The sequence below is a fragment of the Typha latifolia genome, chromosome 1 (genome assembly GCF_019914945.1).
Source record: "Typha latifolia isolate L0001 chromosome 1, TyphaL0001v2, whole genome shotgun sequence".
Taxonomy (NCBI): domain Eukaryota; kingdom Viridiplantae; phylum Streptophyta; class Magnoliopsida; order Poales; family Typhaceae; genus Typha; species Typha latifolia.
Window position 1 is genome coordinate 14,806,309 of NC_133086.1, and position 72,089 is coordinate 14,878,397.

The 72,089-nt window shown below is 36.4% G+C and overlaps 3 protein-coding genes and 1 long non-coding RNA gene across 6 annotated transcripts in view; 3 read left to right on the forward strand and 1 right to left on the reverse strand.

Annotated features, from left to right (window-relative positions):
* The first annotated feature begins 6,699 nt into the window (after positions 1 to 6,699).
* Positions 6,700 to 7,585, forward strand: LOC140780350 (uncharacterized). Its single transcript, XR_012107488.1, has 3 exons — positions 6,700 to 6,824; positions 7,316 to 7,384; positions 7,476 to 7,585. It is a non-coding gene; the product is annotated as an uncharacterized lncRNA (long non-coding RNA).
* A 13,733-nt stretch (positions 7,586 to 21,318) lies between these two features.
* Positions 21,319 to 22,128, forward strand: LOC140782652 (uncharacterized). The gene has a single exon (XM_073129348.1). It carries the CDS (start codon positions 21,459 to 21,461, stop codon positions 22,032 to 22,034), a length of 576 nt encoding a protein of 191 aa, XP_072985449.1. The 5' UTR covers positions 21,319 to 21,458; the 3' UTR covers positions 22,035 to 22,128.
* A 3,012-nt stretch (positions 22,129 to 25,140) lies between these two features.
* LOC140782867 (peroxisomal membrane protein PEX14-like) lies at positions 25,141 to 38,060 on the reverse strand. 2 transcript variants are annotated; one of them, XM_073129706.1, is made up of 10 exons: positions 37,847 to 38,047; positions 32,894 to 33,138; positions 32,689 to 32,737; positions 32,305 to 32,340; positions 31,656 to 31,846; positions 31,321 to 31,507; positions 31,067 to 31,222; positions 27,720 to 27,751; positions 26,188 to 26,232; positions 25,141 to 25,826 (listed from the first exon to the last, which is right to left on the reverse strand). In XM_073129706.1, the coding sequence occupies exons 1-10, from the start codon at positions 37,893 to 37,895 to the stop codon at positions 25,344 to 25,346; spliced, it is 1,473 nt and encodes a 490-aa protein (XP_072985807.1). In that variant the 5' UTR covers positions 37,896 to 38,047; the 3' UTR covers positions 25,141 to 25,343. The 2 variants fall into 2 exon arrangements, with proteins under 2 accessions (XP_072985807.1, XP_072985815.1); XM_073129714.1 differs by lacking the exon at positions 32,305 to 32,340 and having other exon boundaries at positions 37,847 to 38,060.
* A 31,723-nt stretch (positions 38,061 to 69,783) lies between these two features.
* The window catches only part of LOC140780552 (L-aspartate oxidase, chloroplastic), an 8,955-nt gene continuing 6,649 nt past the window's right edge, over positions 69,784 to 72,089 (forward strand). For both annotated transcript variants that reach the window (XM_073126179.1, XM_073126180.1), the window contains exons 1-2: positions 69,784 to 70,023; positions 71,604 to 71,747. In XM_073126179.1, the coding sequence (XP_072982280.1) occupies positions 71,617 to 71,747 (131 nt within the window). In that variant the 5' untranslated portion in view covers positions 69,784 to 70,023; positions 71,604 to 71,616. The remainder of the gene's footprint in view (positions 70,024 to 71,603; positions 71,748 to 72,089) is intronic.

Genomic DNA, 72,089 nt, shown 5'->3' on the forward strand with positions numbered 1-72,089 from the left:
GTGGATGGTGGAGGACCGGCGTTAATGGGGTGGCACCGGTGAAAAAGTGGTGGTGGAAGGGTTATGGTTGATGGAAGAGTTAGGGCAAGTGTTGGATAGATTGGAAGAAGGGGGAGGAGAGGGCCACTTCTAAGGGACTAGGGTGATTGGCCGGTCGAGGAAGGTTAGAAGCGGCATCGCCGGGATTGAGGGAACGGGAGCGAAGAAGTCGAAGGAGGCAAGGCAAAACTCAATCTCAATAATCAATAATCAATTTGGTTGCCTACCACATCCTTTTATAGGCTAACCAACAACTCAAATTAACCCTAAAAATACAATTTTCGTCGACCGCGTTCGAACTCGCCCGACCGCGTTCGAACGCACCGAGTTCGAACTCGCCCGACCGCGTTCGAACGCACCGAGTTCGCTCTTCTGGATTTGCGAACGCGATGCAGGCGTTCGAACGCGCCTGTCTGTATTTGCGAACGCGATGCAGGCGTTCACAGTGCGTTCGAACGCACAGTACATTCCTTTCACCACGTTCACAACCCCGTTCATAAATCGCGTTCGAACTCACTCCACCCGCTTTCGAATGCGACTTACAGAAAACTTATTTTGATAGAAATTAAACACTAAAACATGAAATAAAAACACTCCTAAAATGAATCCATGCTCGAGACGACGTCGGTAAAGTCTGAATCGTATCATAGAGGCAATGGGTAGGCTCAAACCCAACCCAAAAAGCAATAGGGCCTTGGTGGGCTGGGTGCCCAGCCACAGCCCACCAAGGTTGGGATAGTGGGCTGCAGACTGCAGCCCACCCAACAATGGGCTAATGAGCTGCAGCCTGCAGCCCACTCAAGTCTAGCTGCACCAAAGACCTTGCGGGTGAACGGTGTAGTCAAGAAAACCACAGTGAGAATCTTAATCGACACTGGGTCCACTCAAAATTTCATTAACAAGAGGCTTCTTAGGAAGATTGGGCTCGAGTCGAAACCCACGGACAAGTTTGTGACAATCGGAGATGGCACCATATTACGGGCTGATTTTATTTATGGAGGTGTGGAGTTGAAAGTGCAAGGCCAAACTTTCACATTAGATCTTTATCCAATGGCCTTGCGGGGTGCCAACATTGTCTTGGGGACTCAATGGCTTCAAAGCTTAGGGTTCGTAACATTTGATTTTACAAACCTCACACTTACATTTTAGAGGAATGGTCGGAGAGTGCTGCTAGATAGAAATCAACCGCGGCAAGGGCCAGCATTGTAACCGCTGTTGGGACTTCCATGTGTAGGGGACCGAGTTTTACTCTTGCAAATGGCTATTGCTGAACCAGAACATCCACCATCAAATGGAATACCCGCTGATATGAAGGAGCTGCTATAGGAATTCAGCGACCTCTTCGAGGAGCCCCGAGGACTACCGCCGACCCGCCGGCATGACCACCAAATTTAGATCATTCCAGGGGCTGAACTAGTAAATGTTCGGCCGTATCGGTACCCGCATGTCCAGAAGGAGGAGATCAGCAAATTGGTGATCGAGATGCTAGAGCGAGGGATCATTCAGCCGAGTAGGAGTGCCTATTCATCTTCGGTGCTCTGGTTTAAAAAGAAAGGCAGGAGTTGGCGGTTTTGCGTCGACTACCGAGCCTTGAATGCGATAATCATCAAAGACCAGTACCCAATACCGATGATCGAGAAGCTATTGAACGAAATTATAGGGTCAGCTTACTTCAGCAAACTTGACTTAAGAGTAGGGTACCATCAAATCCACATTGACTCAGAAGATGTGCGCAAAATGACATTTTGGACTCACGATCGCCACTACGAGTTCTGAGTCATGCCGTTTGGGCTCACTAACGCATCGACAACCTTCCAAGGGCTGATGAATGACCTTTTTTGCCCGCTCTTGCCTCGGTATGTGTTCGTCTTCTTTGATGATATTCTAGTGTATAGTAGAAATTGGAGCGAACACTTGCAGCATGTGCGTGAGGTGGTGAATATCTTGCGACAAAACCCGTTGAAAGTCAAGATGAGAAAATGCCTTTGGGGTGAGCCACGAGTGGAGTACTAGGATAACATAATCTCAGCGAGAGGAGTAGAAGTCGATCCAAACAAGATTAAAAACATGGTGGACTAGCCGATTCCCACTAATCAGCGAAAATTAAGGGGATTTCTTAGGTTGACGGGGTACTATCAGCGATTCGTTGCCAACTACGACAAAATCGTTGCCCTGCTAACCTCCTTACTCAGAAAATGAGGGTTTCAATGGATGAGCAAGGCAACGGAGGCTTTCGAAGCATTGAAGACAGCCATGTCTACCACACCGGTTTTGGCTTTACCGGATTTCAGCAAGCCCTTCATGGTGAATGCGACGTCTTGAGTGAGGGCATTGGAGCTATTTTCATGCAGGAGGGCAGGCCCGTGGCATATATAAGTAAGGCATTATCGAACCAGTCATGACAGTTATCTACCTACGAGTGCGATATGCTAGCAATTCTACATGCCGTCACCCAATGGTGACCCTACTTGATGGCCGACGGTTTACTATTTGCACAGATCAGCATAGCTTACCCTACTTCATGGAGAAATGTGTGCACACCCCGACACAACAATAATGGGTCACGAAACTCCTTGGGTATGACTACGAGCTTGTCTACAAAAAGGGAATCAAAAACTGAGCTGTCGATGCCCTTTCGTGCCAACTAGACGCAAGCAAGCTCACTTCCTTTTCAGCGCCAACCTTTCCTTTATTTCCAAATCTAGGGAGAGCCAGTGCAGAGGATCGAGTCATGAAGGAGCTTGAGTCAGATATCATGGATTGATTCCCCAATTTCACACCTTGAGGATAAGGTTGTAGAAGCATGGTGCATTGATACGATTCGGACTTCACCTATGTCGTCTCGAGCATGGATACACCTTATGGGTGTCTCTCTTTCTTTCACACCTTATGGATACACCTTATGGGCGGCTGAGTAGATCTATGGCAACCTCGACCTTCGGCGACATTCTCCGATGAAGATTTGATGACCTCAACCTCCGGCAACCTCGGATGAGTTATTTTATTTTATTTTTAGTTTTTAATTCCTCTCATTCCCTCTCTCTTTCTCTTCTTGCATCGAGTAGATCTGACGATCTCTACTGTTACTACTGCAGTGAAGCAGCAGCATCAGTTGTTGAGAGCCCGAGAGAGAGAAGGGGGAAGAAGTAAAGAAAAAATGAGAATTTTGTCTATGTGAGTGATATTTTAGTAAATTTTAAATTTTGAGAGGGGAGAAGGGAGAGAGAGCTCAATATTCATCAAAATTTTAGATTTTAAGTAAGTTAATATATTTTTTAAGTTTTTACGTGAGAAAATTTTATTTTCTTATTTTCCTCTCATTTCATTTTTTTCTAAATTTTTAGAAATTTTTATGCATTCTGAAATAATATTTATAATTTTATGTAATTAAAAAATAGTCTGATCCGATATGAGCAGTCGATACGTATTATTTCTCCGGACGGCCGATACTGATCCCAATCCCAATACTAGAAACCTTGGTTCATTTAGCATGACTGGACTTTTTCTTGCCATTTCATTATATTTATTATCTTCTACTTGTTTCATATGAATCGAGCGTTCGCTACCTGATCAAGCTTGGATGTAGGAAAGAAGTGCACGCAGTTAGAGGAAAATAATTATAAAATATTCTCTTGTAGTAAGAAAATTATGAAACTAGTGGTGGTCGATCCATAACTTTCTAATCTACGTTTTTAGTATTCATGCCCTCTATAGATTCTGACTGCACTAGAGCAAAAATACGCAAAAGTGGAGTGAAGGTGGAGATGACGGGGATGGTGATGATGGGTTAAGAGAGGGGATGATGGAGATGGATTGGGTGGCATATGGTGTTGAGGGGATAAGGATGAGAAGGGAGAAGTTGGTCGAGATCCTAAGGAGGAGGGAGAACTCGACAGTCAAGGGGGATTAGAGGTAACCAACGTCAAGATGGCACACGGCTAGGGCTTGAACGAAGAGGGAGAAGAATTAGGGTAAAGAATAAGGGAAGGGATAGAAAACTAATATTCGTTGATAATGATCCTTTAGGTTGCCATCTACATCTTAAGAGACTAACCTAACAAGCCAAAATGATAAATAATAACTCTAAAAATAATGAATTCTTGCCGACCGCATTCGAACGGGTCAAGCGCGTTCGAACGCGCAATTCGCGTTCACTGTCGATGCAAACGTATGCCAGTGTTCACACATGGGCATTCGCACGGGGTTGAGTGCGTTTGAATGCCTGCAGGTGCTCGTATCAACAAAGAATACAATTTGTGCGTTCAAACGCCCCCCCGGCAAAAATCTTTTTATTTCTTCAAACAAAAATCAACCAGATAAATATGCTCATCCGAATAAATCCAATGTCGCGAGTGGAGCTAATATGGACCGAGTCATATCATCCTTTTATTAAGTTTTCTTGTGCTGAATGCTGATCTATGATAAATGATATACTTCGGTCTTTCTTGCCAAATTCAGTAATTCTATTATAAATCTTGGTTTATTATTCAGGACCCTTATTTCAGAATGGCTGGAGATGTTGCTCCAAGAGGATAGGCTATCAAAAGCCAGCATTAATTGAATCAATATTTTTCCCTGCTCTTAAGGTATGTTAATTCTATACATTGAAAAAGACCAAAACCGATAACGTATACTGTAGCCTGAATGTAACAATTAGGGGGACAGAGTGAGGAAAAAGAGTAGTCTTCACCAAAATGTTCATTTGGTATGTGTTATATTGTGTTCACGTTTCCAACTTCTCATTGACAAACATATACACCATTGTATCTTAGCAAATTAAACACATATATACCAGTTTTTCATATTACACTGAACCCATGATTAAGGTTTTAACCCATGATTAATTAAATGCCAGGTTTTCTTTTTTTATTCTTCTTCTACTTCTCCGTTGTTAAGTTAGTCATCATTCAGATGCTCTCTTATTAAAACGGGATTGGCGGTGGAAGGATAATTGTTGTTCCTAAGACTGGTTGTGGTGGAAGGATAATTATTTTCCTAAGACTGGATGTTAAATTAAGTCATTATTTCATATTATGTTTTAAATTGGACTATATTATGGCTTACTGTTGGACCAAACTTTTCTCACAGAAGTCCTATTTATTATATATGCTTATTTTGTATTATGTTTTAAATTGGACTAGATTATGGCTTACTATTAGACAAAACTTATCATAGACTTCTGTGCAGAACTATCTATTCCATCTTGGACTTCTTCTACTGTGGCAGTTCAATGACTGTAGCTGAGTTTCAACTTAAAATTAATCACCTTATCTACTGAACTCAGGAGTTATAATTTTAATGCGAATCGGATCAGATCGGATCACATCAAGAAGAAATTTAGCTTAATGGATTGAGTCTAGTTATCTTATGTACTTATTTACTTTAATTAGAGTCTTATTATATTAGAATTTATTAGTTAACTAATTCAACTATGCACAGTTTTGAGAAAATATTCAAAGGATATTTTATAGATGACCAAATATTACGAAATCACTTGAAGAAGATCGAAGACATCTTGATCTACAATTTCCGCATTCAAGGTTTCTCTAGATTTAGAATCTATCTATGGCACAATGAAGAATCAATCAGAGAAGGATAAGGAAGACTGATTTAGCTAAGTCATGTTTATCTCTAGGTCATGTTTATCTCTTATATAAGCCCTTAAGGCAAGTCTAATTAAGTCATATAAGCCACTAAGGCAAATTTAATTAAGTCATCTAAGCCTCTAAGGCAAGTCCTAGTTCAAGTCGTATAAGCCTTTAGGGTTAATCTAAAACAAATCCTAGTTCGAGTACCTTTGGAGCTAGTCCGAGTAAGACTCATTGTACCCCATATCTATATAGAAGGCTGGGTTTTTTTGTTAATTAATCCAATTAAATCCAAACATTGATAATTAATTGAGTTTAGTTATTTTTTTATTACCGCATTTACCGTTTTATCGTAGTGGGTAGATCTAACTTAGAAACCCTAATTCTACCTTCATCCCATAGCCACCATCACCTCCAGCAGCCACCCTACCCTATGGCCATCCACCACCACCCTTAGCTGTCCACCACCCTCCGACGACCGCCATAGCGTCGAATATTTACCATTAAGCCATATTCTGACCTATCTCCACTATTTTATTTTTAAATTTTCATTCTGATCTCCATTTAGATGAAACAAGAACTATTAGAATCTTAACTCATGAAGCCACTACCACCTAAATTTTTATAATTTTCTTACGTTCGGATCAGTCCAAATCTGATTCATAACAGATTTTTTGTTGCTTATATGTTCTTTCCCATATCCTTGGTATGTAGTAGATATATTAAATAATTAATTATATTTTGTAATGATTATTGTTCTGAAGTGGAGTACCACTCTCTATTTGAAGGTTAGCATCAAGGAGGATAGGTGTACCTTTTGGTGACAAATGTTTTAGGGTTTTACTTTTCTGTTAATTGGGTTTGTATGGGTTGCTTTGTAGGGATAATCAGTTGGCTTGGAGGGCCTGAAGGTCGTGTATTGTGTTGAAGCTGATCTACTGTTGGTTGGATTGGAATTTGGTTGCCTTTAGTCTGTGTTAGGCTTCATCATGAATAGAAAATTTGAGTCCTACCAAACACAGAATTAGTATCTGAAATGGAGCCAATTTAACCTGCTTGTGTTTTCTAAGTGCACAAATGTATTGCTGTTCCTCCATATCCTTATGCTTTGTTGATTCTCTTTAGGTGAACAAGTATGCTTTTTCTGGCGGCCAGGACTCGATAGAAAACCACCGGAAATATGGAGCAAATCTGGAGGTGGGTGTCTCCTCTTCTGTTTTCTTTGCTTCAACTCTAGATGAAGCCAAATGTATTGGAATAATCCTAGTTTTCCTCCAAAACTGCAGCTTCTATTCAATCTACCATTACTAAGCATGCAGATCACTAAATTTTGTGTCGGTGTGATTATTCTTTAGATACATGATCAAGTTGAATGATGGTATCTGGTAATCGTTATTATAATAGATGGATCATAAATCATGAAAAAATTGGTACTATGTCTGGCATGACTATGGTAGTATTTTTATTCAAGTTGTTAATTTTTACATCATTGTTATACTCTGTGAAAAGCAAGGATGGTTTGTAAGGATTCTCCTATGTATCACCTAGAGGGGATTTAGAAAGGCAGTGCATTACATACTTTAAATCCAGGATATGAGATGGGAAGGAAAACCATCAGGAGAAAGAAAGTTCTTACAGAAAGCATTTCCAGATAAAATTTTGATTCTTTGGTTTATAAATACATTCAGGTGGATATTCCTTTCGAGTACCTTAGTTTCTTTCTTGAGGATGATGATGAGCTTGAACACATCAGAAAGGTAATAGATTCAGACTTTTTATTTATAGAAGTTTCTTCTATTTCACAATCCTTATCGTTTTCACTTTCAAAATAATTGCTACATTTTCCAGGAGTATGAATCTGGATGGATGTTGTCTGGTGAAGTCAAAATGCGTCTTATTGAAGTCCTATCTGAAATGGTTGAGAGACATGCAGCGCTCGGGCTGCAGTTACTGATGAGGTGAGCAACTAACACTTCTGCAACCTCTTCTTTTGACTAATTTATTTGATGCTGTTCAACCAGAGCTGTGGTTGACTGCACAACAGGGTTACAATGGCCTGAAGGCCCATATACTTGTGCATGCTTTTCAACCTTAGTACCCTAGGGAGAAAGTTCCTTTCCTCTCACTGTTGAGGGGATTCATATCTAGATGCTTTCACGAGAGGAAAGCCAACATCTTGCCCAGCTTGTGTAGTGAGCAGAGGGACTATGCTATATTTATATTTCATAATAGAGAAATTTATATATAACACCTTGTTTTATAACGTAACTGTAATTTACACCGTATATTTTCACTATTTACGAATCGAGCCATCTGATTTAGATAATATGTGCAGAAAACATCCTAGGGTTAAGTTAAGTAGAGATATTTTATTTTTAAAATAACTAAAATATCCTTATTTTTAAAATAACTAAAGTACTCTTAGTATGACTTGGTTGAGAGTATTTTTTATAATTTTTTTTAGTTTAGTTAACTTAACTTAGAGATTTGATTAAGTTTAACTAACTAATCTAATGACAAAATATTTTTTGTATATATTTATTAAATTATAGGACTCGATTTATAAATAGTAAAATGTAAACTATAATTTTATTAAAAAATATAATATTATATGAAAATTTTCTTTCATGATATGTATGTCCTTATCTAGAAATAACCACCAAAAAATCATATCTAAATATTTTTCCTTCTACAGCATCTTTTTCTTATGAAAAAAAAGGTTTAATTATATTTTTACCCTTCTGGATTTCGACTCAATATCACTTTGTCGTCTTTATACAACGAAAATATATAGATCACTTTTAGAATTTTAAAAACCTACAACTAAATCTATATGTTAGTCTGCCATGAGCTAAAAGTCACATGTTAGGTTTTATACAGACTAAATCATCCTCGTGAAGGTGGAAATATAATTTTTGGATAATTGTGCCCCTATCTTCTTCCTCAAGCTAACCTACAAAAGGGTTTGCCCTATTCTTTCCCAAGCCTTTCTCTCTATTATATAACTCCACTTCTCTTTTCCACGTCTCCATCTTTTACGCTTCCCCCCATATAGCTTTTACTAGAAGCAGCACCAACCCATCAGTTGAAAATTGTGTTGTCACTAAACTATTAATAACTATTAATAGCCTCAAATAGACCACTATTTCAAGCTTGATCTATTGCTTAGTGGAGAGTGAAGCAAAGAAGAGGAGTAACTCTTGTGCTGGCACAGGCAATTCTAGTGGGGTTTGTTCGGCCTTGGATGCAGCCTTGGTGGGTTTAGAAGTGGTGGAGGATTTTGTGATGATGGTTGTTAGAGTGTGGTGGTGGAGGATTCGGAGGAGCAGAGGTAATTTTGTAGTATCCGCTAATGAAATTTAAGAGGTTATAGGTTTTTAAAAGTGTACAGGCTGATTTGTATTGTATAATGGGACAAAGTAATATTGAGTTAAAGTACAAAAAATAAAATATAATTAATCCAAGAAAAAATCTGACTAAGATCAACGTATGGATCTGCTTTCAACTCTGCTCCCGTCTAAGCCTTTTCTCTCGCTGAAAACGTATTTTGTTGATGCCTGCTAAACTAACAAGCCCACTGAAGAGCTCCTACACCTACACCACCGACTCTTGCTCCAAATAAGAGAAGAACTACTATGGCTACGACGAGAAAAATTTCCAAGAAACAATTATTACCTTTCATATAAAAGAGTACTTGTACGGTGCTCCTTAGCTTGCAATGCTATAATTGTTCCAATATATGGATGTTGGATATGCCTCTCCTGTTGTATGATAAGCTAAAGGAGTTCTCTTTCTCACCAAGAGATCTATGACAATGAAAGCTAAAATTGATGCCAATTAAGAAACATATGCAATTAACAACACCAAGCACCAAAGAAAGCTAGAACACCATGTTTATGTGTAAAACCATTCTCAAAGGGAAAACTCACGGAGCATGAATTTGAATCCACTATCAAGAGAATTGGTACAAAAAAGATCACCACAACAAGTTTATCAAAGTCACAAGAATACCATCCACAAGAAACCAATAACCCCTAGCTTCAAATTAACAAGTTTAGATAACACCTCTAATAGAGAAACCCAAACCTTCTTGAAGTAAGAAAACCCTTATAGATGTGAAGAAGAAAATCTTTGTGTCTTGATCCCAACTAAGAAATCCTCTAGCTGCAAACCCTTGTTGTATGTAAAGAAAAACCTCATTTTCTCTTGTCTTCTTTTTCACTAAGTGGCATGAGCAAAAAGTACCCTTTCACAAAAGTCTCACTCAACCAATTATTGGCCAAGTAAGTCACCTCATGGGGCTAGCCCAAACCAACTTGGCTAAATAAACCCAACAATCTCCCCCTCTAGACCCATAAGGGGAGTCTTCATTCTCTTAGTGAATTTCATGCCAAATGCCAATACTCACCAAACATCAATATGTACCAAGTCTCTACAAAGTTCTTGCTTCACCTTTGTAAGAGCCTTGGTCATCATATCCGATGGATTATAGTCCGTCGATATTTTCACAAGCCTCAACCTTTGCTTCTCCAAAACATCCCGGATCCAATGGTAGCAGACATCAATGTGTTTGGTTCTAGCATGATAAGTTGCATTCTTGCTAAGATCTATGGCACTTTGACTATCACAATGGATGACATATCCATCTTGCTCCAGACCTAATTCTTGCAAAAAATTCTTCAACCACAACATTTCTTTGCAAGCTTTGGTAGCTGCTATATATTCCGCTTCGGTGCTAGAAAGAGCAACACACTTTTGAAGCCTTGATTGCCATGATACGGCTCCCTCTCCAAAAGTAAATATATACCCCGAAGTAGACCATCTAGTGTCGACATCACCGGCCATATCGGAATCCGTGTAGCCCACTAAGTGAGATTTTCCACCTCCAAAACATAGACATAAATTAAAAGTGCCTCTTAAATATCTCATCATCCACTTCACGGCTACCCAATGCTCTTTTCCCGAGTTAGAGAGAAACCTACTAACCATACCAACCGCATATGCTATATCCGGCCTTGTGCAAACCATTACATACATCAAACTCCCTACGGCGGAGGAGTAGGGAAAACTCTTCATTTCATTTTTCTCCTTCTCATTTGAAGGACATTGCTTTGAGCTCAATTTGAAATGACCCGCAAATGGAACCGCTTGGCATTATTCATATTGAATTTCTTTAGAATTTGCTCAATATATTTCTTTTGTGATAGCCACAACTTTTTTGCTTTCCTATCACGTTTAATTTCCATGCCCAAAATTTTCTTTGCCTGTCCCAAATCCTTCATATCAAAGGATTTACCCAAATCTTTCTTCAATTTTTTGATCTTCTCTACATCCTTGCCAACTAGAAGCATATCATCTACATAGAGCAAAAGAATAATAAAATCACCATCCGCAAACCTCTTAACATAAACACAATGATCCACATTTGTTCTTTTATATTTGTGGCTCATCATAAAACCATCAAACTTCTTATACCATTGCCAATGTGCTTGCTTCAATCCATACAAACTCTTCTTTAGCTTGCAAACCAAGTTTTCTTTGCCCTTATGAACAAAACCTTGGGGTTGCTCCATGTAGATCTCCTCCTTCAAATCACCATGAAGGAAAGCGGTTTTGACATCTAATTACTCCAATTCTAAGTCTAGGCATGCAACAAGACTTAGAATAATTCGGATAGAAGACATTTTAACAACCGGTGAAAAAATTTCATCAAAGTCAATACCTTTCTGTTGCTCAAAGCCTTTAACAACTAGTCGTGCCTTGTATTTGACTTGATTATCACCTTCATTCTTCAATTGGAACACCCATTTATTCTTCAAAGCTTTTCGGCCCTTTGGTAGCTTCACCAAATCATATGTCTCATTTTTATGCAAAGAATCAATCTCCTCTTGCATAGCCTTTTGCCATTTGTCCTTTCGTTCATGCATATTTGCTTCTTGAAATGTTTCTAGCTCTCCAACATCATTAAGCATCACATACTCATTAGAAGGGTATTTTCTTGATGGTTGTGAGACCCTTATAGATCTTCTAACTTGCGGTACCGGTGGAGGTTGATTTTGAGAAGATTGCTCATGTGTAGGTTCTCCTTGTTGGCTAAAATCTTCAAGAGGATTTTCACCAAACATTTCATGTTCATCTTCTTGAATATCTCCCCCTTCATCATGAATCACCGGAAAAGAAATAGGCCTCAAATCAACAAGTTCACCTTCACTAGCTTGTGGCTTCTCAACCTTGTCAACATCTTCAATAGTTTGGTCTTCAAAGAACACAACATCTCGGCTTCTAACTAACTTCCTAGTTTTTGGATCCCAAAGCCGATAACCAAACTCTTCACCTCCATAACCCAAGAAGATACATGGCCTTGACTTGTCATTAAGTTTACTTCTTTGACCTTTTGGAACATGAACAAAAGCTTTGCACCCAAATACCTTCAAGTGCTTGAAAGAGGCATCTTTACCGGTCCATACCTTCTCCGGATAATCACCATTCAAAGGCTTTGAAGGAGACCGGTTAATTAAATAGCATGCGGTCCGCATTGCCTCTCCCCAAAATGATCTTGATAATTTGGCATATGACAACATACACCTCATTTTTTCACAAATAGTGCGATTGATCCGCTCCGCCACACCATTATGTTGAGGAGTATCGCTTTCCGTCTTCTCACATCGGATACCATGCTCTTTGCAATAGATTTCAAATGGACCTCTATATTCTCCACGATTATCCGTCCGAATACATTTCAAAGGCTTTCCGATTTCCCTTTCAACTTTTGCATGAAAGTGCTTGAAAATGCCAAATACTTCATTCTTGTGCTTCATTGTATATGCCCACACCTTTCTAGAAGCATCATCTACAAAAGTGACAAAGTAAAATGCACCACCCATAGATTGTTTTCTCATGGGTCCACATACATCGGAATTCACCAACTCCAATAAATTATGCTTTCTACTAGAAGTATGTGAAAATGAAATTCTATTATGCTTTCCAATAATACAATAAGAACACCGGTTTAATGGCATACATTTAACATTGGAAATGAGTGCTTTCTTTGCAAGTACTTGGAGGCCTCGCTTGCTCATATGACCAAGCCGTTTGTGCAATAGATCCATAGATGTCTCTTTCTCTATGGTATTAATTTGCCCATTGTACACTTTAGCTTGAGTCCGATAAAGTGAACAACATTTTCTCCCCCTTGCTAACATAAGTCCATCTTTGAGTAGCTTCCAATTTTCATTAACAAACCGATTTTCAAAACCATCATCATCCAATTTGCCGGTGGAGATTAAATTCAAATGAAGATCCAGAATATGCCTTACATCCTTGAGTATTAACTTATTGCCTAAACTAGTCTCAAGATGTATATCACCCAAGCCCACAACTTTTGCAACTCCATTGTTGCCCATCTTCACAAAACCAAAGTCTCCTGCTTTGTAAGAAGTGAAGAAATCCAACCTTGGGGTAGCATGACATGAGGCTCCACTATCAATAATCCAATCCAAGTCTTGGTTTGCAATGGCAATACAAGTTTCGTCACAAGCGGATAATATCATCAATTCTTCATCCGAAACCACGGTGGTATCATTATCCTCTTGTTTGCTTTCACTTTTCTTTTCTTTCTTCTTTCTTGGAAATTTGCAATCTCTCTTCATATTCATTGTCTACCACAATTGTAACAATGTATACCTTTTCTTGACTTAGATCTACTTTTAGATTTATCATGATTGTGAGAAAAACGACTTTTGCTCCTCCCTCTATTTTTCGAAACAAGAACTTGTGAGTGTGAAGAATCTATATTCTTCTTTCTTGTTTCATTCTCAAGCAAACTAGCCTTCACCATGTTCATTGTCACTACTCCGTTCAATGCCGTTATTGTGAGAGTAACCACCAATGTTTCATAACTTTCCGGAAGAGAACTTAAGAGTAAAGTGCTTGAAATTCATCATCCAATACCATCTTCATGGTTGCAAGCTCATTCACTAAACTTTGCATTTCATTCAAGTAATCCGCCATTGGTGTGCCCTCCTTGTACTTCAAATTAACAAACTTCTTAAAGACTTAAAGTTTGTTATTTGCACTTTTCCTCTCATACAAGTCTTCTAGCTTCTTCCATAATGTGCTAGCCGATGTCTCATTCTCCACATGATGGTAGACATTATCTTTCAACCATTGCCAAATGAAACCAACACATTGCCGGTTCAAGAGCTTCCATTTATCTTTCGACATATCCTTTGGCTTAGCATCATCACCTTCCAATGTAGCATGCATTTCTTTGCAATAAAGCAAGTCTAGCATCTTGCCCTTCCATGTCCTCCAATTGGCACCATTTAAGCTCATCATTCTACTTGTATTCACTTCCATAGCTCTCTAGGGAATTTTATCAAACACCTTATGTGCACCAACCAAGGCTCTGATACCACTTGTTGGAAAGGAGCTCTCTTTCCTACCCAAGAGATCTATGACAATGAAAGCTAAAATTGATATCAATTAAGAAACATATGCAATTAACAACATCAAGCACCAAAGAAAGCTAGATTACCATGTTTACGTGTAAAACCCTTCTCAAAGGGAAAACTTACGGAGCATGAATTTGAATCCACTATCAAGAGAATTGGTACAAAAAAGATCACCACAACAAGTTTATCAAAGTCACAAGAATACCATCCACAAGAAACCAATAACCCCTAGCTTCAAATTAACAAGTTTAGATAACACCTCTAATAGAGAAACCCAAACCTTCTTGAAGTAAGAAAACCCTTGTAGATGTGAAGAAGAAAATCTTTGTGTCTTGATCCCAACTAAGAAATCCTCTAGTTGTAAACCCTTGTTGTATGTAGAGAAAAACCTCATTTTCTCTTGTCTATCTTTTCACTAAGTGACATGAGCAAAAAGTCCCCTTCACAAAAGTCTCACTCAACCAATTATTGGCCAAGTAAGTCACCTCATGGGGCTAGCCCAAACCAACTTGGCTAAATAAACCCAACAGGTTTGTTCGGCCTTAGATGCAGCCTTGGTGGGTTTAGAAGTGGCGGAGGATTTTGTGATGATGGTTGTTAGAGTGTGGTGGTGGAGGATTCGGAGGAGCAGAGGTAATTTTGTAGTATCTGCTAATGAAATTTAAGAGGTTATAGGTTTTTAAAAGTGTACGGGCTTATTTGTATTGTATAATGGGACAAAGTAATACTGAGTTAAAGTACAAAAAATAAAATATAATTAATCCAAGAAAAAATTTGACTAGGATCAATGTATGGATCTGCTTTCAGCTCTGCTCTCGTCTAAGCCTTTTCTCTCGCTGAAAACATATTTTGTTGATGCCTGCTAAACTAACAAGCCCACTGAAGAGCTCCTACACCTACACCACCGACTCTTGCTCCAAATAAGAGACTTGCTCCAAATAAGAGAAGAACTACTATGGCTACGACGAGAAAAATTTCCAAGAATCAATTATTACCTTTCATATAAAAGAGTACTTGTACTGTGCTCCTTAGCTTGCAATGCTATAATTGTTCCAATATCTGGATGTTGGATATGCCTCTCCTGTTGTATGATAAGCTAAATAGAATATTAGTTTTATCTTCTCAAGTAAACATAATAGAAGAAATCATATAGTAGTCACTCTTTTGTGCGGTTATTTATGTTTTTGTAGTGTTTATGTAATTATTTCGTCTGAGTCATTCTGGGATGGTTTCTGCTGCTATGAATTTAGAAAAGCATTATAATTCATTTTAGAAATATTTGTATTAATTTCAAAATAATTTTTTATCAGATGGTGGATGCGTTCATGGCTGTTAGACCTCTTCCTCATATGTTTGGCTAGTCCAATGACTGACAATTTAAGGATATTTAAGTAGATCAACACAGGTTGTTCTTTTTTCATAAAGAAAAAATCATTTTTTTGATTGCCCCAATTACTGCATATAAGCAAGAATGTTTTTCTTGCTTTAGGACATCTTCATTGTTAATTATCTGAAAGAGTAATGCGTTTAGCCGTTTATATTAAACATATTCTTTACTGTGTGCGGATGTGTAATCGAGACTTGATACTATATTGGTCTGATGATATGAATCTTCAATTAGCATTAATATACTACTACGTTTATTCATTTATCACCTGCTGTCGAGCTCTTCTGTTTGTTGAATAACTCCCAAGTTTGATTTAGGGGACATGCCCGAGAAATGGATACAAGATTATTCTGTACCAGCTAATATTTTGGATTTAGTTTTTTTCCCTTTCTAATGGGATTAACCTTCATTTGGGTCTTTGAATATCTATTGGTTAAAAAACTTTCAGAAGATTTCTGACGACAACAAATCACTAAACTGAAATAAGGAAAAAAAAAAGATTTGGACAGAGGTTAGGTGTCTTAAGAATTACTATGAGAACTGCATATTTGATCTCGTCTACCTTGTGACAACTTATGGTTACGACCTCAATTAATACCCAGATATAGAAAAGAATTGATGACGCTAACAAAGGTAGTGTGGAGAATCAAACTGGCCTGTATAAATCAACCGCTGCTCGCCCAAAATCATTACAAGTTAGAGGTTTCAGATAATAAATCTAGATTGAAGCTAAGGATAAATAAACCATCTATTTATCATACAAGCGCCTGTAACCAGGCATTACCAGCATAATCATCAAAATTAGGTCTTATCTAGTTCCCAGTAAAATTAGGATATTATAAGATCTTGTGGAATTCAGATGTCTGATATTATGACTAGTATCACTGGTGGGCTTTGTTATTTCAACAATATATCCCACATATATCCTCTTATAATAGAAAATAATAAAATGTTATTGGTGGGGATAGTGGGATAAATGCGCCTGTTCCTTTTCTTATTCCCATATTTAATAGGATTTAAACTGACCGTCATTCAAGCCTACTAACCACAATCATCAAAAATTGGTCGACAGAATAGAAGGCACCAAAAGCTCAAAATATATCATCTGAAGTTATTAAAAGAAAAGGCAAATTAAAAGGTCATATGACAATTGCACCGGTTATTCAAGTTCAATTCCATATTGAAAAGTAGATTACACAATTGATTGATTATTAAATATCTGCACGAATAGATCAGCAGAAAGCTCTGAACATGTAAATGAGGGGCACCAATGCACTTTGCTTGGTTTGATGCCTCATTTTGCTAAATTAGTAAATTGACAACATATATCGTGCCTTATGTTTAATAGCACATCTCACACTAGCCCATGAACACCGTTCACTTGTTAGTAACTAAACAACATCTTATTTTATTCTAACATATTAGTCTAATATTCTCTCTCATCTTATTTTAACATATATTGATATATGATAGAAGACAAATGGACATTACTATTGTGCTAAATGCTAAATGAATGATGGAAGCGGAAGTAAAACCTTCACCCCCAAATATGACCAATGGAATAGTAATGGTAAAACCAACCAACCAACCAGAGAAAAACTCTAATATGGTGTTAATAGTAGAGGAATAACAATAAATAATTTCTAATAATGTATTAGACACCCTAATGGAAGTAATCTCAAAAATAGAAGTAATAGAAATAATAGAGAGAAAAAGAGAGACAAGGTTTATGTGGTTTGGCGATATACTTACATCCACGAGCGAAGCAATCTTTCTTTATTATGCAAATCTCTAATTACAAAGAGTTTCTCAACTCTAATCCTTCTTAATACAATGGTGGCTAACTCTCTTGATTTTTCTTCTTAAACATAAAAATCTCGAACTTTTGCATTCGAACGTCTCTAGGGCTCGTTCGAACGCATCCGGCACAACAAGATGAAACGCTTGATTTGAGCCAAACTTCAACAACCAGTTTTAAAAAGTGGTAACAATCCACGATATTGCTGTGTTATAGTGTCATATCTTGCATGGTTTTGACATCAACCTAGCCAAACTACCATGAAGCAAAAACAATCAAGCGGTGTTTCAGACAATTATGAAGTCTAATTTTCTGAAAGAGAAAAAGTAGCAAAAGCATCATGAAGCTTGCCTTCGTAAGCTCCGCATTTCTATTTTCTGCTTCTGAAAGCTCTTGCTTAAGCTGGAGAGTATGCAATTTTTCCTTGTTAATTGTGGCTTCTAATTTCTCTTTCTCAGTCTTGAAGAGCTTCCTCACATTTCATAAAGCATGTATAGTGTGGAAAGTCTGACAGAATAAGATCTTCATCTCCCAACTAGAACTAGTTATACGAACAAATCTGTAGTCAAACTCTCTCCATATATAATAAACATACTTGTTCAGCAAGGTTAGAGAGAAAATTTCCTCTAGGAATTGAACCTATGACTAAATATTTATTTCCAACGCAGCAGAGAGAAACCTATGACCTTTGTCATGGGCTATTATGATCTGACCACTGGGTGATAGTAGTAGCCTAGCTTACCTATTTTATTAATAGTTTTTAAAAGTTAAGCTTATTTTACTGAAAAAATGTCATAAATAACAATAACACCTCTTTTAAAATAAATTGCAGATGAAAGCATATGCACTGATTGTTAGATGTAACAATTTGATTCTAAAAAGTCACAAAATCTGATCAAAATGAATTAAATAAATTTACAGATTACATAATATAAAATTCTGAATAGTCGAGTCTAGTGTTGGACACTATCTCTTTAAGACCAATTCGTCCTCCACCGATTGCTTCTGGAACAGTGGACGTTGGTCTCTCAGGATATAATGACTATCTTGCACTGGAAAGGAAGCAGCTTTCTAATGCCTTGATTGAACCTGAACCGTGTTGTATTCTTTCTCAAATGCAGACTCAAATATAAAGACTCGACTCTAGAAGGAAAGGAATGAACCAAGTTTTTCTCTCTTAAATTATGCAGACTGACAGCCTATTTATAGAATTAAACAGGCTCGACGAAAAAATGCAAAAAGTCACCAAATGGATGCACCATTTTGGGTCTGAAATTAATTAATAGTTACATTATGAAGGGATGCACCATTTCGGGTCGGGTTCAACCAATCAACCGACTGATTAACGGTTTATCAAAGGGACACACCACTTCGACCCCTAATCAAACCAGATTTGAACCCAAACCCATATAAGGAAAAAAAAATTAAAAAATAGACTTGACTCGTGCATGCGAACCGAACCGAGTTGGGCGGTACGCGTGTATGAGTTAAGTTGCATAGTAACCTTTACCCACAAAATATGTATCTCTTTTGGGGCCCAAAGCCCATAAGAAGTTTGTTACTTATATACCATACTAACATTTCTCAAATATCCAATATGATACTAAACTCACTTTTCTTTATTTTCCATTGCCATGATACCCACTTTAGAGCCAATTTTCATTCACTTGTCTTCATGGATTTGACTAAGTGAATATTTGACAATAAAGTATACTTTGAGCTAAATTAATTCCACCATTAAACTATCATTAATAATATGTGGGCCCCACTTAAAACTTAGCTCAAAGTTAATAAAAATTTATGTCAAATACATGAAATTACCAACACTTATAGGCTCTTTTAAGTTTAGATTAGGCTCTTGTATGCATCTCATATTTAAATTACGTGTATCAATTCTATCATAGAAAAATGTGCATCCGGAAAAAAATATATGAACTCATTTTTCACGAGCCCAATTTTTAAATTACCAAACTTTAATTTTTTTTTTCTGGGTACAAATTACCTATTGCTGGTTAGGAGCGAAAGGAATAGTGTATATTTTACCTTCGGAGCACCTTCTGTGATATTTTGCAAATTCTCAACTCCCTACAAAATTTACTACAAAGCTCCAGGGAAGCTAATAACCAAGGTTCGCATTGGTTAGCACGCCCTTGCCTTCTCTCAATCTTTCCCTTTGGTCTACGAGGTACAATGCCACCAGACCTAACTTTTGTATCGGATGCCCTGAGGGCCATATTGGAATACCTGAGGATTTTGTCCTTTTTTGTTGTAATATATTAATTACCTAATTTACCATAAAAATGGAATAGTGTATTATATTTAGACATGATCAAATGGCCCAGCCCGCTCATGCTCGGCTCGACCCGGCCCGGTTTAGACCGGGCTAAGCCCGGCCCGGACCCGGTTTAGGCCCGGCCCGGCCCGAGCCCGAACTACCCATGGGCGGCACGGGCCAGCCCTTTGCCCGCCCGACCCGGCTCGAAAGCCCGCCCGTTTAGCTCGCAACTAAGCCTGCCCGTCTGCTACAGTGCTTTGCCCATTTGCTACAGTAATTTACCATTGCTACAGTAAAAAATATTTTAGTATTATACCATTTTGCATTATTTTAAGCAGACTTTTAAAAAATTTTAATTTTTTTAAATTTTTTTAAAATAGAGGAATATAAATATTTAAAAAAAATAAACTAATAGTTAAAAAAATTCTAAAAATAGCTGAAATATGGGTTGGGCCGAGTGATTGGTGGGTTGGGCTGGCCCGACCTGATCTCTCACGAGCCAATAGGCCGTAACGGGCTAGACTATTCTAGCCCGGCCCGAGTGATTAATGGGTCGGGCCGTGAACAAAGACTTAAGCCCGCTTGGCCCGAAAAGCCCGGCCCGAACCCGGCCCAGCCCGCCCGGTTATCATGTCTAATTATATTTCTTTTTTATCAAATACTGTGCACACAAAAGACAAAAGAAGGAAAGAGAGAAGACAACAAGATAATATTTCTTTTGGGGTTTACTTTATTTACTTAATTATAAAAAAATTCAGAGAGTTATAAGAGTTTTACCCTCAAAAATTTGGTGTAAAATATAATATTTTTTATTATTTAAGAGCTTGAAAGCTAGATATCAGTTAGATAAAAGACTAATTTTATTTAGATACAGAGACATTTAGACTCTACTAAATTCTAACTAACATATTAAGTCGTCTAGTTTAAACTTTATACTACGTGTACCGTCAAGATATTGTTATAAACTAAATACTGCTGAGACATCACTCTAAGTCCTCGTACTCCTAAGGGGCTTCTTCAAGTTACACCACTAGTCGAATCATTAAATCAAGCTACTAAACCACTAAATAATTTTCTCTATAATAATTATTTAAAGTTAAGAGTTAATTCTACAATCACTTTGGTCATATGAAAGGTGGTACAAGAATCGTGTAAAATCTAATAATTTTAACAAAAGCATTATCTGGTATATATTCTCCTTTCTCAATGCAACTGAACGGCAAGAAACATGTAAGGCTTGACCACAGAATGATGTTACTTTAAATTTGATGGTCAAAGCCTTCTCTTCTACATCGTCATCTCACTGTCCTTCTAGTAGTTCCGTAACTAGATTTGATGTTTGATCCGATTAGGTCAACGATTGACAACATCCATGACGAAAGCTTGAATTTTCTCTTCTTTATCGGATTACTCCTTGCAATCGTTCCATTGTCCTTCTAGTAGTTCCGTTACTAGATATCAGCTTTGACCTGATTAAGTCAACGATTCGACGTATGACTGACCGACGATTTCCATGATCGAAAGATTGAAGCGACATCTAATTACGTGGACCCCACGAAATCCCCTAATTAGAAGAAGGAAATGAGAAGGGTCAAATTGTTATAATTATACATCTCCTAGGAACCGCCATGGGAAATTACTGAGGGGGGCTAAAAATGTCACATTTGTAGGTAATAACCTGCGATTTAATGCGTGCTCTTTTTCCCTTCCTCCTCCTTATTAAGTAAAACGCGGCTTCACGTTATTCACAAGAAAAACCCAGTCGCGTAGACCAGACAACGAAAGCGGTCGCGTTCACGCGGCTCTCCTTCTTTATAAACGCCGCCCAACATATCCCAATAAATTAAATCTCCCATCGATTTCAACCAAGATAGCTAGATTGGAGAACAGAGAAGAAGGGAGAAATCGACAAATTCTCATGGAGGAGGAACGCCAAGAGGAGCAGAAGACGTACCTTATCAACGACGACGATTTCGAGTTCGTCGTTGCGGATAACGGAGAGCCGTCCATCACAGCGGACGAGCTCTTCTTCGACGGCAGGATCCTCCCCCTCTTCAACGGCGACGACACGAGGAGCGAGCGATCGGCGTCGACCTCGTCGTCGTCGGAGGCGGCAGAGGCCGGAGAGTACTGCGAATGGTCGCCGGAGAGGTGCCGGAAGAGCGCCTCCACTGGATCGGTGCCACGGCTTCGGATCCGGGACTTTCTCGCGGAGATGCGGAACCACAGCGACGGAAAGAAGAAGTTTGGGTTCTTGGAGACGACGACGAACCCTAAACCTAAAGCTAACGCCGCCGACATTAATAAGAAGGCGTCTAATTCCAAAGATAAGAAGACGGTGACGGAGTTGGATATGGTCACCGCTCACCGGCTCTACTACGGGAAGTTAGGAGGAGGAGGCGCCGGCGGCAAAGGGGCGAATGGAGCGAGGCGGTCCTTCTTACCGTATCGGCAAGAGCTCTTTGGCTTCAGCCGGACACACCAACCCTTCTAATGGAGCCATTTTTTTTTTCTAAACAAAAAATTTACACATTTGTTTGTTCTCAGTAGGTTGAAAATAAATGGTAAAGAATTACTTGTTTAATACACATTACGAGCTTTTAGCCTTTTCTATTAATCAATTTATTTTACAAGAAAAGGTATGATTGATAGGGATAAAAAGGACGAAGAAGAAGTCCTGATCGTCGTCAGTAACTTTGGTGTTTGATCTGTTAACCCAAAATGGACAAATGAAACTTGTTAGGATACTACTACCTATTGATGTTTGGCCGGGGGGTTTCGCCGAAAATTCTCACTGGCAATTTATTTAGCTGACCTTTTCCAAAAGATTTGAGGCAAAGAATGTCAAAATGTTCAGTACTCGTGCAGAAGAAGTATCTATCGTTGGGAGTTGCATGCTCACTAACGCTTGGGCTCCATATATATTAAAATAATAATATAATATATATTATTATATTAGCTATTTTAAATTATTTAATATGTCATCTTAGTGTTACTATTTTTTAATAAAAAATATATAGTTAGAAAACTCTCATGGATATCTTTAAAATAAGACTAATATTCAATAGTTTTTGAAGTAATTTTAAATTATTAATTTTTTAATTAAATGCATCGAAATTATATTACATGAAATAAACATCGAAATAAGCATTACATATCATTAACTAAAAATATCAAAATTATATTACATAAAATAAGTAGAAATTAACCAAACATAATAAAAATAATAAATGCTTAATATTCTGGTAAGTCATCTCCGTAGCAACCGGTTCTGGTTCCGTAGCCACCGGTTCCGGTTCCGTAGTCATATCTAATATATTTTGATTTTTAATATTTACATTAGGAATAATTTTGAGTAATTATATTTTAAGACACATACTCATTTTTATAAATAATAAAAAATTTAAAATTTAAATTAACTTAAAAATAATTTAATATTAGACTCATTTTAAAGGTCTCAATGAGACTTTTTCAATAGTATTATTTTTGTTAAAAATTGATTAGTAAAACTAATTATATACTCAGTTTAACTAACTAAATTATTTAATAAAGGATACAAATGGAATTAAAATTATTGAATATAATAATTATTGGGTAATTTTGACATTTTCAAAAGGTTGAAATGACAAATGGAGCCGGGCTCTATTTTCATGGTGGTCTAGCTCCAAATTTGGAGCTCAAGTTGGAGTTGCTCTAAGAAATCTCATAGCGAAAAGCAAATGATAAGGGGCTGCTCTGCTGATAATATGATTTCCTACCACTCTGTATTATAAAATGAGTCTAAATTGTGTATATGTATTCATAACTGTGAAAGATGAATAAGTTTATGTACTATAGGCATACAATGATAAGCACATAGGCTGTATACGTCTTAACGGCTAATTATATTATTTAGGTTTAAATGTATTCTTTATATCTTTTTTTTTTTACTTTAGATAAAATTACTTTTATCTCTTCTAACTTTATTTTATATTACTATGTCTCTCTAAACATTAATAACAAATATAATGAAATAACTTAAAATGACACTTCTTCTATTAAAGTACATATTCGAAGATAAATTTCAGAATAACTTGGTAATAGAAAAAACTTAATGCCTCGTTCGCTTTCATGGAATAAGGCTATAACTAGTGGTATAGTTATTCTAATTTCTTATACTAGCAGTTATTGTATTCTAATATAATATATAATAATTATAATTGACGTGATATAAAATTAAAATGATAATTTGAAAATTGAGTAAAATGTAATGAACGAGAAAAAAAAGAAAGATGGAGAGAGAGGTTGAAATTTTAGTTGATTGAAGCAATGTTTTTTAAGGGTAAATTAGTAATCAGTAAATATGAAAATATTAGTTGATTGAAGTGATATTTTTTAAGGATAAAATAGTAATTGGTAAATATGAAAATATTATATAAAAGAAGAAAAGAGATAATAAGTAAGTATTATTATACTAGTATACATCTAAGTAGTTGCTTACTTGTTGTACTAATATAAAAAGCTTTGCACTGTTTGAATGAAGAGAATAGGAGAGAAGAGAAGAGAAAGTTAAGTTAAGAAAATAATATTTTTCTTTTGTTTGAATTTACCTTTTATGATAGAAAGGAAGAGAAAAAATCTGGTTGTAAATATCACTTTTTTCTTTCCAAAAGTGGAGAGAGGAAGAAAAAAGATCTCTTTTTATATTTTAATATTCCAGATATGTCTCTATCTTATCTAAATCTAGATAGATTGTATATGTTACTTTATTTGTATTTTTTATCATAACTTTATTTATTTAAAAGATAAATTTTATGAATATTATAGTTTGTGCTGATTTATTTTCATGATTAAATATTAGATGAAGGGTGTAATGGTAAACATATTATTTTCTCTTCTCAAATTAAACAGAGTAAATTTATTTTTCTCTCCTATATATATCTAAATAAGATGAGAGAACATTATTTTCTCTTATATTCTCTCCTGTTCACTCTTTTTTATTCTCTCCTATTCTTTCCTTTCAAATAGAGTTATACCAAGAATAAGCCTATTCTTAGGAGGATTCTGTATATCATAATGGCCGACTGACCATAGAATCGTATAATAATCTAAAGGTGATTAAGAATTCTTCGCTTTCTTTATCCGTTGCAATCACTAAATAATGTTCGATTATCTAATCAGGGTACTAAAAATGATGTTGAAAAAAAAAAGATTTTCTGCACGACAAAATATATCTCTATCTATTAGGTCATTTCTTAAACTCTTCCAAAAAATCTAGGTCTCAGTCTGCTACATTGATCTGAATTAATATCCACAATGTTGGTGATGAATATGATGCGAACCTACATCCAAATAAGGCACTAACTGGTCCACAAGATAAACATTTAAATATATCACAATGTACCAATATTTGAATTTTAGCAAGAGGTTCACTACCAAGTTCTGCAAGTTTCTTTTAGGGTAGTATTTTGCATCACTTTGAAAAAGAAACGGAAGATATGCCTGGAAATTCAAGAATCTCAACCTATCACGGATTGACTATCCAAATATATAAAGCGCCCATGGGTAAAAATTTCTATGATATGCACACATAAATATATAATCACATTGACACTGGTCTATAGACCAATAATTATCCCTTATTCTCATATAACTGAGTAATTCAGTCTCAAAAATACATCCATATGAATCGGAAAGAGTGGACTCATACATAGAAGATATTAGAACTATTTATGCAAGTTCTTAATGTAGCCTGATTGGATAGTGAAAGTAATATGACTGTTTTAAAACATAATAGATATCTATTTACTTCAGTGATGTCAGATTATTCTTCTTGGATCTCACCGTGATATGTATCCATGGCAGCACTACCAGAAGCTTCAGCCTCAACAAGAGAGTCTGAAGCTTTTAGCGCTCTCTTCTCCTCTCCATCATCAGAGCTAACCACTGACAGCTCATCCCCAGATTGCTGCTGTGAAACAGATGGTTTTGGGCGTCGGATGGCAGCTGCAGCTTCTGGCACAGCAACGGTCGGTGGCTGTGGAGGGACCCATCTGCGCTGGCTCAGTCTTTCATTGGTGCCGGACCTGTAACTGAATTGCCTTATTTCCTCCTCTTCAGGTTCTATTTCATTGATCTTCGCTGTCTTTCCTTTCCAGAAAGCCTCTGAAAGATCATGAGCCTTCCCATTTGGCTGAAATAAAGGGCCATAGTTCTCTTGATTTTCAGGATTCAAACTTCCATCGCTTGACTGTGACTGGGGACCATAGATGGACCTTTGCTGTGACTGCTGAGCAGCTTCCCATGGCTGTTCAACAAGGAGACATCAAATATAGATGAAAAATGTCCATCATATTGAAGAAAAGAAATCCTTTTCTATAAACTGGCACACACTTGTCCTTTTTCTAGTAATACAGAAGATAGGAATTAAAACTTAAAATATGGTGCGAATCACACAACAACATAAAAAGTAAGAAGCTATATAAGAAACATTAGTGTCACTCTGGAATCCGGAATATGGAAATTTTGTTAGAGAATGGGAAATTTAGAAGATGAAAGCTCATTCACCCTAAATGGCAGATGAGTAACTCTTACAATGGAAGAGGAAGGCATATAAAGTTGTCAAGGAGGAAAATTTAGCGGACAGAACTGGAAAAGAAGCCATATACCTTGATTCCAGGAGGTTTCTCCCCTCTTTGTCCCATACCCATGATCTGCAAATTACAGAAGTGCTATAAGGCAATTTCAGTCTCTAATCAACAGGTAAGGCTAGCACTTCATGTTCTAAAAAAAAATATATCATTTGGACATGTAGCTTAAGTACAATGTGTCCATAGCTAAGGGTTATACATGGCCTACAACTTAGACAACTGCTGGTCCATTCAATACAACTGTCTAATAATAAGAGATGTGGTGATTTACTTTTGCAACTTTTGAAGTCAAAAGTTCAACTTTGAACCATTTCCTTTATTCAAAGTTGATTTACCTGCAATTCACATATTCTGGTTAACTATTTATAATTTACATGCCAAAGAAATAAATGTCTTCAATGGATTGAATGAAGTTTGGAGATTGTGAAATAATATCATATCCATAATTGCTATTACCCAAAGAAAGCAGACTCAGCATCTTACCTAACTTGAAGTTACCTATGCCTGCTAAAACAAATCAAAAATCATTTTTGAAAAAGAAACAGAAGTGATGCATATATACATAAGTTCAGACCCAATTTGGAATACTAGCCAAATGATAAGACGATATACAGTTCAAGAAACTCATATATAGAGATAATATTGGGCAACTGGAGCCCCATTCTCAGGAACTAGGGATGCATATGATGGACATCCAACTACCGAACTAACAAGTAGGCAAACAGCATAAGACATTGCAGTCTAAACTAGATGAATTAACAACCTTCCATGCAATTGTGATACTGCGTAGGGATGCCAAACTTAACCTAAACTAACATAATATCAATTCAATATATTTGTCAGATCAAGATCATATCATAAATAATTGACCTGCTAGTAGGCTAGGTTTGGGTTGAAAACTTGAGCAGCATATCTTTAGTGTACTCAACCTAACCTAGCTATGCCAAAAGACCCAACTTAAATTTACTTTCGGATGGACCTCGAACTAACGGAACCTGTGTATCACCCAAACCCAACCCATTGTTAAAAAAATAATAAAAGAAAAGTGGGACAAGCCCAATTCAGGGTAAAATGAGCTAGTCGAGTTTTAGCTCACACATGTGTGACCTTGATAGTAGAGGTTAATTCAAGTTAAACTGGCTTAATCCCGCTCAACAGTGCATTAAGTTCCTTCCCCTTCTTTTTCATCAGAATGAAGGATTACTGAAACTCTGAAAGCAATCATTATGATTTTGGATGTGTGAATATATATTCCCTTGATAGAGGTTCATATATAGACTTCACTGTTTACAGTACATGAAAAGCAGTAGTAAGGAAAGTGAATATGAATATAAAGGTAAACTTGCAAAATCATATATGCAAGAAGAGAACCTTACAAAAATGGCATTTCACAAGCTCTAGCGGTTAGCTTGCTAAAGAAATTAATCAAGTCAACCACAAAAAAAACTAAAGATGGAAATCTTGGACTGGATGTTCTAAACTATACAATTATCAGATTGCAAATTCAATGTCGATACCAGATAAGAGAGACTAGCATCTGATTTGTTTACCTGTGGATTTGCCAATGAATTGCTAAACGGACCTATAGAAAAGCAGAAAGAACAGTAATCAGTAGATGGATCTCAATGTTGTGTTAGCAATCAGAATCTTGACTTTAGATAAACTTTCAATAATAAGACATTACTATATGACATTATGATTCACTAAGACAGGAGACTGGAACCACATACTAATTTGCTAACAGAGAAACTATAAAGATTAACTGTATAAGCAAAATCTATCAGAAATACATGCGTCTAAGATCAGGAATAAAATGATTTCGAGCATAAATTGACATGCACCCACATTTATTGAAATTGGAATTCAAGTAGGTATAACTTTATTGCAGTATACAGTTTCTTGTCTTAGTTGGTCTAGTTTTTGGCAAATAAAAAACATGGAAAGCAACATGCGCACGCTGGTTTGTATACACCCGAGTATCTTGCTAGCTAGATAATGTCCAGAATAACGGCACAAATTTCAGCAGGGTTGTTGAATCATCTCAGCTTTTTCCAACACTACAAAGGTAACACCCATCGAACATAGAAGATGAGGCTCAAAACAAAGGTTGCAAACCTGTTTTATTTATGTTAAAAGCATGGTTTCCAGTTTCGGCCGATCTCGATCCTAGCTGAAACCAGTTGATTTGCTGGTTTCGGCTGGGGTTTCGGCAGTTTCGGCCGAAACCCGATCTGTTTCGATCAGGATCGGCCGTTTCGGCCGATCCCGTCCGAAACGGGTTGGATCCAACCCGGCCCACCCCCCACCCCCCCACTGCCTCTCTCCCTTTTCTCTCTCTCTCTCTCTCTCTTTTATCTCTTTCTCTCTTTTCTTTCTTTCTCTCTTTCTCACAGGTCTCTTACTCTCTTTCTCACCGGCGACTAAGTAGTGAGTAGATCTCCGGTGACGTTCTCCGACGAAGATTCGACGACCTCGATCTCTGGCGACCTTGGGTAAGTTTTTTTTCAGTTTTTTTTTTTCGTTGTGCAGCAGCTGCACTTGCAACAAGTGCTGCTACGCATCTACATCAAGTGCTGCTACGCACCAGCACTTGCAGCAGCACAACCTGCAGCAGGTGCTGCGGCAGCAGTGCAGCAGCAACAATGCATTTTGGTTTCTATGATTATGGTACATCGAGTATTTATTATTTGGAGCCATCACAAAATTCATATGCTAGTTATTATCCTCAGTATCCTCAGTATTCTCAGGCACAAGATCCAAATGTTGGTTATTATCCTCCTCAAATGTAAGTCACACAACAAGATCCATACAATATGACTAGTATGATGAAATCACTTTTTGAAGCATCAAGTTCCATACATCAATATTTACAAACTTATAGTGATTATGATGATGAAGACTATAAAAATTTACGAGAACCAACTCGGTATTCATCAAAGTTTTAAATTTTGAGTAAGTTAATACATTTTTTAAGTTTTTAGACTTCATATGTGAGTAATTTTTGTTTTCTTATTTTTTGTCATTTTTTCTAAATTTTTCTGCATTTTTCTGCATTTTTAAATAATATTTAGAATTTTATATAATTAAAAAATAGTATGATTCGATACGAATGGCCGATACGTATTATTTTTCTGGACGGCCGATACCGATTCCAATCCCAATACTAGGAACCTTGGTTAAAAGGGTTGTCCGGTTTGTTTCAACATTCAGAGAGTTTAGTAAGAGAGGAGATCTTGTAACCTTACGTGAACTGCAAAACTGGCGTTTATCAAATATGTCGATACTGGGATTTGCAACAATTATTAATTAAAGCGACTCCCTGAAGTTTAAACTGCATTCTCGCTGAGACAAGATTCCATGACCAGTCAAGTGCATGCAAGGACTGCTGCTTTTTGAAGGAGTATTTCAACTATTAAGTGTCAACACACTTTAGAAAGACTTATTTTGTGAAGATTGGCAACCTTTTTGGCAAGGCACTGACAACAAAGTTCTAGGGTCTTCTCAAGTTAACTTGCATAGCAAGCTGCTTTTCACTAATGTTCTAAGTATCGAAATTGAGATCGAGATTGGCCATCCTTAAAAAACAATATGTACCGGCAGTATTGATCGTCCATATCGGCCTGTATTTTAAGATACAGTTAAAAGTCTAAATTTTTTAGAAAAAATAATAATAATAATATATAAATATAAATTTTTCATATATAATTTCTAAAAACTAAAATGTAAATATTATTTTCTCAATCTTTATTTCTCCCCCTTTCTACCACTCACACTCTCTCCTCCCACACAAATAAAGAAAATCCTTACCTTCTCTCCCACTAATTCTCTCTTTTCAAACTCTCTCTTTTGTCACTCTCTCTCCCACTAACTCTCTCTTATCAAATTCTCTCTCTCACTAATTCTTTTTTATCAAACTCTCTCCCCCGCTAACTTTCTCCCTTGAAAAAAAAAACTCTCCCCTCATCCTCATCCTCTCCCTATGCCTCACCGATTAACACCTCTCTCTCTCTTCTAACATAATCTTTTTATTTCTTGCTTTTTTTCTCCACATCTCTCTTCTTTTCCCCTCTCTCTTCTTCCCTCTCCCTCTTACTGCCACAACCCACAAACTCTCTCTCTTCCTTCCTCTTTTCTCTTTTCCTCCCTCTCTTACCCTCTCTTTTGCTCCCTCTCTTTCTCTCGGTATCGGTCAATCTAGCTAAAAATCTAGATTAGGATCAGCTGAAACTAAGAACCATATTTTTCATATTTACGGGAATACCACTTAGAGAAATAAATACTAATTAGTTGATTCTTTTTATCAAAAGGGGATGCTACTTAACCACTTGACTTTAAAGCATAATTGAACAACCAACAATGCATATCATGCCTTAAACATACCCTTTCATGTATGAGCATTATATATCACATGTGAACAAATGATAGATAACAGGATGTGCAACCCTCTTTCCAAGACCAAAATAGATAATAGAAATAGGGAATAAAAGTGGGTTGGTGAGGTTGGAACTTATGACCTCCAAGAAATTTGGCTCTAGTACTATGTCAGAAATTAATTGACCTCCAACAATGTTTATCATGTCTTAACAAGGGAGGAAAAAAGAAAACAAAGTTCAAGCAACCTAAAACAACTACATATATCTTTAGCTCAGGGAAACAGCCAGTGAAGATTTTGTAAATGTCATCAACCCTTTCATTGTTCTACTACACTGTTTAAATAGCCATACTGTTACACTACTTAAATAAAAACAACTTATGAAGGATTTTATACTTGCCATTAAGATTCACAATACAAAAGTCTAACCAAGTTTACAGATCTATGTAATGTGTGAAGACACCAGCGATTAGGATAAAAATCATCTAAGAAGAGGAGAAAGGTAATATGCATTTGATAACTAACCATTTCTTGTGGACTGAATGTGCTCTTCTGTCATCTTGTCTTGCTGGTACGTATCCTCTCTTCTCCTCTCCAACTTACGTATAGTGTCAGTCATGGATTTCATCTCCTTCACTTGCACATCTAGGGCTTCCATGAAAGCCTCAAAGTACTTTCTCTCTAATAATAACATGATGCTTTTGATTAGGATGACAAAAGTGAGGGACAAGAATAGCTGAAAAACTCAAAAGGACAAATTTTATGGAGCACTAATGGACCTTCATTCTTGGCACTTAACAACTCCTGGCTTGCATTAGCAACAACAGCAGCAGCTGAGGCAGCTGCCTTTGCAGCTTCTCCTGCTTCCTCAGCGAGTCTGGAATTTGGTTCTTCTTCCTTGTCAGATTCTTTACCTTCGGATACAACTTTAAGAATCCAACCTTTCAGCCTAGGAACAACCACATTCTGTACAGTAGACGTGTAGGTAGGGTTATATACGTATATTCCACTAAATGTTTTGACAATATAAGTTGATAATATTAACAATCAGCAATAAAAGAATTAATTCACATATGCAAAGTTGATGAAGAGTGGAGAAAGCATCAAAAGGTACCTTGAAAAGAACAGCAGTACCAGCACCAGAAGCAGCAAGCAACCCTACGGCAGTAAGTGCATGATACCAGTGAAACCTTGACTGCGCTGTGCTTGGAACCATTGGAACACCACTAACAGGACCAATTGCTGACAGTGGTGCTTGCACTGAGCTGTGAGGCTGCAGGACAGAAGATGGTTTTGGCTCGGTGGCTGATGATGTCAAAACAAAATAACCATCAAAGATAAAACTAGAGAATAGAAATATCAGCTTCCAATATAAGTCCAAATGTTTGTCGTTATAATTTTTCACTTTCACTAGCAACTACAAGCATAAGAAAGAGATATTAAATTGGTGATCACCCCAAACCATGTAGTATCTGTTGCAACTTACCTTTAAATAGGGAAAAACTTGCAACATGCCAATTGTGGGCGGTGTTAAAAACCTCCTAAGAGATTGTTTTTCCTCGGGCCCCTTTCTTCTACAAACTTTTAGAAATATTTTTCCATTAACTACTCTCTCTCTCTCTCTCTCTCTCTCTCTCTCTCTCTCAATCTTTTTGAGATTTAAGCACATCATTTTTAGTCAATCGAGGACAGCGAGGAGAAACAGTTCATAGCCAATTCGATGCACCAGTCTACCACTTGGAAGTTGAATCACAAGGACTTGCCTGGGTTGGATCTTGGAGATGTACCAGCAGTCGATCCTACATGAGAGGATGTCTAATACATTTAGGAGAGTGCAACACACACCTCACAAGTCAGGATACTATAATCCTAATTTTAATATCTCTTTATTGTTTAATATACATGATTGTTGCATATTTTTCTGTATTAGAATTAGATTAGTTTAAATATGATATTCATTAGATAAATAATATAGTAATTAATGATTTTAATTGACTATTATTATATCTTGTAAACTATAATAGTTAAAATAGCAATCAGATAGTTAAATCTGCATAGGTCTTAAATTTGTTATGTCAGAGTTCATTCAATAAAAGTGGATTTATTTGTGAATCACGGATTTAAACACCAGCACAAGGATATATTACCTTGATTTGCAACAGCAGCTTCAACCTTTGTCACATCTGATACTGGATCCTTGAGACATGAAAAATTAATTGCATTTACTAGCAGGAAAAAACTTATAAAAGTTGCATTCCCACTTCCACAAATAACAAGAAATCTCAAATTATAGCATCCGCTGAAAAACCAAACGAAATTCTAAACTGTTGAAAAACCAAAATAAATTCTTACAGGTACACGGCGAAATGCTTCATCAATTTCCTCCTTTGTCAGACCTTTCTTTTCCAGAAAAGAGCGTCTATAAATGATTGGGGAACCCCTTACTCTTGGATGTGATAGAAAATTGACAGCATTCTGTACTTGGTCCTCCCTCAGTGGCTCAGGGCTTTCAAATTTAAATTGTCCTGCAGATTCATTCGCAGCGTCTCCAATGAAACCTTTTTTATCCCCTTCAGATTGTTTTGACAACTCAGCCACTGTTATCATTACAAGCAATGAGAAAATGTTGTAAGGTTGGCTAACCCTTCAAAGGATAGGAGGGAAAAGATGAATAAATTGTCATGCTCTTCACAAATTATAACACAAAGTTCCTACATTAATTATTAAGTACCAACCTACTCTGTACAGGTGCATGGTCAATATGGTGTCGCACGAGTAGCATGGTCAAGAGCAACCATTGTTATGTCAATCATCACAGGGAATGCCGAGTATATCCCTTGCCCTTTTGGGTATTGAACTTAAAGAAGAATTAAGAGAAAACAGTGGGAAATCATCAAACTCGAGCTTAATAGTTGGTATATCTACTCCATGTGGGTTGCTCTTGTAATTTTGTTAACATTTCAGCTATAAATAAAAGGCCAGGGTATTCACAATTTTCGAAAAGTGTTGGAATATGATCTAAAAATACCGCCATTCCTAACAGCTTAAATTTTTGAAGCAATTGGTGAGTTAACATGTTATCAGAGCAAAAAGTCCTTAGTTTGAATACTTGTCTAGCCTACAATGTCAATTAAATTAAAAAAATATTAATTCCACTTAGAACCCTTAAACTATTACCATTTTCTACATACAACTCTTGATTTTTTTTTAATCAACATAGACCCTCTGAATTCTTTGTTCAGCAAGTCCACGTAATTACTTTTCTTCTTAGCCTAGGGGTCTATGTGGATTGAAAAAAAAAAGTTCAAATAGTGTATGTGAAAAAAAGGGTAATAGTTCAGGTGGTCTATATGAAATTATCCCTAGAAAACCCCACTTATTTAAATCAAGTTCACTTCTTAGGCCTACCAAAAATGTCTCAAGCCCTATAAGTGGGGAGTGTTAGAAACTTATAATTTATCAAAGTCACTGTTCTTTAACCACTTAAGGTTTTAGAGCAATTTGTGAGCTAATAGTGACAAAGTAAGAATTCTTTAAATTGGAGTCTACTTGGTGTAGTATCCAAGTAAATCTACTCCATATGAGTAGATCTTAATTTCTTAATCCTAATTTTACCATTTTTTAGTTGAAATTTCGGCCAATTGTTGTCTCCAATCTTTTGTATATATATATCATGGAGTGATGTAATGACCGATCCCGATTTATATTGCCGAAACAGATCAGTTGATAAGGCCGATCCTCAACCCGAATCGTCCAAAATGAAAAGCCGATATAGTCAATGTGGTCGATACATATTATTTTCAAGCATTCAATCCCGATCCCAAAATCAATACTTATATATATATATATCTGTGTGTGTGTGTGTGATCACAAAAGTAATTTATCTATATTCCAGTAAATTGAATACTGCTAGGAATGATTAACTGTTACATGCTTCACTAGTATTCTTTGAGGATTAGTAAGTAGACTCCACAGTTTTCATATTAGAAATTAAACAGTATGTCCTTGGGATTATGCTTCATGAGGCTCATACACATGGAGATGACGGAGATCCCCATAAATCAAAATTTCAAAAGATCACACGGCCTAAATTGCAAATGAGTGAATGACAAGGTGGTCTCCTTATATTGTAAACTGAACATACATCTACTAACAAGTATTGTCTTCTGCCATGAACTGAACTTTCTACAAACTAATTTCTCGTGACTTTGTGAACACTAGACATTTAGGACGTTATCTAACCTATTCCAAGAGCCTCGTCAACCCAGGTCACACTCTACAGACAGGACACATACCGATAGAAAAGGATGGCAGAATAAACCTTGAAGGAAGGGAAGAACATAATAGGTGGCAAACGTAAAGATTCTCTACTGCACCAGAAAAAGTGGGCACAAACTTTGAAATCCTACTATCTTTACACTACAAAGCCAACAATCTACAAATGTTTCTATAAGTTTCTACATGCCCTTGGATTACTAATTAGAAAATCCTCTCCAAGGCTATGGATGAAAAATCACTATTGTTAACTCACCAACTACTCTAAAATCTTAAGTTGTTAGAGAACAATAATTTTATATCTTATATTCTAACACTCCCCCTCATTTCTGGATTTAAGACATTTTGATAAACTCAAGAAGTGGACTATACTTAATTGAATAAAGGTTTAATATTTTAAACAATAGATAGACCTAATAAGATTAGAACCTAGAACCCTAGCTCTAATACTATGTTAACTCACAAACTATTCTAAAAACTTAAGTTGTTAGAGAATAACAGTTTTAATATTTTATATTTTAATAGCTATGGATTCTTGCTTTGCTTGGACAGTAAAATAGTTCTTCCATAGCCCTCTCTTGTACCATTGATTTGAATGGATACACTAAAATGAAGTAAAATTAGGACTCAAGAAGCTAACTGCAGATAAAACAATTACTATAACAACAACCATAACAACATAAACGCCTTTAGTTTGGGTCTGCCTTGGATTCTTTTCTTCTATTCATCTTTATTTGTCATAAGGATTTGTGTTAAATCAAGAGCTGATTGATAGAAGTGTTCATTGTTATTGTTATCTGTGTTCAAGTAGTTGTACTAAAATTACTATTACATTTCTTGTTGTAATGCAGGCTCATGCAAAATAGTAGTAGTAGTAAATGAATTGGAATAATTCAATAAAAATTGTTCATAATATTGACCTTAGAAAAGAAGACCCCAGCTTTCAATCCCTGGACTACTGTACAAGGCTTTACATCCCTGTCCTACCAACAGTCAATGGATTTGTAATGATCAGAGAAGAACCTATGCATGCCAACATGTAAATGGGTTGTGCAAGGGGTGGTTACTGATGGCACACTTTGTGCCACAGATTATAAATTTATTCTCATTTATAGAGATTCTGAATCGACAACTAGGATATTTCAAGTTCCCAAAAATAATACCAACAATCATGAGAAGCGGAAACAAAGACAAGTGCTTAAAAGTTGGCACCTTGTAAATAACTCCAAAACACTTTCTGAAAAGTTGGTCCTCAAAGCATTTAATTTAGAATGTACTGTCCAACAACCATCAATTGGAGCACACATGATCAATGCCTACTCGTTTCGAAGCAGTACCCAAGTATCCAACCGATCAATGTCTGGAAAACACGGATAGTTCCATACTCTCACCATATCTTATATCGGATACTGTATCAAATACAATATGCATTGGATACTTTCAGATGCCTATCGGATACTTCCTTAAAGTATATGAATTTTGAAAATGATATTAACGATGAGGAAACTTCTTAGATACTTTTTGAATACTTCCGATATTCCTATCAATTTGAGTCAAATCGAAAGTGACTATTATCTTTCATTTCTTATCGGAACTAGAAAGTTTCTCTTTGTGAAAAAGATTGAATTCACTTATTTATATTATTATCTATATTAGGAAATCATGTTACAATGGACAATTTCTTTTGATTTATAGATTGAATTCACTTGCTTATTTTATGAACACTTGCTTATCTTATGAACTACGTAATTTAGTAGTTCTTTGTTATGAATGGTAGCTCTTCTAATGAATAAATTGGAGGTCTCCTTATATAAATTATGCAACAATAATATATAATTCCTCATTTAAGAAAATGAAAGCATACAAGTTCACTAGTGTGTGTGTGTGTAAGCTATGTATCCTTGGCGTATAGTATCCTTATTTTTCAAGATTTGTCATACCGGCATATTTCTATCATATCATATCCGTCTTTACCCACACTTCATAAATGATTTTCCTTTAATAGGTCCATTCAGTACACCCTATTTCAAAAACCTAAATCCATGTAACTAAATTGGTTCGTATTCTAGTTTTCTCCCCTTCCAATGTTTCGATCCATGATGTTATGAGATTTCAATTGATTTTAGTTGAACTTGAATGGATTTTGGTAAGTATACTAATATTCAATGACTGGAGGTAAATTTTGGGTGGAATTCATTCTCCACTTAAGTTAACTTCCAAAAAGCTCAAAGCTTAACCCTTATTTGCTGATGGCCAAAGCGTGAAATAGGAAAATGCATCATAATAGAATGAATTTCTATTTCCTTTCAAACAACAAAGATTAGAAAGATTTCGTTTCAATTTCATTATTTTATGTAAAAGAATTTCTTTTTCCAAATGAAATCAACTGAATTCTACGTAATCAAATGAAATCCATATCAAAATTGGCGCCAAACACAGTAAGCTGCTAGTGGAAGGCAACTTTACACGAATACAAACTATACCCCTCATTCCGGGCAAGAGATATTGTAATGAGCCTAAGACATGGATTTGTTCTACATGGGGATGGAACTTCTATATTAAATTGGCGAATAGGCCTGACAAGGCTGGAACACAGAACCTCCTTCTTTGATAATATGTCAACTCCTCATCTTCTCTAAAAGCTTAAGATCTTTGAAGTTAGCAAAGTTGGGCTGCTGGGAAGATTTCTTCTTCCAGTAAGCCAAAAAAAACATCTTTGGCTAATACTCATGCTATTTGAACTCCTGGAATCTGTTCCACGCTTATTTCATGTTTCCGGTATACAATTATATACTTTGTCCTACCCATCAAACAACAACAACAACAACAAGAGATAAACACCTCCACGAACTTAGCACCTCAGAGGCAATAAAACAAACACAACGCATATGTATACCAAAAACAACCACAGAGGATCAAACAAGAGAGATAAACATTGGGTTTTCCTGAAAGCCGTCATAATTAAACTAAAAAGAGCATAATCAAAATAGAAAGATTGGCCGTTAGATATTAGGGAGAAGAGATTATCACCTGGGTTTTGGGGATTCTGGCTCGCAGGAGACGCAGATTGGGTTGCCATGACCGCAACTCCCAACCCGCGCTGAGGGAGAGTGACTGCTACGACTCAAGAAGCCACCGGAGTAGTAGCACTAGGAGACGAGAAAACTTTGGATAAATTCCTGACACTTATCCAAGCAAATACACGGACACCGCACCAAAACCTACTGAATTATTTCTGTTGCGAAAGTAGGGGCATTATATAAAAGTATTATTTATGACTAGAATATTCACTCCAAGTCTTCGAGGTTAAATTCTCTGTTGGAAAATCATAATCAAATACAGAATTTTAATGTCATATATTTAATTATTAAACTTCACAAATGAGAGTGAATAAAAATTGGCTTAAATCACAGTTGAGATGAAATAAAAAATATGTTATTTTATATAAAAGGATGTACCTTTCATAATAGCATCCTAAGCCATAAGGCATGTGCAAATCATGTGTGCTCCAGTTTTTTTTTTTTTTCCTTCGAATGTTACAACTTCTTCTACATTTAAGAGAGAGTATTGCACCATTTTGATTCGGCACCTATTTTTACAGCTTTCTTTCATGTGAGTCGTCGTATTCCATAAGACTGACGTCCATTGTTTTAGAAGTAACCGGTAGAGCGCGGATTGGTTTTAAGAAAATAATATTCAAAACTAGACTCTTTTATAAAAAAATATTTAATTTATTTACTTATTTTAGATTAAATTTTTTATGATTTTTGGAATGAGACTGTTACCGCCAACACTCTGAAATATAACTTAACTAATATTAATCATACCCGTAATAAATCTTAACCATCAATCAATCGCAATGAATCCGACAGTTTCTTTTGCTTGATCAAATCTTACGATCCTTGAGTGTTTATTTAGGTGTGATCGAATCCATAATAATTAAGCACTTAATGCCCCTAAAAAAAACTTTACTCCGATTTAATCTCTCTCCATTAAACTTCAATAAGGGAGCAGAGAGAAAAAAAAAATTAAGAAAAAGGAGGCCGGGAATTAAGGATATCAAATAAACCATTGAGACACTGCTGCAGCAATTTGCACCATAAACCAATATAATTTATATCGTTGCAGCCTTACCCATTCTACTTTTAATTTTACAGTTTCACCCAAATTTTTTTCAAAATGCTAAAATTACAATTGCACCAAATTTAAGAATACCTACCTCATAGAGATCTTATAACATTTATAAAGTATAAATAATTATTTTTTCTACTTCTCTCCCTTTTTTGGCATTAAATATTAACAATTTTTGATTTTTTTTTTCGCATCTCATCTTCTCCAACAAAATTTCTAATTTGGTGGCAAAAAATTAAAAAATTCACCTTTCCAAAAAACCTCTCATTTTCTTCTATATAATCTTAATCTCTTACTACAAAAACTTCAAGTATGCCCTTAACAAGGCTTCTAAGGCTCTCGATCACTTCCATTCTCCTTCATCGTTAGTAAGAGAATTGGTTTTGCTACTCTTTTAATCTTGTCATATTGAAACAGCCTCCAAATAAAATATTGGAACAAAGAGATCAAAGTTCTCAGATTTAGCACTTGTTGCTATTTAAATGTATTGGTTTATAATTTTATTACCACTATGTAAGTTGATAAAAACCAAAACTAAGTCTTTCTTAGATTTTTGAGGTATAATTCATATGTATGACTTGTCTCTCTTTAAAATTTTACTTATTTGGAAACTATTTTTAATAATCTACGATGATAGTAGTAAAAATAAGTTTTTTTACTCTATTATTCTTTTATGCTGGTAAATTATGTGAAAGCATTTCTTTTTTGTACATAAACTAATTCTAAATATTCTGATTGTGATTTTTTATATTTTTCCAGTTTGTAACAAGATTTGTAATATGGGTGTAAAATTGTTTTTTTTAATATAATGCTTAATGGTAATATCACTACTAATTTTTAGTTATGGATGCATTACAACTTATTAAATGGTGCTAAATATAAAAAAAAAGATACAAATTGTATGCATACACTTAACTAGAGAATCCATAGATACAATTTCTATAATCCGTAAATATATTGATTGAATTCATGGATACATATTCTACCGGCACAATGGCTAAATGAGTGGATGCAAATTATGACGCCTATAAAAATTATGACAAAAATTATAATTGATGGAGTGAAAAAAAGAAATGATCATCATAAGAGGACAAAAAAGGAAGAAAAATCTAAGCAAAGCCACAATTGCTCTAACTACAGCTGTCATGCTAAGGCAATCAATGTCTTATTTAACAACTCTTCCACAAATGAAAAGTACTAGAGGAGTCAAGCCCAAGTACTAATTTGTTGTGATTAAATTGTATTTTGAACAATTTAAATTTTGGAGTATGTGGAACAATAAAAATTTATTTTAACATACAACACAACAATATTTGAAATGTAAATCAATATTTTTTTTTTGTCTATAGTAACGGAGTATTTTGACATACAACCTATATAATTCATAGATATTATTTTCAAGATATTTGTGTACAACAATATAGTATTTTGACATATAATCTATATAATTATGTAGTTAGTATCTTCGTATTCCAAATATACTAACTCTAGATTCAATAGATACTAAGTATAGATTTCATAATTATTAATTATGGATTTTTTACCATGTATACCGCTCATGAGTTTAACATACAAATTCCTATGTTAGTAGGTCCAGTGCGCACCCAAGTGATAGAATAATAAAAGATAAATCAAAACCTATTTTCAAACTTAGAATTTTCTTTGGTGATTTATCCTAGTATGAGGTAAAGATATTCCTTATTATTATTTTAATTAGCATCAGAATGTATCTTGAATTCACCTTTTCTCATTAGTATATTTCTATGTATAAAATATTCTAAGTATTTTATACATGTATATGAGCATATCTATAAGTTTTTATAAGATTTAGTTTAAAATTTTTTAAGATTTAAAACATTTAAGTCAACACGTTTGTAGCGCATTCACAACGTGTTCATATCGTGTTCGCATTGCATTCATAGGCATTCAAAGGCACCCTACAAATGTTTACACATACAAAGGTGGTGATTTGTCCATTTGAATGCACCCTGCAACTTGTTTAGTGGCCATTCGAACGCACATACGTAATTTGCATTTTTTTGAGTTACGTAAGATTTGATTTGACTTAGATTTGGTTTTTTCTCTAGGAGGTATTTATCTTATTTCTAAGAGAATCCGTAAAGAATCTTTAAAGAGATATTTATCTTATCTCTAAGAGATACTTACTTTATCTCTAAGAGATATTTATCTTATCTCTAAAAGATACTTATATTATCTCTAAGAAGCATGTAAAGATATTTAATCTAACCCTAGAAGTGAAGACTGTCAAATATTAAATTGGAGATCATTTTTTAGAGAAGTCGTCGATCAATATTAAGATCATGGAGGCATTGGAGTTTAGTTTTAAATGGAACGTGTTGAATCGTTCTCATCTCAATGCATCTACATTAGATATAGAAGAACTACGTCTCAAGGGTCACTGAGACAGAATGATCAACCTCGAGAGTCACTAAGATTTGAAAACCTATCATGGGAAGCAATGTATCGTGAGGTCTAGGGAGCAAAGTTGATATAGATTGAGTCGTGAGAATCGATAAGTGATCTATATTCTTATTAACTATTATAAGTTTTAGTGATTAGTTTTGATCTGAATTTGGATCCAAATTTTTTATCTAATTTGGAGTTTTTCTATGTAAAAAATTATGTCTGTGGTTGTCTTTTTTATGTTTTATTTTTTATATGTTATTATCGATCACGTATGATAGATCTAATTTCCTTGGATATTTCTTACATTTTTCAATTGGTATTAGAGCACACCTAAGGATTCATGTAAGTTTAGTTTTTTTAATAACTATTAATTTTGTAATTAATAATTATGAATTCCTGAGATACTAACTATGAATTTCAGATTTGATAATTCTAAATGCACTCTATTACCGATAAAATGAAGCTTATTTAGTTGAACTCAATCTATATACATGACCATAATAGATTTCAAAGATACTAACTCTAGATTCCATAGTTTATATCTTCAGATTTTGTATATACTAACTTTGGATTTTGTAGTTACTGATTATGAATTTTGAAGATGATTTTATAATAACTAACTATGGATTCCTAAATATATCTACATAATCTACAAATATATCTATAGAATTCATAAATATATCATTGTTACGATCTGACGACATGGGTTAAGTTGAGTCGAGTCAAGTTAGTTACTTAATTTTATCTTATTATTTTAAATTTTCAATAAATTGGATAATCCGCATGTGGATCTGATCTGCTAAAAATTTTTATTCCTATAAATGGGAGTGGACATGTGTTGATAAGAAGGCATTGAATGAATATGAGTTTAGCCAAATATTTCTTATCGTTTTTATCTTTTATCGTAGTCATTAGATCGTTTTTATCTTCATTGACCTAGTATGCTATAGTGTTAGAAACTATCTAAGGCAAAATGTCACCTGGGAGGCTGGTAATGGTGAGCTAATACACCCCAAATTTGATTCCTGCATTTAGATTCCCCATTGTTCTATTCCTTGATGGTCTTATCTTGGAGGACTGGAATTGGGAGCTCAACTTCCTTCACCCCCTAGATCCCATCCCCAACTTTAGAGGGATGAGGCCTCCTCTTCAAAGTGACAAACGTGACCACTTGATCTATATTTCTAAGCCAAATGGCTCCTTCTCCACCAAATTTGCTTACTATGCTCTCTCTAATGGGAATTGGTTAAGCTCTTCCTCCTTGTCGGAGGTAAAAAGACTTTGGAAGGTAATATGGAAAGGCAATGAGGCCCCTCCAAGAGTTAAAATCTTCATTTGGAGAGGTATAGTTGATGCACTTCTAACAAGATCAAGGCTTTGCAAAAGAATAGCTGGACTAGACCCCATCTGTGCTCTTTGCCACAACTTCGAGGAATCTACTGAACATCTTCTTCTCAGTTGCACCTTTGCTAGAGTAGTTTGGTTTCAAAGCAAACCTGGGCTTCAATCAAAGCTAACCCTCCTCGGATTGGATGAATGGATTCTCAAGTTTCATTCTGACCTTGCTAATCACGAGATGTTCTCTTACTCCCTTATTATCCTTTGGAGCATATGGAAGAGCAGAAACAAATTCTTATTTGAAATAGAAGAAGTGTGTCAAATTAGAACGCTAAAAATGGCAGATAGTGCATATTGGTTCTTTAATCAAAAGGGACAAATTGATCTCCCCCGCTCCCCCTCCCTCCCCCCTATCTCTGGACAAAGACTTAGTAGGGTGGTCAGACGCTGCTTGGCACAGCTCCAACATGTGGAGTAGGAGTAGTATTAGCTGTGCATCCATCTTCTATCTATAAGGGGTTCGCCAACTTTTTGACGCACTATTCTAACACTTTGCATGGGGAAGCTCAAGCTCTCCTTAAAACCATCAAGGAAGCTCCAAAGTTAGCCTTGGGAAGAAGAATTTGGTCTTTAGTGACCGCCAAAAGCTAGTCTCTTTTATCAACAGGGCATGGTGGACTGGATCATCACTTCACTGGCCTCAAAATGTCGTCAATGGATCTCAAACATCCCTTTCTTGAAGGTTTCTCATGCCAGTAAGAGTAACAATGCTATAGCAAATAGTCTTGCTAGGTTTGTAGTGTCAAACCATATATGTAAATGACAGATTATATGCATTTTATCTAGTATTATAACAAGTCATACATATCAGAAATTTACGTGGAAGACGTTAGGAGAAAAATGATGCAATACAAGTATCTAACACATGCATCCCCATACTAATCTATCACATGTATACTCATGCTAGAGATCATCTCGAATCATAAACTCATAATAGTGTAGTCATCTCCAATCATCTCTATATATCACTAATATACTCATATTTCATATTAGTCTAATCAAATGTATGATAAAATATGTTTGATTAAAATCATCTCTATACATCACCAATATACTCATATAATCATATTGGATGCCAAAACATGCATATATATATATATAATTATATAATAAATCTTAATTTGAGAAAGGCGTCTAGGGGATAAGACTACTCACATCTGATTAGAAGACACGAACAACATATCCCTCACATTTGTCAATCAAGTATCAACTCATTACCAGTAAGATCCAATGGGTCTCAAATAAGGGGGTTGGAATATAAAGATGTTTAGGTAGCATGAAGTTAGTCGTTTATCCAATTAGAATCCATTCGTATAAATATGATAGTTTATTAGATTTTATTAAATAACTAATTTATATTATATATATAATTATGATAATATTAATATATTGTTACTATAATTTATATTTGTTTATTAAGGACTCTAGTTTGCTAATCATATATTATGCATATTATAATTAATCTCATTGATATAAAACCTGAAAGACCACATATATAATAATATAATTAAAAAAATATAGTACATACAATATCTAATTCAATTATTTTGTGATTACTATACTTACTTAATAAATCATGTGAATAAATAATTATAATCCAACTATATAAAGATAATTATCATAGCTTAGTATTTCATTTTATACAAAAATAATATATAATAATAACATGCTAAAATAGTTATATATCATATAAACATGAATATAGGATTATCATCCATATAACTATATATATATATATATATAATTTATATCTATGTATAAGCTATAGATACATTTATATGCGATTATGTATAGTTATAATAATCAATATTCATTAATATAAACATAATTGTCCGAGCTCAGTATTTTATTTTATAGAAGATAATATATAACTATAAGGTACTAGAAATTCATTATATATATCTCTATACATGAACATTAATAGAAACTTATATAATTCAATTACTTTTAATAATTAAATATATTAATCTAATAATGGTAATTAAGCTATAAATACCAAAATACTTATAATTATAATTAATTAGATTTGCTCTACTTATGCTTAGCTAATAATTATATTAGTGAGTATATATAAATCCATAAACTAATTTACTATTTACTTAGATTTAATATAAATAAAATAAATAATTTAAAAAGAAAAAGGGAGAGAAACTCTCTCTGTGACAATGCTAGGCTTCTTAGCTATAGTGCTAGGCTCGGCCCAACACTATAGATAGCAACAGAGAGAGAGAGGAGAACGAAGAGAGAAGGGAAGGAAAGAAGAGGAAGAAAAAAGGAGAGGAAACGAAGAAGGAGAAGAAAGAAGGGAGGAGAAAAGGGATGCGGACCTAGGTCAGCGAAAGGGGCTCAGCCCGCTGTTGGCCAGCTAATGGCCGGCAGCTTTGACGAGCCCGAGCCCAAGGGCAAGAAAGAGAGAGGGAAATAGAGAGAGAGAAAAGGAAAGAGGGGGGTGTAGACTTGGGCCGACGGCGGCGGGTTAGGTTTATAATTATTGGCAATTGTGTACAAAATATTCTAAGTATATTTTTACATGTATATGAGTTTTATACAAGTCTAGAATATCTCTGGTTTGAAGAATTGCAAAATTATTGGAGAAAACCTGTTGAGTTCACACCGCGTTCGAACGCGGGTACTGCGTTCACACAGACCGAGAGCTGCGTTCGAACGCGGGTACTGCATTCACACAAACTAAGAGCTGCGTTTACAAACGCGTTCGAACGCAACCTGAAGAATTCAAGTTGTCGCGTTCGAACGCACTCGGGCCCGTTCAAACGCACCTGAGATCAAGTCATGCCATTCGAACGCACCCGGGCCGCATTCGAACGCACCAACGAAGTTTGAAAATATTGGATTCTCGTGAGTTCGAATAAGACTTGGATTTGGCTCTATCTTGGAGATCATATATAAGAATTGTGATGCCCTATCTCTAGGGTGGTTGAAGAAGCATTATTGAAGGAGACTTCTTGAGGCTACATCGGTTCTTCAACTAACAAGGTTTCACTCATCTACAAAAGTTAATCTTTCGTCTTAAGGGCTATTTAGACGAAAGATCAATCTCGAGGGTTACTGAGATTGGACTTCAATCACGAGAAGCAGTGAATCGTGGGTTCTAGCGAGCAAGACTGAGAGGAATAAAGTCGTTTGGATCAACGGGTTGTTTTGTGAGTTAGTCTTGTAACTGCTACTATTCTAGTGATTGGTTTTGATCCGAGTTTGGATCCATGGTTTTTTTCCGTTTGGGTTTTTCCACGTTAAAATCTTAGCGTTCATCTCTGCTTTCATTCTTAATAATTCTTCAGACTTTTACTTAAGCGAACGAGTGATATCATTGCCTAGTATTTAGATATATACTTGTGTCTAGGGGTTTTTCACGGCGGTTTTAGAGGAGATGGCAGTGGGCTAGTGTCGGCAATGGGGAGAGAAAGAGAGTGTGAGAGAGAGGAGAGTGAGAGGGTGACCGAGAGAGAGAGAGAATGAGTGATATCATTGCCTAGTATTTAGATACATACTTGTGTCTATGGGTTTTTTAATTGGTATCAGAGCAGATTCTCTCACTTTTTAAAAGAAATCAGATAGGCATGGATTTTCATAGAGATAGACCATCATTTATTAGACCTCCTATCCTAGATGGATCAAATTATGGATATTGGAAAGCTAGGATGAGAACTTACTTGAAGTCTATAGATGAACGAGTATGGTTTGTGAAATAACCCCTAGACACACGTATGTATCTAAACACTAGGCAAAGATATTTTTCGTTTGCTTAAGTAAACATTAGACGAAATATTAAAAACGAAAGCAGCGATGTACGCCAAGATTTTAACGTGGAAAAACCCAAACGGGAAAAAACCACTGATCCAAACTCGGATCAAAACCAATCACTAGAATAGTAGCAGTTACAAGACTGACTCACGAAACAACCCGTCGATCCAAACGACTTTGTTCCTCTTAGTCTTGCTCGCTAGAACCCACGATTCACTGCTTCTCGTGATTGAAGTCCAATCTCAGTAACCCTCGAGATTGATCTTTCGTCTCGATATCCCTTAAGACGAAAGATTAAGATTTGTAAATGAGAAGAGCCTTGTGAGTTGAAGAACCAATGTAGCCTCCAAAAAGTATCCTTGAATGATCTTCTTAAACACCCTCAAGTTAGGGCAACACTATCCTTATATATCATCTCCAAGATATAGCCAAATCCAAGTTATATTCGTACTCACGAAAATCCAATAAATTGCAAACTTCATAGGTGCGTTCGAACGCGGCCGTGTGCGTTCGAACGGCCTGACTTGATCTCGGTGCGTTCGAACGGGCCCCAAGTGCGTTCGAACGCAACGGCTTGAATTCTTCGAGGTTGCGTTCGAACGCGTTTTGTGAACGCTGTTCTCTCGTCCGTGTGAACGTAGTGCCCGCGTTCGAACGCGTTTGTGAACGCGGCTCTCGGTCTGTGTGAACGCAGTGCCCGCGTTCGAACGTGTTTGTGAACGCGGCTCTCGGTCTGTGTGAACGCAGTGCTCACGTTCGAACGCGTTTGTGAACGCGGCTCTCGGTCTGTGTGAACGTAGTGCTCGCGTTCGAATGCATTTGTGAACGCGGCTCTCGGTTTGTGTGAACGCAATGCTCGCGTTCGAACGCGTTTGTGAATGCGGCTCTCTGTCTGTGTGAACGCCGATTTCACGTTCGAACGCGTTTGTGAACGCGGTGTGAACGCGACGGCTTTTCTCCAATGATCTTGCAATTCTTCACACCAGAGATATTCTAGACTTGAGTAAAGCTCATATACATGTAAAAATACACTTAGAATATTTTGAACACAATTGCCAACAATTAAAAACCTAACAATCTCCCCCTTTGGCAATTTGTGACAAAACACCTAGGTTACAAGATATTACAAAGACTTCAAACTGAGCAACCAACAAGTCTAGAGTATTTTGCATATCAATCCCTACAAAGAAACATATACCAATCCAAGATCAAGTGAAAATAACTTGAAATAAAAAAAATCAAAACACAAGTTATCACAAGAGCAAAAATTTAAACAGACAAAGATTAAACACACGTTATCACAATTACTCCAAGTTAAGTTCAAATGCCAACAACACTAAGACAAAGCAAGGTTTCAACATTAAGAAAACTCCACTAAACTCCCCCTATGCCCATACTCCCCCTACACACCTAGACACCTAAACACTAAGACACTATCTAAGACACTCTCCCCCTTTTTGGCACAAATGCCAAAGACTAGGAACTCGGAGGAAACTGACGATGAAGAATCGTCAACACGGAGTCAAGAACAGTCCCCTGACGAGCTTACTCAGCTCGTAATTCATTTACTACCGAATGGAGATCCTGGACTTGAGTACAAAGCTGATCGAAACGGTCCGAGTTCTGAGGTAACTCCCCCTCAGTGGGAGATGAGTCATCGGCAGAGCTATCATCAGAACTGTCGAGGTGCGATGACCGACCCGGCGGTGGAAGAGGATGGTTTGAGAGGAGACAACGGTCGTGAGCTTGACTCCGCTTAAGAGTTATCCGATCCAATGGTTTCTGCGAAGTAAGAGAAGGTTCCGAAGCATCGACTCGCACCCCACTTTGAGTGCACAGATTTGTAAGAAAAATGCCAAATGGTAATCCCTCACGAGGTGCTTCTTTCTGTGCAGCTGAGAGAATCGAATCATAGATCACGACAGCTAAGTCAATAGAGACACCCGATAACATGGCATGAAGAAGGAACGCACGATCGAGACTAATGCTAGAATGTCGAGTCTTGGGTGTAACATTGTACAGACAAAAGAGGTGAAGCATGCGAGCCACATATGTCAGCTTTGCATGCGGCATCATGTTACCTTTCCAACGTTCCCCTTTGATCAGGACAGTACTGGCATATTCATTGACATCAGGAAGTGGAGCAGACGTTGGATACTGGTACTCACCATCGGGAAGACGAAGTTCGGCACGAATAACATCGGAATCCGGGTAGATAGATACACCACGAACAAGTAGAACGTATACAAAGATCGAAAATCGTGGCATTACTAAAGAATTCCCGAACAATTTCCACATAAGCAGTCCCGCTCATCCGACACACTGATAACCATCCTCGTTCAGTAAAGATCTGTTCAATCCCCAATTCAGAAAAATCAGATATAACCATGGGTCTTTCACAGATAACAGGACGAGTGCCAAAATTATGTTTGTAGCGACCCGCAGCCGCTGTTGAAGAAAACTTGGGAGCCGAGGATGGCGATGAAGGCGGCCTTGGTTTCTTGGTCACTGTCGCCTTTTTAGGCATTCTTGAAAAGAAAACACGTTGCAATATTCAATACATGCCCAAAGCAACCAAAAAAATAGCAAGAATTCGAAAAAAAACTGGTAGAAACCATGAAGCCCCAAAAGGAAAAACATCTTTTACTTGAAAAACGCTAAGATATCACGTTCAATCTCACAAGAACCATCAAGAGTTTAACATTAACGTGATCAAAAGTTGAGAACGCACAAAATCACTCAAGATCAAGCATGTTTATGGAATAAAAATAATAGGAAAATAATGGATGATCATACCTTGCAAATGTGGGGAGAAACTCAAAAATTTTGTGGAAAGACACTAGATCCGGAGGAGATCTACCCCCAAAAATGATTTGAAGTGAAAAATTCGATGAAAAACACCAAGATCTTGAAGATTTGAGAAGGGGAAAATGAAGGGTTTTTAGGGTTTGGAAAAAGGAAAATGAAACCCTTGGGTTCGGACGCAGTATTTAAAGAACCCACGAGTGCGTTCGAACGCACCAGTCCGCGCGTTCGAACGCACCGCGTTCGAACTCAATAATCCTCGTTCGAATGCCCTTTTTTATTTTTTTATTTTTATTTTTATTTTTAGAAGCTAAAAACAAGTTCAAAATCATTTTGGAGATGCACTTCTAGAATTCCAAACTATATTCAAGACATAGAATATGACAATCAAATGAAATAAGTCATACAAGATCAATCAAATCATCAAAAGCATATTATAATCAATTCGAATGCATCACTCAAAATTACATTAATCTTGATTGATCATAACGATATGCATATGCAAGATGTGCATTAATAACATTAACCAATCTTTTTAAACAAACTTTTCTATATAAACAATGATGCAACACAGTAGTCAAACCGACTTAGTATGGAAATGTTGCACTTTTCGACTTATTCTCCATAACACAACAGGAATTTTTCCTGTATATTTTTTTTTTACTGAAACATATATGTGCAATGACGGCTTTCACACATGAGTAGGTAGCCCTTTTCTTGTAGTACAAATCAACCGATGTGCAAGAAGAGATTCACATATATCATTTTTTTTAAATTGCAAATAATGTACTGAGTCAAACTGGACTCGAAACAAGACGGCTTTCATACTAACTCATTGTAGCCCTTTTCATTGATCTTTTATAAAAATATATTTGATAACTAAGCATGAGGTCAAACTATGCAAATCAAAGTTAATAGAGAGCTATTTAAAAAAAAATATTCATGATATCATGCTCACACAAGAATACACATACGTTATGAGTGCATTAAACATTTATAATTATTGAAGTCGAGGGAGTGACAAAATTAAAATTGAAACAATATACTACAAGATGACAAACTTGACTATAATAACTTATAATCAAAAGGAAAAGCATATTTTTATGTCAAGAGTATAGTATTGAATCTAGGAGTGCATCAAAATTTTTTTTTTTTATATAACAAAAACTCTCAACGAATCTAAAACTAAAACCAAAGAAAATGTCAGAGTAAAGAAAACCAAAAAAAATGAAACGATAAAAAACTCGCAAACTAAAAAGAACTCAAATCCCAATAAAATCAGTCCAAAGCACAAATCCCTAAAGAAGTACGAAGATACTCAAATCTCTGTAAATCCAAAGGTTTTGTAAACAAATCACCCAACTGTTTCTCCGTCTCAACATGTTCAAGTGCTATTGTTTTGTCTTCAACTAACTCGCGTATAAAATGATGTCGGATATCAATATGTTTTGTACGCAAGTGCTGAACAGGATTTTTCGATATATTAATAGCACTCATGTTGTCACAATAAAGCACCATAGTATCTTGTTCAATGCCATAATCCTTGACCATCTGTTTCATCCATAGTAACTGAGAACAACAACTCCCTGCTGCAATGTACTCGGCCTCTGCAGTAGATAAAGATATCGAGTTTTGTTTCTTACTGTGCCAAGCAACCAGATTGTTTCCAACATAAAAACATTCACCTGAAGTACTTTTTCTATCATCACATGAACCCCGCCTTGTCGAAATCCGTGTATCCCGATATGATAGCACCCGAGTCATACGTAAACCAGATACCTAAATCAACTGTGCCACTGACATATTTTATGATACGTTTCACAGCAAACAAATGTGACTCCTTAGGTTAAGACTGAAACCTAGCACACACACCGACACTAAATGCAATGTCAGGTCTACTAGCAGTTAAGTACAAAAGACTACCAATCATGCTCCTATACAGTGTCTGATCAACACTTTGTCCTGAAATATCCTTACCTAGTTTGGTAGTTGTACTCATAGGAGTTTTAGCATGTTTTGCATTTTCTAAACCAAATTTAGTCACTAGATCCTTAGCATATTTGGTTTGAGCGATAAATATCCCTCTTTCCAATTGAGTAATTTGAAGTCCCAAAAAGAACTTCAACTCACCCATCATGCTCATCTCAAAATGACTATGCATGAGATCAGCAAACTCCTTAGCTAACGATTGACTCGTTGCCCCGAAGACAATGTCATCCACATATATTTGTGCCATAACTAAACTTCTGTTCGACCGTCTAATGAACAATGTCTTTTCCACTCCCCCTCGAGTGAACCCCGCATCCACTAAAAAAGTGGTCAACTTCTCATACCAAGCTCTTGGAGTTTGTTTTAGCCCGTAGAGGGCCTTTTTCAATTTAAAAACATGAGAAGGAAATTTTTGATTTTCGAAATCCTTAGGTTGTTCCACATAAACTTCTTCATTCAGGATACCATTCAAGAAGGCACTTTTAACATCCATTTGAAACAATTTAAATTTTAAATGACAAGCAATGGCAAGCAGTATACGAATAAACTCTAATCTAGCAACAGGAGCAAAAGTCTCATCAAAATCTATACCCTCAACCTGAGTGTATCCCTGTGCTACTAGTCTGGCTTTATTCCGAACTATATTGCCATGTTCATCACTTTTATTCTTGTAAATCCATTTTGTTCCAATGACATTCACATTCTTAGGTCTAGGGACTAAATACCAAACATCATTCCTAGAAAATTGCACTAATTCCTCATGCATAGCATTAACCCAAGAATCGTCTAACAATGCTTCCTTCACATTTTTAGGTTCAAAAGAAGATGTATAACAAGGAAATGATACCTCACTTTGGATTTGTCGTCTTGTCTTAATTCGTTCATTCACGTCTCCGATCACTTGTGACAGTGGATGATTTGATTTCACTCTAGCAGATGGTTCCGGTATGTTGTAGTCATTTTTGTTCATTTCAACTTTGTCCTCATTCTGATTCTCAATTTCCAGATCAAGCTCCTTTCCTATTTCTTCGTAATTTGTATCTCGAAAAATGAAACATGAGTAGCTTCAATTAAGTCGATCGTGGATTCATCTATCATAACATTAGCGAGATTCCATAACAGTAGAAGTGTCAAGATTAAATACTCTCTGTAGGCTCTACTATTATTCGAATACCCCAAGAAGATGCCTTCGCTACTTCTAGTGTCAAATTTAGTCAAATATTCTCGATCACGCAAGATATAACATTTACTACCAAAAACTCGAAAATATTTAACACTAGGTTTCTTACCTTTCCAGATTTCATAAGCGAGTCATTTTTGTACACAGGTCCGAGATAAACACGATTTATTACGTGTACCGCTGTATTGACCGCCTCGCCCAAAACCTTTGAGTAACATTTTTAGCGTGAAGCATAACCCTAGCCATTTCCCGCACAACTCGGTTTTTCTTTCAACAATCCCGTTCTGTTGTGGAGTTATAGGAGCTGAAAACTCGGGTTGAATACCAAGAGAATCACAAAATACGTAAAAATTTTCATTTTCAAATTCTTTACCATGATCAGAACGAATCCTAACTAGGATTGTAGATTTTTCATTCTGCAATTTTAAGCATAGTGATTTAAAAACTTCAAAGGTTTCAGACTTCTCCCGTAGAAAGGCAACCCAGGTATATCTAGAGTAATCATCGACCATTAAGAATATATAGCGTTTACCTCCAAGACTTTCGGTTTTTGTTGGACCCATCAAGTCCATGTGAACTAATTGAAGCACACGGTTGGTGGTAGCCGAATTTACCTTCTTGTGTGAGATTCGAATTTGTTTTCCAATTTGATATGAACCGCACACTCTTTTTGACATTTCTTTCATCTTAGGTATTCCTCTTACCACTTCATGTTTGGACAGAGTAAATAATTCCTTGTGATTCACATGTCCAAGACGTTGATGCTAGAGATCTGCAATGTCGAAAGAGGCACTGTTACATTTCAGTTTATGTGAAGTTCCAACAATATAGCAATTATCAGATGTTCTAGATCCATAACATACAACATTACCATCATGATTTAGAATAGTACAATCATTTTTGGAGAATTTTACCTCATAATCTTCATCACAAAATTGACTGATACTCAGTAGATTTGCTTTCAAGCCCTTAACATACAAAACATTTTTGAGACTAAGAATCCCTGGAATACTTACCTTTCCTTTACCTATTACCTTTGATGAATTACCATATCTGAATGTCACAACTCCCCCTTCATATTTTTTAAGATTAGAAAATAACAACTTGTCACCCGACATATGTCTTGAACAGCCGCTGTCTAAATACCACAAATCAGAATTTAAAGCTTTCAAGGCTGTATGCACAACATAACATCTTAAATCACTTTTCCTGATCCATATGGCCTTTGTTTTCATCCCATAAATGAAAGCATTTCTAGGTTTTTGCAAAAGTTTGCAATGAGGTCGAATATGCCCTAGAATGCCGCAATGATAGCATGTCGGAACAAACCTTTTTCTACTCACCTTTTGTCGAGGAGTGTGACTAGAGTTTACCTTTGGTACCGTCGAAGTTTCACTAGTTTGTAGATTCAACTTCAGCTTAGAAGCATTCATCCAGGATTTCTTTGTAAATGCGGTTGATGGCATCAGGTATTCTTCCTTTTGTATACCTGTAGAAACAAAAACAGTTTTATTATTATTTGAATTACTAGTGTATCCAACACCATACCTGTCTTTTCCAGAGATCTGAGCTTTTAGTATCTCGTCCAGTTTGTTCTTCCCTTTTAGAAATGTAACTTCTTTATGCAATCGCTTTAGTTCAATTTCATCAGCCTTCATTTTATTTTTCGCATTGCCAAGTTGTTCAGAAAGGTTTTTGACACGTTCAAGCTCCAATTTGTACTTCTCCTCAAATTGAATTCTTTCTGGTTCAATTACCTTGAGTCGTTGAAGTAACCTAAGATTGCTTTTCTTGAGTTTAAATGACTCCAGGTACAAGTCATAATATGCCTTTTGAATTTCAGATTCATCTTCCTTAGCTGGTAGCATATCAAAATCATCTGTACTATCAGAATCAACAATAGAGTCAGTATTAAGCAAAGAAGAGGCAAAGGCTACAAAGTTTTCTTCGTCTTTTTCAGAATCATCATTAGATTCATCTGAATCATCCCAAGTAACTTTCATAGCTTTACCCTTTCTCTTAAGACGATTAGGGCATTCTTGTGCGATGTGTCCAAAACCAGAACATTCAAAACATTGAACTTTATTATCAGAATTCTTATTTTTTTGTTTGACATTGTTGTTGCTAGCACTTGTATTCGAACTCACAGTATTCTTCTTTTTCACAAAAGCTTTATTTTTTTCAAAATTTTCAGCATTCAACTTGTTTGGCTTCTGAAAGAATTTATTGAACTTTTTGACAAACATAGCCAACATCTCAACATCTAAATCACCTTCATCATCAGACTCCTCTAAATTTTGTTCAAGAGTGGATAGAGCCATCCCTTTGGACTTCCTCGGTTTTGAATGACTGGACTCAAATGTTTGAAGATTTCCTACCAATTGTTCAACTTTCATAGAGTCGATGTCTTTACTTTCCTCAATAGCTGTAACTTTCGCTTGAAACCTTTCTGGAAGAGACCTTAGAATCTTACGGACAATTTTGTTTTCAGGAATTTTCTCTCCTAGGTTGAAACTGGAGTTGACTATATCACTCAGCTTTGCATAGAACTCACTAAATGTCTCATTCTCCTCCATACGTAGGGTTTCAAAACTAGTAGTCAACCTCTGAAGTTTCGAAAGTTTTACAGCCATAGTTCCTTCATGAGTTGTTTCTAAGATCGTCCAGACTTCTTTTGCTATTTCACAAGTAGAAATTCTTCTAAATTCTTCCGAGGAAACACAACTAAAAATTGCATTTATTGCTTTCCTATTCCAGCCATCTTTTTCATAATCTGTCTTATCCCATGACTCGATCGGTTTCTCAACAAACTTATCATTCACCATGTACATTGGTGTACTCCAACCGTTCACAATGGCCATCCATACACGCTCATCTATAGACTTCAAATAAGCTCTCATCCTAGCTTTCCAATATCCATAATTTGATCCATCTAGAATAGGAGGTCTAATAGATGAGGGTCCATCTCTATGAAAATCCATGCCTATCTGATATCTCTCAAAGAGTGAGAGAACCCGCTCTGATACCAATTGAAATAACCCCTAAACACACGTATGTATCTAAACACTAGGCAAAGATATTTTTCGTTTGCTTAAGTAAACATTAGATGAAATATTAAAAACGAAAGCAGAGATGTACGCAAAGATTTTAACGTGGAAAAACCCAAACGGGAAAAAACCACTGATCCAAACTCGGATCAAAACCAATCACTAGAATAGTAGCAGTTACAAGACTGACTCACAAAACAACCCGTCGATCCAAACGACTTTGTTCCTCTTAGTCTTGCTCGCTAGAACCCACGATTCACTGCTTCTCGTGATTGAAGTCCAATCTCAGTAACCCTCGAGATTGATCTTTCGTCTCGATATCCCTTAAGACGAAAGATTAAGATTTGTAGATGAGAAGAGCCTTGTGAGTTGAAGAACCAATGTAGCCTCCAAAAAGTCTCCTTGAATGATCTTCTTCAACACCCTCAAGTTAGGGCAACACTATCCTTATATATCATCTCCAAGATATAGCCAAATCCAAGTTATATTCGTACTCACGAAAATCCAATAAATTGCAAACTTCATAGGTGCGTTCGAACGCGGCCCGTGTGCATTCGAACGGCCTGACTTGATCTCAGGTTCGTTCGAACGGGCCCAAGTGCGTTCGAACGCAACAGCTTGAATTCTTCAGGTTGCGTTCGAACGCGTTTGTGAACGCTGCTCTCGGTGCTGTGTGAACGCGGTGCCGCGTTGAACGCGTTTGTGAACGCGGCTCTCGGTCTGTGTGAACGCAGTGCCCGCGTTCGAACGTGTTTGTGAACGCGGCTCTCGGTCTGTGTGAACGCAGTGCTCGCGTTCGAACGCGTTTGTGAACGCGGCTCTCGGTCTGTGTGAACGCAGTGCTCGCGTTCGAACGCGTTTGTGAACGCGGCTCTCTGTCTGTGTGAACGCAGATTTCACGTTCGAACGCGTTTGTGAACGCGGTGTGAACGCGACGGCTTTTCTCCAATGATCTTGCAATTCTTCACACTAGAGATATTCTAGACTTGAGTAAAGCTCATATACATGTAAAAATACACTTGGAATATTTTGAACACAATTGCCAACAATTAAAAACCTAACAGTTTGTCATTGTGAACTGTTCGAGTCCACCAATGTACATGGTGGATGATAAACTTGTTGATAAACTGATAGAGTCATGGGATATGTCAGACTATGAAAAAGTTGGATGAAATAGCAAGGCAATAAATGCAATTTTTAGTTGTGTTTCCTTGGAAGAATTTAGAAGAATTTCTACTTGTGAGATAGCAAAAGAAGCTTGGACGATCTTAGAAACTACCCACGGAGGAAATATGGTTGTAAAACTTTCTAAACTTTAGAGGTTGACTACTAGTTTTGAAACTCTATGTATGGAGGAGAATGAGACATTTGATAAGTTCTACGCAAAGCTGAGTGATATAGTCAACTCCAGTTTCAACCTAGGAGAGAAAATTTCTGAAAATAGAATTGTCCGTAAGATCCTTAGGACTCTTTCAGAAAGGTTTCAGGCGAAAGTTATAGCTATTGAGAAAAGTAAGGACATTGATTCTATGAAAGTTGAACAATTGGTAGGAAATCTACAAACATTTGAGTCCAGCCTTTCGAGACCGAGGAAGTCCAAAGGGATTGCCCTATCCACAGTTGAACAAAATATAGAGGAGTGTAATGATGAAGGTGATTTAGATGTTGAGATGTTGGTCATGTTCGTCAAAAGTTTAAAAAATTCTTTCGGAAGCCAAACAAGTTGAATGCTGAAAAACTTGAGAAAAACAAAGTCTTTGTGAAAAAGAAGAATACTATGAGTTCGAATATAGGTGTGAGTAACAACAGTGTCAAACAGAAAAATAAGAATTTTGAGAATAAAGTTCGATGTTTTGAATGTTCTAGTTTTGGACACATAGCACAAGAATGCCCTAATCGCCTTAAGAAGAAGGGTAAAGCTATGAAAGTTACTTGGGATGACTCAGATGAATTTGATGATGATTCTGAAAAAGACAAAGAAAACTTTGTTGCTTTTGCCTCTTCTCTACTTAATATCGATTCTATTGTTGACATTGATTGTACAGATAATCAGGATATGTTACCAGCTGAGGAAGATGAATCTGAAATTCAAAAAGCATATAATGGTCTGTACCTAGAGTCGTTTAAACTCAAGAAAAGCAATCTTAGACTACTTCAACAACCCAAGGTAATCGAACCAGAAGGAATTCAATTTGAGGAGAAGTACAAATTGGAACTTGAACGTGTCAAAGACCTTTCTGAACAACTTGACAATGCAAAAAATAAAATGAAGGCTGATGAAATTGAATTAGAGCAATTGCATAAGGAAGTGACATTTTTTAAAGGGAAGAACAAACTTGACGAGATTCTAAAAGCTCAGATCTCTAGAAAAGACAGGTATGGTGTTGGATACACTAGTAATTCAAATAATAATAAAACTGTCTTCGTTTTTGTAGGTATACAAAAGGAAGAATATCTGAAGTCATCAACCGCATTTACAAAGCAATTCTGGATGAATGCTTCTAAACTGAAATTGAATGTAACCCCTGGTGAATCTTCAATGGCACCAAAGGTAAACTTTAGTCACACTCCTCGATAAAAGGTGAGTAGAAAAGGGTTTGTTCCGACATGCTATCATTACGGCATTCTAGGGCATATTCGACCTCATTGTAAATTTTTGAAAAAACCTAGAATTACTTTCATTTATGGGATGAAAACAAAGGCCATTTTCTTGATTTGAAATGTTATGTTGTGCATACAGCCTTGAAAGCTTTAAATTCTGATTTATAGTATTTAGACAGTGGCTGTTCAAGACATATGTCGGGTGACAAGTCATAATTTTCTAATCTTAAAAAACATGAAGGGGGAGTTGTGACATTCGGTGATGGTAATTCATCCAAGATAATAGGTAAAGGAAAGGTAAGTTCTCCGTGGGTTCCTATTCTTGAAAATGTTCTTTATGTTAAGGGCTTGAAAGCAAATCTTCTGAGTATCAATCAATTTTGTGATGGAGATTATAAGATAAAATTCTCTAAAATATCTGATAATTGATATGTTGTTAGAACGTCACATAAACTAAAATGTAATAGTGCCTCTTTCGACATTGCAGATCTTTGGTATCAACGTCTTGAACATGTGAATCACAAGGAATTATTTACTTTGTCCAAACAAGAAATGGTAAGAGGAATACTTAAGATGAAAGAAATATCAAAAAGAGTGTGCGATTCGTGTCAAATTGGAAAACAAATTTGGATCTCACACAAGAAGGTAAATGCAGCTACCACTGACCGTGTGCTTCAATTAGTTCACATGGACTTAATGGGTCCAACAAAAACGGAAAGTCTTGGAGGTAAACGCTATATATTCTTAATGGTCGATGATTACTCAGTACATTGCTTGCAAATTAAATAAATTTTTTTTTGATATTTGTGAATATCTTCTTGCACATTGTTTGTCGGTGGCACAGTTGACTTAGGTATCTAGTTTACGTATGACTCGGGAGCTATCATATCTGGATACACAGATTCTAATTGGGCAGGTTCATGTGATGATATAAAAAATACCTCAAGTGGATGTTTTTATATTGGAAACAATCTGGTTGCTTAGCACAGTAAGAAGCAAAACTCGATATCTTTATCTACTACGGAGGCCGAGTACATTGCAGCGGGAAGTTGTTGTTCTCAGTTACTATAGATGAAACAGATGGTCAAAGATTAAGGCATTGAACAAGATACTATGGTGCTTTATTGTGATAACATGAGTGCTATTAATATATCGAAAAATCCTATTCAACACTCGCGTACAAAGCATATTGATATCCGACATCATTTTATATGCGAGTTAGTTGAAGACAAAACAATAGCACTAGAACATGTTGAGACGGAGAAACAGTTGGGTGATCTATTTACAAAACCTTTGGATTTACAGAGATTTGAGTATCTTCGTACTTCTTTAGGGATTTGTGCTTTGGATTGATTTTTTTTTGGTTTGGTTTGCGTGTTTCTTTTTTATTATTTCTTTTCGTTTCTTTTTAGGTTTTCTTTACTCTGAAATTTTTTTTGGTTTTAGTTTCAAATCTGTCAAGAGTTTTTGTCATAAAAAAAAATTGATGCACTCCTAGATTCAATAATATACTCTTGACATATAAATATGATTTTTCTCTTGATTATGAGTTATGATAGTCAATTTTGTCATCTTGTAGTATATTGTATCATTTCTGATTTGTTCACTCTCTCGACTTCTCTGATAATTAAACTAAATTTAATGCACTCATAACGTGTGTATATTATTGAGTGAGCATGACATCATGAATTTTTTTTTAAATAACTCACTATTGACGTTGATTTGTACAGTTGACCTCATGCTTAATCACCACAAATGTGTTCATAAAAGATCAATGAAAAGTGCTACAATGAGTTTGTGTGAAAGCCATCTTGTTTAGAGTCCAGTTTGACTCAGTACATTGCTTGCAAATTAAATAATTTTTTTTGATGTTTGTGAATATCTTCTTGCACATTGTTTGATATGTACTACAAGAAAAGGACTACCTACTCATGTGTGAAAGCCATCATTGCACCTATATGGTTTATGTATAAAATAAAAAATTACAGGAAAAATTCCTATTATGTTATGGAGAATAAGTCGAAAAGTGCAAATTTGAATTATGTCGGTTTGACTACTGTGTTGTATCATTGTTTAAATAGAAAAGTTTATTTAAGAAGAATATTTCATGTTATCTATGCTCACCTTGCATATGCATATTATTATGATCAATCAAGATTAATTTAATTTTGAGTGATGCATTGCAATTGATTATAATATGCTTTTGATGATTTGATTGATCTGTGTATGACTTATTTCATTCGATTGTCATATTCTATGTCATGAATCTATTTTTGAATTTCTAGAAGTGCATCTCCAAAAAGATTTTTGATTTTTTTCTTAGACTTTTTATTTAAAAAAAATGGCATTCGAACGCAAATATTTAAGTTCGAAGCAGTGACTGGCGCGTTCGAACGCGCAGACTGGTGCGTTCGAACGCACTCGAGGATTCTTTATATATTGCGTCCGAACCCAAGTGTTTTCATCTTCCATCTTCCAAATCCTAGAAACCCTTCATTTTCTCCCTCTCAAATCTTCAAGATCTTGGTCTTTTTCATCAAATTTCTCACTATAAACCCTTTTAGAGGATAGTTCTCCTATGGATCTAGCATCTTTCGGCCGAATTTCTTAGTTTTTCTTCACTTTTGCGAGGTATGATCATCCATCAATTTTCCTATTTTTTTATTCAATTAAGTCTCTTGATCTTCATTGATTTCGTGCGTTTTCGAGTTTTGATCACGTTAAAGATACTATCTTGATGTTTCTTATATGATTGAACGTAATATATTAGCGTTTTCAAGTGGATGATGGATTTCACTTAGGCCCTTCATGGGTTCTTATTTTTTTTTTGGATTTCTTGCTTTTTTTTTTGTTTGCTTTGGGCATGTATTGAATCTTGCATCTTGTTTCTTTCTCAAGAATGCCTAGAAAAGCTACAGTTTCCAAGAAACCAAGGCCGCCTTCCTCACCTACTTTGACTCCCAAGTTTTCTACACCTACGGCTGTAGGGCGATACAAACACAATTTTGGCACTCGACCTATTATCTGTGAACGGCCCGTGGTCATTTATGATTTTTCTGCCTTGGGGATCGAACGAATCTTTACTGAGCGAGGATGGTTATCTGTGTGTCGGATGAGCGGGACTGCATATGTGGAAGTGGTTAGGGAATTTTTCAATAATGCCACGGTTTTAGAATGTTGTATACGTTCTACTATTCTTGGGGTTTCGATCTACTTGGACTCCGATGTTATTCGTGCAGAACTCCAACTTCCTAATGGTGAGTTCCAGTATCCATCGTCTGCTCCACTTCCTGATGTCAATGAATGCTGGTACTGTGTTAATCAAAGGGGAACGTTGGAAGGGCAACATGATGCCTCATGCGAAACTGACATCAATGGCTCGCATGCTTCACCTACTTTCTCTGTACAACGTCACCCCCAAGACTCGCCACTCTAGTATTAGTCCTGATCGTGCTTTCCTCCTTCATGTTCTGTTGTCGGGAGTTTCTGTTGATTTGGCTGCGGTGATCTACGATTTTATTCTAACAACTGCATAGAAAGAAGCGCCCCGTGAAGGGTTGCTGTTTGGCATATTTATTACCAATTTATGCACTCAGAGTGGGGTGCGCGTGGATGCCTCAGAACCTTCTCTTACTTCGCAAAAACCGTTGGATCGGATTACTCTTAAGCGGAGTCAAGCTCATGATCAGTCGTCTTCTCTCAAGCCATTCTCTTCCGCCGCTGGACGTTCCTCACACCTCGACAGTTCTTATGACAGTTCGGACGATGACTCATCTCACACTGAGGGGGAGTTACCACAGTTCTCTGACCATTTCGATCAGCTTAGCACTCAGGTGCAGGACCTCCATTCGGTCGTGAATGATTTACGAGCTGAGCAAGCTCGTCAGGGGACTGTACTCAACTCCGTGTTGTCGATTCTTCATCGTCAGTTCCCTCCGAGTTCCTAGTCTTTGGCATTTGTGTCAAAAGGGGGAGAGTGAGTGTGAGTTTAGACGCGTGTTTGGAGTTTAGGAGTTTACTCGTATAGGGGGAGTAAGGGCATAGGGGGAGTTTACTAGTTTATGTTTACTGCTTAAATACCTTTGCGTGAATACCTGTGAACTTTGTTTGCTTGAGTACTAGTGAACTGCTTGCTTGATAACTTGTGTTTGGATTGTTATTCATTTCAAGTTATTTTCACTTGATCTTGGTTTGATATATATTTTTATTTGCAAGGATTGATGTGCTAAAAGTTCTAGACTTGTTGAATGCTCATTTTGAATTCTTTGTAATATCTTATAATCTAGATGTTTTGTCAAAAATTGCCAAAGGGAGAGATTGTTAGGTTTTTAATTATTGGTGTACAAAATATTCTAAGTGTATTTTTATATGTATATGAGCTTTATACAAGTCTAGAATATCTCTGGTTTGAAAAATTGCAAAATTATTGGAGAAAAGCTGTTGAATTCACATCGCGTTCACAAACGCGTTCGAACGCGGGTACTGCGTTCACAAACACGTTCGAACGCGGGTACTACGTTCACACAGACCGAGAGCTGCATTCACAAACGTGTTCGAACGCAACCTGAAGAATTCAAGTTGTCGCGTTCGAACGCACTCGGGCCCGTTTGAATGCACTTGAGATCAAGTCATGCCGTTCGAACACACCTGGGCCACGTTCGAACGCACCAACGAAGTTTGAAAATATTAGATTCTCGTGAGTTCGGATAAGACTTGAATTTGGCTCTATCTTGGAGATCATATATAAGGATTGTGATGCCCTATCTCTAGGGTGGTTGAAGAAGCATTATTGAAGGAGACTGAAAAACCCCTAGACACAAGTTTGTATCTAAATACTAGGCAATGATATCACTCGTTCGCTTGAGTAAAAGTCCGTAGAAATATTAAGAACGAAAGTAGAGATGAACACTAAGATTTTAATGTGAAAAAACCCAAACGGGAAAAAATCACGGATCCAAACTCGGATCAAAACCAATCACTAGAATAGTAGCAGTTACAAGACTGACTCACAAAACAACCCGTCGATCCAAACGACTTTGTTCCTCTCAGTCTTGCTCGCTAGAACCCACGATTCACTGCTTCTCGTGATTGAAGTCCAACCTCAGTAACCCTCGAGATTGATCTTTCGTCTAGATAACCCTTAAGACGAAAGATTAACGATGAGTGGAACCTTGTTGGTTGAAGAACCGATGTAGCCTCAAGAAGTCTCCTTCAATAATGCTTCTTCAACCACCCTAAAGATAGGGCATCACAATCCTTAAATATGATCTCCAAGATAGAGTCAAATCCAAGTCTTATCCGTACTCACGAAAGTCCAATTTTATCAAACTTCGTTGGTGCGTTCGAACATGGCCCAGGTGCGTTCGAACGACATGACTTGATCTCAAGTGCATTCGAGCGGGCCCGAGTGCGTTCGAACGCGACAACTTGAATTCTTCAGGTTGCGTTCGAACGCGTTTGTGAACGTGGCTCTCTGTCTGTGTGAACGCAGATTCCGCGTTCGAACGCGTTTGTGAACGCAACTCTCGGTCTGTGTGAACGCAGTACCAGCGTTCAAACGCTTTTGTGAACACGGCTCTCTGTCTATGTGAATGCAGATTCCGCGTTCGAACACGTTTATGAACGCGGCTCTTTATCTGTGTGAACGCAGATTCCGCGTTCGAACGCATTTGTGAACGCGGCTCTCTGTCTGTGTGAACGCAGATTCCGCGTTCGAACGCGTTTGTGAACGCGGTGTGAACTCAACGACTTTTCTCCAATAATCTTGCAATTCTTCAAACCAGAGATATTCTAGACTTGTGTAAAGCTCATATACATGAAAAAATACACTTAGAATATTTTGTACATAATTGTCAAGAAATAAAAACCTAACAATCTCCCCCTTTGGCAATTTGTGACAAAACATTTAGGTTACAAGATATTACAAAGACTTCAAATTGAGCAATCAACAAGTATAGAATATTTTGCACATCAATCCCTGCAAATAAACATATACCAATCCAAGATCAAGTGAAATTAACTTGAAATGAATAAGCAATCCAAACACAAGTTATCAATGGAGCATAAGTTCAAAAGTACTTAAGCAGACAAAGTTCACAATTACTCCAAGCAAAGTTATAAGCAAGATTATAAAGACTCTAAAAAACTCCCCCTACACACCTAGACACCTAGACACTCTCCCCCTTTTTGACACAAATGCCAAAGACTAGGAACTCGGAGAAAACTAACGATGAAGAATCGTCAACACAGAGTCAAGTACAGTCCCCTGACGAGCTTGTTCAGCTCGTTAATCATTCACTGCCGAATGGAGATCTTGCACTTGAGTACTAAGCTGATCGAAACGGTTAGAGTACTGTGGTAACTCCCCCTCAGTGTGAGATGTGTCAGCGTCAGAGCTATCATCAGAACTGTCGAGATGCGATGAACAACCAGCGGCGGAAGAGGACAGCTTGAGAGGAGACGACTGGTCGTGAGATTGACTCCGCTTAAGAGTAATCCGATCCAACGGTTTGTGCGAAGTAAGGGAAGGTTCCGAAGCATCCACATGCACCCCACTCTGAGTGCACAAATTTGTAATAAAGATGCCAAACGGTAACCCCTCATGAGGTGCTTCTTTCTGTGCAGCTGTGAGTATTGAATCATAGATCACCGCAGCCAAATCAACCGAGACTCCAGATAATATTGCATGAAGATGGAATGCACGATCCAGACTAATACTTGAATGTCGAGTCTTGGGGTTGACGTTGTACAGACAAAACAGGTGAAGCATGTGAGCCACGGACGTCAGCTTTGCATGCGGCATCATGTTTCCCTTCCAACGTTCCCCTTTAATCAATACAGTGCCAGCATATTCATCGACATCTAAAAGTGGAGCAGACGTTGGATACTAGAACTCACCATCAGGAAGACAAAGTTCAGCGCGAATAACATCTGAGTCCAAGTATACGGACACCCCACGAACAGTAGAACGTATATAGCGGTCTAAAACCGTGGCATTACTAAAAAATTCTCGAACAACTTCCACATAAGCAGTCCCGCTCATCCCACACACCGATAACCATCCTCGCTCAGTAAATATCTGTTCTATCCCCAAAGAAGAAAAATCGGAAATGACCACGGGTCGTTCACAGATAATAGGACGGGTGCCAAAATTATGCTTGTAACACCCCGCAGCCGTAGATGTCGAAAACTTGGGAGCCGAAGTAGGTGAGGAAGGCGGCCTAGGTTTCTTGGAAACTGTAGCTTTTTTAGGCATTTTTTAGAAAGAAACAAGATGCAAGATTCAATACATGCCCAAAGCAAACAAAAAGTGAAAAACCCCTAGACACACGTATGTATCTAAACACTAGGCAATGATCACGCTCGTTCGCTTAAGTAAAAATTGGAAGAAATATTAAAAACGAAAGTAGAGATGAACACCAAGATTTTAACGTGGAAAAATCTAAACGGGAAAAAACCACGGATCCAAACTCGGATCAAAACCAATCACTAGAATAGTAGCAGTTATAAGACTGACTCACAAAACAACCCGTCGATCCAAACGACTTTGTTCCTCTCAGTCTTGCTCGTTAGAACCCACGATTCACTGTTTCTCGTGATTGAAGTCCAACCTCAGTAACCCTTGAGATTGATCTTTCATCTAGATAGCCCTTAAGACGAAAGATTAAGTTTTGTAGATGAGTGAAACCTTATTAGTTGAAGAACCGATGTAGCCTCAAGAAGTCTTCCTCAATCATGCTTCTTCAATCACCCTAGAGATAGGGCATTACAATCCATAAATATGATCTCCAAGATAGAGCCAAATCGAAGTCTTATCCGAACTCACGAGAATCTAATATTTTCAAACTTCGTTGGTGCGTTCGAATGCGGCTCAGGTGTGTTCGAACGGCATGACTTGATCTCAGGTGTGTTCGAATAGGCCCGAGTGCGTTCGAATGCGACAACTTGAATTCTTCAGGTTGCATTCGAACGCGTTTGTGAACGCAGCTCTCGGTCTGTGTGAACGCAGTACCCGCATTCAAACGCGTTTGTGAATGCAGCTCTCGGTGTGTGTGAACACAAGTACCCGCGTTCGAACGCGTTTGTGAACGCAGTTCTCGGTCTGTGTGAACGCAGTACTCGCGTTCGAACGCGTTTGTGAATACACGGCGTTCGAACGCATTTGTGAATGCGGTGTGAACTCAATAGCTTTTTTCCAATAATTTTGCAATTTTTCAAACCAAAAATATTCTAGACTTGTATAAAACTCATATAAATGAAAAAAAAAACACTTAAAATATTTTGTACACAATTGCCAATAATTAAAAACCTAACAACTTATGTTGCATGTGTGATGTTAGTTGGGTTAGCCAAGTCAACTAGACTGAGAGCCACCTATATATTATGTGGGTGAGCGTTGGGTTAGATATGCTATGAATGACTTCACCCTAATCTAATCTAATATCTTCTTCTCTCTCCTCTCTCCTCTCTCGTGCTCTCCTCATCTCGACCCATGACAGCCCAAGGTTGTCATCTCCTACCACCGAGCCTTCCCCCTTCTCTTAGGGCGGCTCTACCTTCTCCCCTCTCCTCTATCTTTTTACAACTGATTTCTCATACCATTTCATCCGTCTAACCCTATCATCTTTCATCTTCACCGAACTACTTTCCACCCCCGTTGTCAATATCCACCCAACCTAAATCTTTCCTACTCGTTGCCTTATCAGTATGCACGATAGGGGATTGGCCAGATTTACCAACATAGGAGCCCAACTAGATAGTATACCCATTCATATTAACCATTTTCATTCTCACTTGATCACTCACGTGACCAGAATTATTACTGATGTCAGTTAAAGTGATATCAGGGGTACTAGAGACGTGATATCAGGGGTACTAGTCAGGTGAGGCGATGCTGGAGTTACCCCCCAAATATCATATTGTATCATCTTCTTTATTTAGAGGAAAGTGTTAGATGCTGTCACATATATATAACTATATGTATCGGCTGCCTTGAATCTTAACCACTGTGAGCTATCATAGTACTATGTTAGATGCTTATTGGAGATGCTCTGATGACTTTGGCGTTTTTGACTAAACTAGCCCTTATGTATAATAGATTATATCACAAACTTAAAATACCAAAATGGATCTAAGTTACTATAGTCCTACATAAAATTTAGATGAAAATTTTATTTTATTCAATAATAAACTGATCAACATTTTACATTTAGAAAGCATTAAAAAGTTGAGCGTTTTATCAAAATAAAAAAACTTTAAAAAAATTTTAAAATAAAATTTGGAGGAGCTACGATCAAATTGTTTACGATTATTTAGGTGGAGGGAATGACTATACTATTCTAACTTATAGATTTTTTCTATAATTCCACATCGATATATTTCATGACTAAAATGGATAATTAAGCATAAAGTTATGTCGCGATAAACTTTTTTTTATATTTTTATCTATATCTTTCTCATTTGATATTCGATTAAGCAATGATCAAAATGATTACATTGGTTTTTCTTTTATGTTCATAACGTCATATCATATACATAAAATGAACTATATGTTAGAAAGTTATGATCCCTAAAAGTGAGTAGTTTAATGTCTTAATAAGACATTAAATTGTTTAGTAATTTTAATAATAAAATACTTAACTATTCCATGCTTTATATGTATTTTCTTTTCCTAGTAAAGCATTGAATTTTTTATTTTTTATTTTAAATAAAAACGTTGATCATATCAGATTTTACTTGAAAAAAATGCTAATTATATTAGTGTTTTAACATTTAACAATTTTTATTTAGGATTACAGCGGAATTGACCTCCTTTGATATAAAGTTTGAGATCTAATCTATTTTAATAAATAAATTATGAAAGAGGTCTAGTTTGGTAAAGAAACGGCGACTTTAAAATTATCTCATGAGATGTAACAAAGAAAAAAGAAAATCGATCAAGCATAATTTGGTAACTTTGATAAACAAAAGAGTTGTTACCTTTAAAACAAATCCTTTTCGTCAAAAGCATTTTTAACTATTTCTCTATTTTTTTTTTAATTTATGTATTTGTGAAATTTTTATATTCAATTGGACCTCCTCATAAATTTACCTGAATAATTCATGCTCAAAACTTAACACTAAAATTATGTTTTATTCCTAATAAGAACATGCATATTGAACATAAAAATTAGGATTAAATATATTTTATCATTTTATACTTATGCCTAAAATTAATTTACTCTTTGATACTTAAAGTCTTAAACCAATTTTGAGACTGCTAGTTTTTTTTTTATCAAACTTAAGTGAGCTTTGACTATTTTAATTTTTTAGCGACATTATCTCAAAAATCTATATATCTTGTCTAACAAACATTATAGAGGTATTTTAGTCATTTTAGCATTTTTATGCTTTGGCCAAATACAATAGAAAAAATAGTGGTTTTAAAACTGTAAATGACTCAAGTAAATTTAGACTTAATCATAAGGGGATAAATATAATATCTCTTTTATATTATTATAAACTTCTAAAAAGATTATCAGCGTATTTCATCTTTATCCTAATAAATATAGTTTTTCTAGAGGAATGTGTTTAATTAGAAGGTAGATTATTTAAATAAATAAGTTTGTGAAGAGAGTAGTTATTTAAATAAATAACTCATATATTTGTCGGGCAACAGGAGCTTTTAGGTTTTAGTAATAGAAAGATTCAACTCTTATAAGACTAAAAGAGTTGCGTATAAAAACTTATTTTTGTTATCTTAAAAACTATTTTTTTTTTCGTGCAAATAGCCCTGTTGTCTATATATATGCATTTCAAATACAGACCTACTTCTGTACAAAAATTTCTAGCCTTCATATCTGGCCAAAGATTCCCAAACCAAAAGTTTAGAATCTTGTTGCCCTTTTCCTAGAAAAACCTCGTCCACTTGGATATCCAATGGCAGAGAGAGTGTCACATCACATAATCTAACGAGGATCTACGAAACTTCAGCATCGCCGCCAATAATCGTGCGGTTCCTAGTTATTCAAAAAAGTACAAAACCTTTGACTACTTATATATATATATATATATAGATTCAATTGGAATAAAGTTAGCATCACAGTGGTTGGACCAAAGCTGGACTTTGCCCCCACTCTACTACTCTACTATACTTAAATAATAATCAGGAGGATACCAACGAATATTTGGTAGATCAGGGGAAGGGCACGAGGTTAGTAATTCTATAAATTTTTGTAACAAAATTTTGTTTATATTTTTTATTTGTTTTGGTTTCTTCTAACATCAATTTTTTTTTGCCTTCTTTTAATTAAAATATTGTGTGTAACTAGTAAATAACTTTTCCTTATATGGGTGCGTTATCGGGTGCAATAATGCAGCCATAAATGTGTCACGGTGGACTTGAAGTAGAAAGCAACCGTGCCGTTTTGAAAGACCTATCTCCTCCAACTAACTCCATCTCCATCACGTAAAAAGGAGGTAAGAAGAAATAAATAAAGATAAACAAGAGGACTTTTTTCAAAAATAAACGGACGGCGAGGACGCCGATTGGGTGAGCTTCGCAGAAAGATGTGGCGCCTCGAGAAGAGAGGAATTTTCCTCTCCTCTCCTTTTTCTTTTTTTCCATTTCCCCCTCGCTTTCCCTCATTATTATATCATACTTTTAATAGAAAGCTTTCGTCCTTCGAGTCCAATTCCAACCCCATAGATTACTACGACGAAAGGGTATAGGGAAGAATACCCGAATCTCCTTTTTTATTCTTCTTCTCGTCTTCTTCGATCTTATTGGGAGTTGTTAATACGAGGTTCAAGCTTTGGTTGCTCTCCCTCTCTCTCTCTCTGTATCTCTGTCTCTGCTTCCTTCGGAGGAGGATTCGAGCGCATAAAAGGTGAGTTTTTTTTTTTTTTCACTTTTTGATCTGGTTATTACTTTTGGGCTCTTGTGGATTTTCATCTACGGGAGTGCAGATGAGTTGTGTGATTAAATGTTTGATTGGGGTGCCCATGTTGGATTTGTGTTCTCGAATTAAAATAGATTGATTTCTATGATAAAGTTCATTTCTTTTTTTCACTGTATCTTGTGGTTTGAATGAAAGCTTCTTCCTTTACTGTAACACCCAGATTAAAAAATAATAAATACATATTTAACGTTCCTAGAGCCTGCATGCTTAACCCCTTCCGCCGTTTAGCAAATCTCAATCCATTACTATTCTTTACTGCCTAACTACTCAAGTGTTCTATCATCCATAGAAATTAATTTCATTTTTATTGAGTAGTTTGCATTTTGCCACCGTTTTTGTATTTTATTCGTAGGCAAAATTCGCCGGCGGGTAACCTCTGTTGGACGTCACATCTACCCAGGGAGTTTTTGATCCCACCGTTCCATTTGATTTTCACCGTGTAGGTTGCTTCGCTGGTTCTCTGCTTCGTCAGTCGGCCACCGTCATCGACCTCATCACATTGCCGCCATTTGATCTCCCTCACCACATCTTCTCTCTCTCTCTCCCCCCCCCCCGCCAGAACATTATCCTGGTCGGACCCAAGCGGCGCCGGCGATGAGCACCTCCCTGGACGTTGAGTTCCTCAATTTTCTTCCTCTCCTTCCATTCTTTTCTTCTTTATTTCCCACAGCAATCCTTTTCTCTTCGTTCTGGACTTCTGGTGATTATAGTATGTTGGGCCTCCTTTGGCCCAACAACCCATATGAGGTTTGGTTCTTTTGCAGCCCATCTACTTGCGTTAGTAGGTCTTGGTATATAATTACCATTATTTCAGTATTATATAGTATAAAATTAACTTAGTAGTTCTTATCTATTACTGTTAGTTGTTATAATTAATAAAATAACTAAGCAAACTTTTGCTTGGCTATCCTATTTGTTTCATATATACTATTATTTATGAATTCGAAATCACTTTTATTATCAATCCTAGATACTATATCAGTGGTAGACATACTACTTTTACAAGTAAACTGTTTAGGTAAGGGAGTTTACTTTTATTACACCGTACATCATTAGTTTTGCCATTTATTTTGAGTAATCATTACATAGTTGTCAACAAGAATTCATATATTAGTTACTTGTAATAAGGCTTTAGATCAATATTATCAATAATTACTTGCGCAATGAATGTAATAGCCTAATCACATGGCTATATGCATGTGAAAGGCAGATGTATTTGGTGGTAGATGTTTCATTTATACTTGGCTTGTTCGATTATTTCTTACTCTGATATAAAGGTGGCTACTTTTTGTTAGCGTTCTTTGCTTTGTTTGTCTCGTTATTCTTATTCTAGTAATGTGACATATTTTCTTCTTTTGCTAAATTTTGTAAACAAATTAAATTCTTTCATCTCTTGCATAAATCTATGATAAAAGATAAAGGGATGTCTTCCTCCCAACAAAGCTATAGAGCTATATATTCTCTAGTATTGTCTGTTGGGTATTTCATTTTGATTCTTTTTTATGCAGAAATAGTTCAACAATGGCTAGTTTATTGAGTGGCTGTGCTAACATGCATTGCCAAGGGATGTTATCTTTCGAGAAAGGCCACCTGCAACCTTCAAGACTACCAGGTTTTTCTTTCAAGAGATGCATCCAATTAGATATTTCAAGGTACAGTTATCAAGTTATAAGTAGGTGCCTGAAAAAAATTTCTTCCACTGTGCTTCAGGACTCTTGTTTCTTGGCATCCTTTTCGAACTTTATGTGCCTAAGTGTTTGCAGGAATTGCATTTGTGATAGAAAAATATGGTTTATATGGAATCTTAATTGTACAAACTTTTTTAGAGCCTGCTGGTTGTTTAGAATGGTAAATGATTTTTTCTTTTCTTTTCCTGTGGTCAATAATCTCAACATAAGATAAAATGGTGGGTGGATGCATGTGGTGCTCTTCATTAGCTTCATCATGCTGTGACGCTGCAAACTTTTGAGGATGTGATCAACCAATTCTATCGT

Bases quoted from the DNA above. Each gene is read 5' to 3' on its own strand.
- LOC140782867 (XM_073129706.1), bottom strand. From the start codon at position 37,895: ATGGCAACCCAATCTGCGTCTCCTGCGAGCCAGAATCCCCAAAACCCA. The intron at 31,847-32,304 runs GCAAGTCCTTGT...TGACATCATCAG, and splicing joins ATCTCCAAGATCCAACCCAG to CCACCGAGCCAAAACCATCT. The intron at 31,223-31,320 runs GTCCATTAGTGC...TGTTATTATTAG, and splicing joins GTTAAGTGCCAAGAATGAAG to AGAGAAAGTACTTTGAGGCT.
- LOC140782652 (XM_073129348.1), top strand. From the start codon at position 21,459: ATGGAGGAGGAACGCCAAGAGGAGCAGAAGACGTACCTTATCAACGAC.